The sequence below is a fragment of the Cervus elaphus genome, chromosome 8, assembly GCF_910594005.1.
Source record: "Cervus elaphus chromosome 8, mCerEla1.1, whole genome shotgun sequence".
NCBI lineage: Eukaryota > Metazoa > Chordata > Mammalia > Artiodactyla > Cervidae > Cervus > Cervus elaphus.
In genome coordinates this window covers 42283725-42355813 of record NC_057822.1, presented here as the reverse complement: position 1 = coordinate 42355813, position 72089 = coordinate 42283725, and the positions used below count along the sequence as shown (strand labels likewise).

The window sequence follows — 72089 nt, the reverse complement described above, 5'->3', positions numbered from 1 at the left end:
TTGCACATACAGAAGGGAAAAGTCAGAGGTTCTGATGGTCATTTCCATCCCAGGAGGTTTTTTTCCTGGATCACTGGGTGTCAGGATTTGGGGGTAATCATGAATTAACCCCTAGAAGGCACCAGATATCTACTTTATCTTAAACGTACGTAAGTAAGCCCCTCTTAAAGATCCCGGCCCCACCCCGCCCCTTTTTATAGTGTAGGAACATGTGAAGAAAGCACCGAAAAATTGATGCTTTTGAAGTGTGGTGTTGGAGAAGACTCTTGAGAGTCCCTTGGACTGCAAGGAGATCCAACCAGTCCATCCTAAAGGAGATCAGTCCTGGGTGTTCATTGGAAGGACTGATGTTGAAGCTGAAACTCCAATACTTTGGCCACCTCATGCGAAGAGTTGACTCATTGGAAAAGACCTTGATGCTGGGAGGGATTGGGGGCAGGAGGAGAAGGGGACGACAGAGGATGAGATGACTGGATAGCATCTCTGACTCGATGGACATGAGTTTGAGTAAACTCCGGGAGTTGGTGATGGACAGGGAGGCCTGGCGTGCTGCGATCCATGGGGTTGCAAAGAGTCAGACATGACTGAGTGATTGAACTGAACTGAACTGATGCAGCTTTAAGTAATTTTTCTCTGAGCCTGCTGTCTAGAGAGTCTGTTCCATTTTAAGCATTGACTCCCATATAAATAAAAATTAAACACTGTTTTGCTCTTCTCCATACTCTTAATACCATCTATTATTTCAATTGGGCTGGCATTTTAGAATTTAAAACAGCAAATGTTCAGTTAAGCTTGCTTAAGGGATGTCTGGCTCTTGGGAAACTAGGAAAAAGAGGCAAGTTCAAATCCATGTAGATTTATTCCAACCACTCAGAAACTAGCCTATCTCATATTCTGTATACTTACCTTATCTCGTGTTTCATAAAGCTGTGGGCATATCATCTAGATGTCTTATTTTGACTTAACCAAGTTTCAGTCTTGAGTCTGGGCATACTCGTAAATATTGTCTTTGAAAATTTAGCACCCATTACTGGTAGTCTTAAAGTATGTCAGTAATCATGTAATAGCCTTGTTTATAACTAGAAAGCTGGAACCGTCCAGCAGTGGAAGCCAATAACTGAGAAACAACACTACCAAGTCCCCTTCCCTGGTCTTCCAGGGGCCAGGCCAGAGGAACACAGATTGCAAATCTCCTCTGGGTAGTGTCACAAAAAAAGCAGGGAGGATTTTCGAGCTGTGCCAGGAGGTGCTAGAGGAGTGGAGATATTAAACATAGTCCCTGTTTAAGTAATTATGATAAGAACATGCTTTTAGAGAACAATTATATCTTCACAGCCTCCAAAAGGAACATTTGATGTGTTTCCCAACTTGTGAGTTCCCCATTTGAAGAGGTGGCTGGGTCTCTGGTTGGGATGGCCTCCTCCCTGAATTTCAGAAGTGCTAAAATAACAAGCAGCGTCTGGCTGGGTGATTTTCCACATTTGCCCTGTTTAAAGGAAGGAGCATGTTCTACCGTAAACAGTTATGGGAACTGTTTGCTTTGGATGGGCTTGGTCCTCATGGACTGAGAGGGCCTTCTTATTCTGGTTCCTTGCCAAGGTGGAATTTTGATGCCAAAGGCTTCCTAGTCCTGTAAAGGCATTCTCTAATTTGAATGTTTTATCTGACAAAGTGTGTTGGGGAGCCCAGGGGACCCAGTAATAGTGGCTTGAAAAAATAGTCACTTGAAATAAATAGTAGCTTTTGCTAAACTAGCATGGATCGGAATTCATTGTCATTTCTTGGACTGATTTCTTGGATCTGTTTGCTCTACCAGTGATTAGGGAGGGCTCTATCCTGAGACTTATAGGGATTCCCAGGTGGCTCAGTGGTAAAGAATCCGCCTGCTAAAGCAGGAGATGCAGGAGATGTGAGTTTGATTCCTAGGTCAGGAAGGTCCCCTGGAGGAGGAAAGAATACCAGAATACTCTGGTACTCTTGCCCGGAAAATCCAATGGACAGAGGAGTCTGGTGGGCTACAGTCAGTCCATGGGGTGGTAAAGAGTCAGACACAACTGACCACACACGCAACTATCCAGAGACTGTACTGTCCATGAACACCTTTGGGATGTCTGTACTCCCTTACCCCTATTAAAAGTAGAGGATAAGTGTTCTGGGTGACTTAGCATAGTCATGAGCAAATATACAGTCTATGAGCTCCAAATGGGTAGACAAAGGTGAGTTGGGTGTGGCTGCTAGAATCCAGTTTTCCAGTCCAGTCATTCCATTACTTGATGTACTCAGAGTACATGATCCCTAGAGTTGTGGTTATAAGTACTGCCGTGAGTTTTGAATCCTACCTCTGCCAATTGTTTTGCCACGTGACCTTGGACAAACTGCCTAAGTTTGCCATGCTTATTTCTTTGCCTCTGTAAAGTGGGGATTGTCATGAAGAATCAATGCATTAATATACGTGAAACACTTGGAATAGAACCCATACTGAGTAAGCACTCAGTAAATATTAACTACTTTTACTTTCTCCCTCTCTTAAAATTACCAGTGAGACCTACTGACCACTGACTCATGCGCTAGCTTGATGGTTCTGGCTGGAGAGGGAATTATAGGAGAGTGAGAAGTGTGTGGGTGTGCCATCCATCCACTGTAAGGCCTATGTGTACCCACAGATGTGTTTTCTCCCGGAAACAAACTTGGGGCCACTGAATGTTCAAACATTTATGAAGATTCCTTTCCAAAGTGATCTTTCTGGCTTTTATGCTATCAGGCAGATCAGTTCTGTTTTTAATATTCGTCTCTCCTCTTCATGGTTGATTTCAAGCCATGTTTATTATAGCTTTACTTTACCCAGGGCTTGTGGTGTGCCAGTCCCTGTAAGACTGTTGACGATGATCTATGAGAGCAGTCATTTCTGCACACAAATCATGGTGACCAAGTCCATAAATTCTCCCAGGTGTGGGGAACTGTGTCTGAAATACCACACAGCAAGCTGGAGGTGGGGCATTTACAAGGAGCAGATTATTGTACAACCATTTCCTGTGCCTCAGAGTCCTCTGACCTCAGCTGCTTTTTTAAGCCACTGAGCCACAGCTCCTGTTATGAGCCACATCCCCACACCTCCCCCACGTCACTCCACGAGCCACTCCCTGGCTTGGATCCTGGCTGCCTTCTGTCGCCACGTCTTAACAGATCACATGAACTGAATTCAGCGTTCCCCCTGTTAGTCCCTTAGAGAGGATCTTGCAGTCCCTGGTGTCCGTGTGCTTAATGCGCCCGGCATGTATTCATTGGTTCATTCATTTCATTCATTTGTTCACTCATCCATCCATCTCTCAGGCATTTACTAGGCCCACTATGTGCTAGGCATTGCACTAGGCACCAGAGATGCACTAGAGGGAAAGAGAAACATATGGATCATGACAAAGGTAGCCAAGTGATGTGAGGTAATGGTTAGAAACATGAACTTTGGGCCTAAGTGCTCGGGTTCAAATTCTTGTTCTGCCACTTTCTATTGCTGTGCCCTTGGGCAAAGTACTTAACTTCTCTGTGTCTCCTTGTAAAATGGGGAGCATCATTGTACCCACCTCATAAGGGTGTTTTAGCACTTAATATTTATGGCATATGTAAAAGATACCTGAAATATAGTAAGTGCTATTCAGTGTTAAATAAATAAATGCAAAAATAGAGATATACCCAGCATATAATATACAAGAGCAGGTAGTCCCCACTAGCTGAAGCTCCAATTCTTTGGCCATGTGATGCGAACAGCTGACTCATTGAAAAAGACCCTGATGCTGGGAAAGATTGAAGGCAGGAGGAGAAGAGGGCTACAGAGGATAAGATGGTTGGATGGCATCATCGATTCATTGGACATGAACTTCAGCAAACTCCAGGAGATAGAGAGGGACAGAGAAGCCTGGCATGCTGTAGTCCATGGGGTCGAGAAGAGTCGGACATGACTTGGCAACTGAACAACCGCAACATTTCCACCAACGAGATCAAAATTTTGTTTTCACTCAGTCCTGTTCCAGGTTGAAGTCCTCTTCCAACTCAGGAGATTAAAAATAAATAAATAAAAGCCAGGTCAGAGTTTGGCTGTTGGGCGTCAGGACGCCTCAGGGCAGCCAGCCTGTTCTGATCTTGGACTTCATTTCCAGAAATGAGCCTTTTGCCCTGTTCTTCCCACTGAACTTCTATCTTGTACTTTTGTCATAGTGGCTGAGTCTTCGCCCTATTTTCCTGAGTCCTTAGTCTCTGCCTGACTTTCTGGTCAAGGTTTCAGGTCTTCCGGAGCAGAGGTTCTGCCTTGCTCTTGCTGGCCTGCCCTTGAACACCCTTCTCCAAGTGGGAGACTCCACCACCAGCAGCCAGACCTTTCTGCTGCCTGCTCACGCTGAACCCGACTGGCTCCAGGATGCCCCATCGCTATGCTTCACCACCCCACTTATTTCACTCTCTTGACTCCATGCCGGCCCACGTGGCTTGTCTCTCCAGAGTGCCTGTTTCCCAAGCGTCTGCCTGGCCTTCAAAGGCAGGTGTTTAGTCTCAGTTCTAATCATCTAACTTAGGGGCTGTTCTGCCCCCACTTAATCTTTTCACTGACAGTAAGAAGGTGGTAAGGAAGAAGGGCTGAGTCAGGTATTCTCTGTGTTGCTTGTAAAGTGACCTACAGAGTTTAGTTGTTGATTGAAAGGAATTTGAGGGGTAAACGTATGAGGAGAGAGCCGTAATAACTAACTGTGCACGGGCCAAGGTCTGCTTAGAATGGGGTATGTCTGGTACTTGGGGACTTTCTCTTCCTCATGCCAAGATCAAGGGAAGTTCTTTACCACTGTAATTTTTCCCCTGAATAACTAGTCTTACTCAATACCAGTCACATGACTCCTCAATTAATGAAGTCATAACATTGTGGTTCCAGTTTTTGACTTTCCCCTTCAGTACTTTCTACCTATTTTTCAATCTTGGTGTTTGCATGCAGGTTAAATATTTCAGGAAGCCATGGGTTTCCCCTTTGTTTTCTCCTCCCATTATTCCTATTTTTGCTTCCTCAGAGTTTCCCTAAATTCAATGAAGTTGAAATGCTAGCCCAAAGAATTACTCTTTCCCTGAACTCACTTCTGTTAAACATGCTACTTTCTTTTTGAATAAGAAAAGGCAATCATCTCCATTAAGATAATAACCTCAAAGCTCCATTACTGAGGAGGGTGTCCTGAAAGTGAGGCAACAGTGGAAGGGAAATAAAGGCCAGAGCATAATCCCCTGCTTTTAGTGACATAACCTAATTTTCATTAGGCCCCATGTAGCTGCCTAATTTCCATTAGGCACCTGCTGGTTTCTTTTAGCCCTATGCACACAAGACAATCTTATTTTCCCTTCAGTTCTATTGGGTACTTAGGTCTAATTGAAAACTTAATTATAAGTGCTAGAAGTCATCTGTAGAGTATTTCTCAATTGTGAATTATTCTATTATCTATTCTTTATGGTATGCATTTATTTTCTTGATTGAAATAATTTTCATTTGAAATAGCATCTGACATTTGCAAGGGTTTCAAAGCACATTCATGTTAGTTATCTGATTAATTCCCACAGCAGCCCTGTGCAGTAGGCAGAACTGTTGTTATTCCTATTCTACAGAGGAGGAAATAATGGCACAGGGAGAGATTGGAGGAAGATAATATAAAAAGTGCACTGGGGAGTAGAGCTCATTGGAAGGGGACCCTGAAGACCCAGCAGTGCTTGTAGCTCTGGTGCTGTTGGTTACTAACCGTGTGTCTCTAAGCAAGTCATTTAATCTCCCCAGGCTTCAGTTTCTTCATTCAAAAAGAGAGGGACTTTGATTTCATGCTTTGAATGCTTCCCTCTGATTCTACGTGTGGATGACATTTGTTTAAACAGGTACAGTTGGCCTGGCCTCTGTACCCATGGGTTCTGCATCCACAGATTCAACCAACCACAGATGAAAACAGAGGGAAAGAAAATTACAGAAAATTTCCAAAAGCAAAGCTTGAATTTGCTGTATGCTGACAATAATTTACATAGTTTTTATACTTAGTTCTGTAGCTCTTACTTTGTGTGAAGTATTAAAAGCAACCTAGAGAGGATTCAAAGTAGACTGGAGGATGTGCATGGGTTATATGCAAACACTGCGTCACTTTATATAAGGGTATTAAGGGATGGATTTTGGTATCCGTAGGAGTCCTGGAACCAATCACCCATGGATACTGAGGGACGATGCATTCATATTCACCTCCCCTACTCAGCCCCTGACGGCTCTCTCTCTGTAACACACACACACAGACACACACAGATTCTTCTGGACCCACTAGTTGAGGTCAGGCACTCCTGAAGTGAAGGGTGTTGCTAGCTCTAAGAAACGAGGGAGTTGGGGATATAGGAAAGTGAAAGTGAAAGTTGCTCAGTTGTGTCTGACTCTTTGCAATCCCATGGACTATACAGTCCATGGAATTCTCCAGGCCAGGATGCTGGAGTGGGTAGACTTTCCCTTCTCCAGGGGATCTTCCCAACCCAGGGATCAAACCCAGGCCTCCTGTATTGCAGGTGGGTCCTTTCCCAGCTGAGCCACCAGGGAGGCCCTTGGGAAGAGATGATTAATTCTTGAAAAGGTGTCATATTCATCCTAGGTAGAGTAAGGTGGCAAGTCCTGACAGTTCAGTTCAACGCAAAGGAGGTGTTAGAGGATGGGAGAGGTTGAAAAGTATCTCCTTTTAGGGGAGAAGCAAACTGGACATCAATTACAAATTTTCTACTTATGGCTAATAGAAACATGGTACCCATTAAAAGAATTTGAAGATTTTTTTTGAAGACCCGTATTAGGTTCACAGCAAAGTTGAGAGGAAGGTACAGGGATTTCTCATATACCTCCAGACCCCACATTCATAGCATCCTCAGTTATCAACATAACCATTAGAATTTTGGAAAAAAAGCCCTCACAGTGTAACTACTTCTACAAATGCAAAACTGCAAAATACCTTTCAGAAACACAATGGATTAACTAATCTTTGTATAAGAATCTTACTATAACATTTTGGGAATGGGGAACCTTTCTTTTCCTCTCATTGTGTTAGATACAATGTTATGGCACTAATACTTGGTCAAAAAAGGGTGTGACCACAAGAGTACCTGTTTTGCAACACATAATCTGGAAGGATTTCAAATCTAGTGCTTAAGTGATACGGGGAGTGTGTGTGTGTGATTATATTTTTAATAACTTAGATGCTTTGTCTGATGATTATATAATGCAACTCCTTGCTATCTGCTAGAGGCATCATCTTCTTTTGATCACCAGTAATCACTGAGAGAAGCATGGCAGCATCGTTGGAATATTTATTAACTGATGCCAAAATGAGGTTCGTTCGGGCTGCCCAGAGAGCCTGCCTATGTTATTCACCCTTGTCATCCGAGTGCCCAGCAATAGTGTATCCTTAACAAAATTGTAGGTGAGTAAAACACCTTCCTCTTAAGACTATAATAACAATGATTATAATAATCAACGGTGAAAACAGCTGCATAATGCTACAAGGAGAGAAAAATAAGAAACAGCTTCTCTGTGTGAGATTAAGCTATGAGGGCTTCGTGTTGTACCTTTTATGATGATAATTAGTCAATATCACTTCTTTATTCCTGAGATCACAAGGCAGTCAAGTGTCCCTGGTTTTTGCAGAGTGATTATTTCTGCAGTAATGTGGGTAGCAATTTCTACTTCTGCTGAAAAAATATGAAAAGGGAATAGCTCATGTGAAAGTTGGCCAGGATACTACTAAATGTACCTTGATCACTCTTAGAGCCTGGAAACGGAACCCAGCATAAAATTGCTAGATGGGACTTTCCTGTGGGCTCAGGCTGAGACATCAAAGCAGGGCACGACTGGAGACGTACCTCCACATTCTATCAAGAGAAGCTAGACCAACACCAGGGCTTGCTAGAAGGTTCCCCAAACTGTTTATATGGCCTATGGTCCCTCACCCAACTAGTGAGAGTTCTTGGGAGAATTGTTTTCAATAACAACTTAATTGAAATATAATTCACATACCATCAAGTTCACCCTTTTAAAGTATACAAGTCATGTAAAGTAATTAGCCTCCAACTAATAACAATAAATGGAAAAAAATAAAGTATACAAGTCAATGATTTTCAGTACATTCAGAGATGTGTAAACATCACAACTATCTAATTTTTGAATATTTTTTTATCATCCCCAAAGAAACCTGTACTCATTAGCAATCACACCCCATTTCTTCTTCTCCTGGTCCCTGCCAGTCACTCATCTGTTTTTGGTCTTCGTTTCTGTTTCTCTATATGTTTAATATGAATTTGCCTATTCTGGACATTCCATTTAAATGGATTCATATAATGTGTGCCCCTTCATGGATCACAGCCTTATCTTGGCAAAGGGGCTTGTGTAACTCAATGAAGCTATGAGCCACATCCCCTGGGCCACTCAAGATAGAAGGGTCATAGTGAAGAGTTCTGACAAGAGCTGACTCATTGGAAAAGACCCTGATGCTGAGACAGATTAAAGGCAAAATGAGAAGGGGTGGCAGAGGTTGAGATGATTAGACAGAATCACCGACTCAGTGGGCATGAATTTGAGCAAACTCCTGGAGATAGTGAAGGACAGGGGAGCCTAGCGTGCTGCAGTCCATGGGTTTGCAAAGAGTCAGACATGACTTAGCTACTGGACAACAACAACAAGAAATATGATGTGTGGCTTTTTGTGTCTGGCTTCTTTTTATTAGCGTAATGTTTACAAGGTTCATCCCTGTTGCAGAATGATTCAGAATGTCTCTCCTTTTTGTGGTTCATCATATGTCTATACCACATTTTGTTTATCCATTCATCTGCTGATGGACATCTGGTTTGCTTCCACTTTGGGGCTGTTAAGTATAATGTTGCCATGAACATTCACATACATGTTTTTGTAATCTTGGGACAGTCTGACCTCTGTTTGCTGGGGTCTGTGAGCACCGAGTATGGAGTCTACTCCTTGCCTAGTCAGGAGGCTTGGCTGGAGCTGCCCCCATAACAAGGAGAAGAAAACAGGTTGTAGTGGAAGTGAGTTACAGTTCCAAAGAGTAAGCAGGGTAAAGATTGGGTCTTAGTGTGGACACTAAGGAGGATTACTGTGGACACTACAGGAGATGGAACCATCTTGAAAAGACTCTACCCAAGAACACAGTCTTTGTAGGATAGCTATCTGTCTGAGCAAGAGCTAAGGAGGACTCATGAATGGTCAGCAGGAGAATATAGCATCCTCTTGAGGGAGCAGGAAAGCATGGGAGATCCCCAGTGTGGGTTGAGGGGTTTTCTGAAGAACACAGGAAAGTTCCCCATTTACCCGAGTGAGAGAGTCAGCTGGCATATGAGGACTTGTCTCACAGAGGACGCTGATGACCATGTAAAACGGCACCAGCTAAACAATGAAAGTCTTTTTGCTTCTTTACTTCTCCTTTCTCCTCCACACCTCAATTGGGCAGGAACAACAAACAAGATTGGTCTGTGGTTGAAAGAAGAACTGTCTCCCTGCTCCCACTTCCCGACTGCAGGTTCTGAGACCCATGAAGACCTGTTGGAGACTATAGGGGAGGAAGATCTGAAGAAAAGAGTGAAGTTTGGATATTAAGAAGACTGTATCTGTATAATGCCCTGAAACAAGACTGTCACAAAAGTAAAAAGCCACTGGAGAAGTTATATAGTTTGTTCAAGATATTGTCTGGGGTCAGGAAAAGATCTGACAGGGCAGGTTTGAAGCATAAGAATGGGAGAAAAATAAAATAAAACTATTTTCTGATTGCACTCAACGGAGTCCAGCCTGATTAATAAATACTTTTTTTTTTTTGTCAGAGTACAATTATCTCTGAGTTTGGTGTGCCGAGGACTTCCTTGGACTCCATGATTGTCCTGGACGAGCTTTGCTGTTATGGGTCGTGGTCAACACTAGTGGGGCTGTCAATCAAAAGGCCTCCCCTATCACAAAGATAGGTGCATCAATAGGCTGACAATTAGAATTACCTGTTTCCAGGTGACAGTGATGGGTCCAGGGGTGGGGAAATGACCCAAATGGAATGAAGCAGAGTCTCTGTTCAGAGAACAGTAGGAATATTGGAAGTGTTTGTTCTCCTGTGATCATGAACTGTAAATACCTGTTGATTCCAGGATCACTTTTTCCTCCACATGGAGAGAGATTGCTGGAGAATAAAGCTGATCCAGAGAGAAGCGAGTTGAGAAATAGAGATTACCTGATTAATGACTACATTGTTTAATGAAAGAAGTTTTTAAAAAAATTCCTAGACTATTGGAACATGGAGGTGAGTGACTCGTACCCCTCAGTTCTTGGCATATATCACTGTGGGTCTGTAAAAGATGCTTCTCATTTAAAAAATTATTGTTCTTCATCCTCCATCTCTTATCCCATTCTCCTTCCATTACAGGGACCTACTTAGATGCGTTTCTATAGTTTTCAAGGTATGCACATATCAAAGAACATATATTGACATAGTTTTGTGTATTTATGTCTTTAATACAAATACATGGCATTATATTATAGACTTCATTAAGTTTCTTCCTTTTTTTTTTTTTTTGTTTGTTTTCAACTCAATATTGTGTTTTAAGCTCTAATTGCCTTACTGTCTGAAACTCATTGACCTGACTTGGTTAGGGTTGACTCAAGCTCCCTGTTTCTGTAAACAGCATCATCATTGACATTCCCGTACATGTTTGGGGATACATCCAGGAGTGGAATTGCTGAAACCAACTTCTGGATGTTTCAGTTACTACATAAACCTCATGAATTATCATTTTTGCTTAAGCTACTTGGCAATGGGCTGTGTCACTGGCAGCCAGAGAAACTCCTACCTAATCATTGCCTGTTGCAGGTGAGGGGTACCTGGTCTCATCTGCCTGGCCTCCTCCAATTCCCTTTGGAGAGTCCAAGGATAAAGCACTTTGGATGTCCCTTCAAGACTCTCCATTCCTACTTGCAGACTCAGTAACTGGCTTCTACTTTTGAAAAAGTCTCATCACTTCTGTTTCACATGACGGATTAAGTGAATCTGTAGGTGTTGCTTTATTAGAAAAGTATTTTAATTAAAAAAATTCATGGTAAATTCTCAGAACATAATGAAAAATGCTTTCAAACTTTGGAACTGCAATTATGTTTGCAACTCTCTAGAAACGGAAATGTCTATTAATGCTAAAAATACTTTACTAGATCAATCATCTTAATAATAAAATCTTATTAAAACAATCTTTCCTCACCACAGGAATGCCAGTTATGAGACCTTGGTTAGGGAGATTTCCTTCTGTGGTACATAGATCTTTCTCCCAAGTGTTTTTGTTTACCGAACATTTTGAGACTTCTCAGAAGTCTTCTGGTTACACTGCTGCAGAAACCCCCATTCAAGAAACCAAGGTCAGCTGCAGTAGCTGGAGAATAATGGAACAGCATTCTAGTCCTTGACCATGAGCTGATACCAATGAGATGAAAATCAACAAAGATAAATTCTATGGACATAAATATAAAGCTATTCATTGATGTTAACCCCAATGTTAAATGAATTCAGGGAAGGGTAGACCTGATCTGACAGGAGTTCATGTGAAAAAGAGGGAGAGGAGTTGGGTGTCCTTAATTTAACGGTCAGCGACAGTCTGAAGAGGCTGTCAGATCATTGCACGCAGACTTCTCAGTGGCCCAGCGGTTAGAGAATCCACCTACCAATTCAGCAGACACAAGTTCGATGCCTGGACTAGGAAGATCCCACATGCCTAGGAACAACTAAGCCCCTATGCCACAACTCCTGAGCCCTAGAGCCTGTGTTCCACAGCACGAGAAGCCCTCCCAGTGCGAAGCCTGTGCACGTCGGCTAGAGACTAGCCCCCACTCTCTGCAACTGCAGAAAGCCTGCACGCGACAGCAAAGACCCAGCAAAGCCAAAAAAATAAATGAATAATAAAAAAAAGCACCAACACCATCAAAGCAGCAGTCACTGAGGTGTTGTACTGTGCTCAATCTGGGAGGCAGGAAGGAAGCACTTCTTCCTTTGCTGATTTTACCAGCCCTGAGGTGTTGTTCTGAGCACCAAGCTGAAAGGACACAATGACAAATGGGAAGCTTCCAGATGAGGATAATTGGCATAGAAAAGAAATTTAGAAACTATTATAGCAGCAAATACTAGGGGAATACCAGCTGTCTTCAATTATTTGGAGGGCTTGCGTGTGAATACGGGTAACCCCGTACATCATGTATAGCACCTCACAATCTTCATAGCTCTTTCATTTTTATTAATTAACATGATTCTTCCATTGGCCTGTGAGGGAGGCCAGGCGGATATTGCTCTCATTCTGTACATGAGGAAAATGAGGCTCAAAGAGGGAAACTTTATTTTCTCAAAGTGGGATAGCAGCTGAATGGAGGTTCTAGGACTAGAACGCAGGTCTCTTGACCTGTGTTTAGAGCTCTTTCAGTTACCGTAAGTAATAGAACATTTAAGACTTCCACACGGGGCTGGTGGGCTACAGTCCGTAGGGTTGCAGAGAGTTGGACACGACTGAATGATGAACACACTCTGCTCTGGTGGAGGGCAAATCTAAAACCAAAGGGTTACAGGGAACCAGAAAGCAGTAAATGCAACATAATGAATATTTTAAAATATATTTATACATATCTGTAAGGGCTTTCCAACAGTGGGAGGGGTGGCTCCCCAAAGTCATGGTGAACTCTGTTATGGATATTATTCCAGTGGAGGTTTGATAAACGTTCTTCGGGGGCATTCTAGAAAAGATTCCTGAGTGGACAATGAGAGTGGACCATCCTCCTCGTTTTCCCAACTGTTATTTTATTTGTATTGGACTGAGAAGGAGATAAAGAAAGATTCTGGCAACCTGCTATGTTTTCATCTGTCAGTTTGCTAACTAGAGCCGAATGAGGTCTGAAAAGAAAATTCCATTTGAAAAAAACATGATGCAGGCTGGTCCAGATAAATGACTCACTGATATGCTTATGTCAATCTTATTTTTGTTTATCCACCGACCATGAGCACATGGGTGCCGATGTCTCTGACTCTTCAGCCATTTCCCTTAACACCAGTTACTCACGCAGATGAAAGAATGAAAAAATAATCATGAAAAATCAGGCTCGGGGAACTGAGTTGCTAGACTGAGGGCTAAGGCCACGTCACCTTAGAGGCGCATGAAACCCGATGTTTATACAGCCTCAAGTATCTTTATTTTTACTGTGAATCTGAAGCTTCTGACATGATCGAGGTTAGTAACTATGGAGACCAGTGATTTATTTACCGCTGAGGAGGTTCAGCGCTGACAGAGCCAGACCAGGCTTCCTCATGCAAGCAGAGTGTCTGCTCAGCCTTTCCTAATGGCATCTGCTGAAAAAAGATGGATTAATGCAACTGAGGGACCTGAGGAAACAGTTTAAATGAAGGCGAAGAGAAGCCAAGTGAAGTGAAGTTGTTCAGTCGTGTCTGACTCTTTGCAACCCCGTGGACTGTAGCCTACCAGCCTCCTCAATCCATGGAATTCTCCAGGCAAGAATACTGGAGTGGGTTGCCATTTCCTTCCCCTGAGCAAAAAGGAAAAAGAAAGGACTTGAAGAAGTACAGGACAGATATTCCTTCTTACCTCCATGTCTCTGCCACTCTTCTTCTGGAATACCCTGCCCCGTCAGGAAAGGTGACCTTCTCCTAGCTTATCCCACCAGCCCGAAGCCCACCTTTTACATAAAGGTGTCCAAATAAAACTAACAACACTCCTCCCTTTGCTGATTACATCAGGTGGTTTCTGTACTTTGTCTATTTACCATGGGTTACATCGGACTGAACCGTTCCATTCTTGTTCCCAGGGTTGTCCCTTATGTCACAGACACATGCATTTTGTGCTCTTCCCAAGGAATTGTGTGGGGGTGACATTCAGCCCACGCTCCTTTCTCTATGCCAAAAGTGAATGTGTTAGTCGCTCAGTCGTGCCCGACTCTTTCCGATCCCATGGAGTGTAACCTGCCAGGCTCCTCTGTCCATGGGGATTCTCCAGGCAAGAATGTTGGAGTGAATAGCCATTCCCTTCTCCAGGGGATCTTCCTGACCGAGGGATCGAACCCAGGGCTCTCAGGTGGCAGACAGGTTCTTTACCATCTGAAGCACGTATTTACCATGGGTTACGTTGGACTGAACCCTTTCATTATTGTTCCCAGGGTTGTTCCTTATGCCACACACACATATATCTTGTGCCCTTCTCAAGGAGTTGTGTAGAGGTGACATCCAGCCCATGTTCCTTTCTCGGTACCCAAACAGGTTGCCTTTCCAGATTCTCACCCCAAATGCGCTTGTGGTCCTTACTGGCCTCTGAGTGCCTGGTGTCCACCATATCTCCGCAGCGTGTCATGTAAGCCTTGAGGACAGAGGTCTGTCAGATCCAATTCTGCACTCCCCACAGGGCCTGGTCTTAGATAAGCGCTCTTTATATTGATTTAAACAGAGATAAGGAATAGAAGGAATCCATAATGCAGGAAGCACAGAGAAGATGGCCTATGAAACAGAGAGAAGGCAAGAAAGTAGACGTAAGTGTTCCCAAATGCAAAGACAGCTGCTTCTTTTTTTTTTCTTTAATAATTGACAAGTTTATTATCAAGAAACTTCGGTTTTTTAAAAGATTGCATTGGCTTTACAAGACTGAAAGATGATCATCCAGGACAAATATAAACATGGATAATTAAAATATTAAATACTATCTAAATTAAAAGACCCTAATTCAAATTGTTAATTATAATCTTTGTGTAAAGACAGCTTCTTGATCCTGATTTTTCCCTTGTGCTTTGAGGGCAGAGGGTTTTTGCATCGCATTTCTTGCTCTCAATCTCTAGTTCTGTCCAAGGGCTGATGAATCCACAAACCAGGGCTCCCTCGGGCTGAACTGCTGCTCTTACCCGGGCTCTGTTAGCCAGGTCTGGGTCCTGTTGGTGCCAGGGCAGGGCTGGGGTCTGAGGATTGGGGCCAGGGTGCAGCCCGAATTCGGAGCTCAAAAGGAAAGCCACCTCTGTCGCTGTAGAGAGATGACCCGACACCCTTCCCTGGCTCCTGTCGGACACCCCCTGAAGATCCTTCCTGCCCCCAGCAACAATGCTCTTCCCTTTTCAGAAAGTGGGCCCTTAGTCAGCACTTGGGCACAGCTGTGACTTCTGCCGGTCAGGTTTCCCGATGGGGCTTACCTCAGAGTTAGGCCTGGCTGACCCCTATATTTAATTCACTCTTTTCAGAATCTGTAAATCGTGCGCATGAAATCACAGGCTTCCATTGCTTCCTTCCCCAAACTTCCCCTGCCTCAAACCCCAAACCAAAAATACCATCAACTCAAAACGCTTGAGAAAGCCAGAGGACCCTGAAGAGTGACTGCAGACACATGCTAGCTGTTAAAAAAAAAAAAAAAAAAAAGCTGGGGGAAAACCCGTCAAAAGCATGGAAATTTAGGAGTTGCTTTCATTTTTTTTTAGGCAGTAAGAAAACTAGAATCATTTATTATATGCAAGATTCATCAGCTGGGATGGTTTTTAGGTGATCAGAGCACGTAGAAAGGGCTGTCATTGTTCTGAGGAATCACAGAGTCCCTGCCCTCCCTGACATAGCACAGAAGTCATTAGCTAATATCTTTCACATCTGGGTAGAAGTAATACAAATAAAAACCACGATTGATGCAGCGTGAACAAACTGAATTTTATTGAATAGTAAAACAAAGCACACGTGAAACCTCTATCCTCATATAGACCCTTTTTGTTTAAATATGCCCTAGTATCCATATGGGCTTCCCAGGTGGCTCAGTGGTAAAGAATCCACTTGGCAATGCAGGAGATGCAAGAGACATAAGTTCGATCCTTGGGTGGGGAAGACCCCCTGGAGGAGGAAATGGCAACCTGCTCCAGTATTCTTGTCTGGAGAATCCAACGGACAGAGGAATCTGGCAGGCTACAGTCCATGGAGTCTCAAAAGAGTCAGAAACAACTTAGCATCTAAACAACAACAGAATCCATAGACAATAGAAGTGATGAGTCTTGAAGCAGTTGTTGCAAAATCTGCCTAGTGTCAACTCTTCAGCAGCAACCCAAGACTTTGGCTTTGTGGTGTAAGATGGCCAAGGGGTTATTTCAGTTTTGTAGCTTTCTTCTTTGTAGATCTGGAGAAAGTAGACCTCTGGGACCTCAGGCAAATCATCAGTGTCTCCAAACTTCAGTTACATCATCTGTGAAATGGGACTTCAAGTGATATGATGTGGAGTGAGGATTAAATGAAGATGGTTCATGTAAAACAGGGGTTTAGGCCAGTGCCTGGAATATAGGGCTGATTAAACATTTGCTGTCACTATGGTTTAGGCTCAATGCCAGCAAGTATGGCTTTGGATCCTGCCTTTACTAATCATACTTACTGGCTGTGCAATCTTTGGCAAGTTACTCAGCCTCTCTGCTCCTGTTTGCTAAACTGTAAAACAGGAAACAGATTACCAACTTGCAGGGTGATTATGAGAGTTAAATGAAGTAAGTTCTTGGAATGCTGACAGGCACACAGTGAGTGCCATATAAACTATTAATAATTTTCATTATTTTATAAAGAGAATTTTGTTGATTAGATGCTTCTCCTACCTACTCCCTACTCCTTTACCTCCAATCTTGGAATTCTCAGACTGTATAGCTCACTCTCTCTTTTTAAACTCGAGTTACTAGTAAAGTCTCAATTCCCCAAACCTCTGGGGCACTATCCCCTCTCTCCTGGTCCCTCTGTGGTGGAAAAGTGGTAGAACCAGAAACCTTAGCTGTGCAAGAGCCTTGAGAACACCTGCCTGCCCTTACTTTCCTGGGCTCAGCCCTGGAGGCTCAGGGGTGGCTCCAAGGATCTGGGGGACCTGTTGGAATTCTAGGGCCTCAGCAGAGCCCAGGTTCTTGAGAAAGACCCAGAGGCTCACAGAGGACTTCAGACTATAGAGTGGAGCGGAACTCCCAGCTCCATCTGCTAACCAGCCTGCATGAGCGCTCAAACTGCCAGGCTCCTCTGTCTGTGCGATTTCCCAGGCAAGGATACTGGAGTGGGCTGCCAGTTCCTTCTCCTGGGGATCGTCCCAACCCAGGGATCAAATCCACGTCTCCTGCGTTGCAGATACTTTACCATCTGAGCTCCCAGGGAAGTCTGCTAACCGGTCTGACATTAGGTGAATTTCACAGTCCTGGGAAATCCAAGGCTTAGGATGGTCACCCAGGTCTGGATGAACTGAAGACTTCCCGTCTGGAATTTTATCCAGGGCTAGAGAGATTTTATTTTCTGGCAGTGGTAGCAGGGTGATAGTATCTAGATTTTCTCAGCTAAATTACATTATCAATATAACTTCCCTTTGTGATTTCTGTCACAGAAATCTAACCTTAAAAAGCACTGGATCGTTCTATTCATGGTCTGTAGGAAAGCCAGCACGAGCCAGGAGGGAGAACCCAACGTGAGAAAACAAGAGTCAGTTCCAGGCAGCGCTGTCAATGTGCAGGAAGGAAAGCGATCCTTGATGAAAATCTATGAAGTGTCAGCCAACGCGCTTTTATGGGCTTCCCCAGCGGCTCAGCAGTAAAGAAACTGCCTGCCAACGCAGGAGACGCAGGAGAGGTGCGTTTGATCCCTGGGTGGAGAAGATCCCTGGAGGAGGGCATGGCAGCACACTCCAGTGTTCTTGACTGTTAAGTCCCACAGATAGAGGAGCCTGGTGGGCTACAATCCGAAGAACTGCAGAGTCGGGCACGGCTGAAGTGACTTCGCACACACGTACATTGTGCTTCATTTGCTGCGCCTCTTTGAACCCTTACAAGATTCCTGCAGGTAGGTACCATAATCATCCCCGTTTTATCACTGAGGATAAGAGGTTCAGAGAGGTTACCATGGGCCACCCTGATGTCGGTATGACTGAGTCTAGACTCAAACTCCATTCTGTTTGATTTCAAAGCCTGGGCAACTGGCTCAAAGTTTCCAGCCTTCCCTCTCCGACTCCCTTCTTTTTCAGGTATCTTCTATTCCTTTATCCTATCCTTTTCAAAACCTCCACCAGAAAAGGAATTTACCACAGACATCTAAGTCTCTGCGTGAATTTAAATCAACACGTCACGGTTCTGGCAGAGGCCAACACAATATTGTAAAGCAATTATCCTCCAATTAAAAAAACAGAGGAAAAAAAAAAAGATCCTTCACCAATTCTAAAGCAGAAGACTTCATTTTATTGAAGATATTAGGGCATTATCCAGTATTTGGGGAGCACTATTCTAATTCTCACTCTAAGGCTGGCCTTGCTAATAACAATAATAATAACACATAGCAACAGCAATAATTGTATTGGGTTGGTCAAATAGTTCATTCCAGTTTTTCCGTAACATGTTAAGATATTACAGAAGAACCCAAATGAACATTTTACCCAACGCAATAGTAATGAGGACGGAAAGAACCATCTGAATAGCATGTGCTAGGCATAGTGTGCTATGCCCTTTATGTAAATCATTTCATTTAATCCTCACTGTAAGTCTTGCAGGTGGGTATAATTACAATAATTAATTTATAAATGAGAAAACTGAGCCTCAGAGAGGTTAAGTAACTTGCTTAGCTCATATAGCCAGTAAAGATTTGGGATTTGGCCCTCTGACCATGCCTCTTCAGAGATGGGGGTGGGTCTGCCCTCTGTGCCATTCTGCAGAAAGTTAAGCATCGAGGGGTCCCTTTTGAAACAGGTCAGAGGTCTTCCTTACCTTTCCTTCTGTACCTTCTCCTGCCTTCTTGCATAGATGGCCTCATACGGGAGATGAGGTGGAAGCAGGTGCTCAACAGAGTTTCCATCTTGCAGAGGCAGCAACGGGATGCTTCTGTTTCTGGCATCCCAGTGTGAGGACTGCCAAGTCCTGAGATCACCCGGGCATTCGCTTAGCCGGACTCCTGTCAGCTCCATACCTTGTCTCACTGGTGATGTTCCCAGGATCCTTTTCGAGCTACATGACTGATTTATTCTATGTGACTTTTCTGAGGAGAAATTAGCTTAAGGGTTGCCTTTTGTCCATACTCAACTAAAATAACCCCCAAACAGAGTTAAAACAGATCATGGTTCCAGGGATTTTATATGATAATCAATTTCCCCTGTTTTAGGTCAAGCCCCCAAGACCAAGACTCAAAATACACTTAAAATAATTATTCGTGCTCTCCTGGAAGGAATCAAGGTTTGCAAAATATAAGAGAAGGCTGAAGACAATGCTAAGTATTTCACTACTTCGTAATGATGTTCTCTGATAGGCAGAAGAGAAAGTCTATGTGTAACAGGCATTTGCTGTCCTGCTCAAACCCTCTACATCTGCTTCTGTATATTAAATTCTGCTGTAGAAGACAAGAAAGCGAATGGGAAGCATAAAGCTCACAGGAAATGATAAGAATCCATAGAAAGTAAGCTAGCAGTTTTATGAGATCTTGGTGGAACTCCTAGGGTGGTAATTATAGATGATGACTAAGGCAATAGCTTGTGAGACAAGCAGAATTCATAAGATGTGTTATATATAGATAGTAAGTTAGCAATCTGTAAAACATGTTAAAGAAAGATAGAATAAATGAAATACCTGTGGGAAATGAGAAGTATGTTGCTTATAGACAGAAAGGGATGAAGAGGTCAGGCCATGATTATGCCACCTCTGTGTGGATAGATACATCATCTTTAAGTTGGCCACCCATTGGTGACACCCATTCTGGTCCCACGTGTCCTCTGTCCAAGAAATGAACATGAAATCCAGAGCGTCTGGGCTATTATTGGGGAGCTACAGTGGTGGCCAGGGGAGCTTGCTGCTGTGTCTTTCTGAGACAGCAAGTGTGTGTCTCCAGCCCAGGGCACTTTCTGTCTATGGGCCCCCTTGCTGCCTTGCAATCACACTCTGGTGGCTCAGACGGTAAAGAATCTATCTGCCTATAATGCAGGAGACCCGGATTCCATCCCTGGGTCGAAGAGAAGGTTATGGCAACCCACTCCAGTATTCTTGCCTGGAGAATCGCCAGGGACAGAGGATCCTGGTGTACTACAGTCCATGGGGTTGCAAAGAGTCAGACAGACTGAGCAACTAACACACAGAAAATCACACTATGGATGGGGAAGGCTGATGTCTCACACACACACACACACACACAGAACAGATATGCATGTGGTCCTTCCATCCATTTGCACCTTCCGCACCCCCCCATCTCTTTCCCTTGGCCTCGCATGGTCTATTTTAATTGGTTTACCAAAACATGCAACTTGAGCTTATTCTATTTTGAGGCTTTGAGCTTTTCTGTTCTGTGACCTCAGGCATGATTTGCCTGGGACTGTTCTCTGAGGCTTCTTTTGCATTGAGGTGAATTCCCACATGACATCCATGTTAGACTGTTTCCATTTGGATCTTTTCACTTGTCTCCTCTGTTTCCTTGGCTAAGGCTCCAACAGTGGATACTTTTACTCCATCAGAGGACCTAGGAAAGATCTGTGCCAACAGAGTTTGGAATGGAGGCAAAACTAATTCTGGAGAGCTCCACTGTGTGTTGAAAAAGATAGCAATCAAATAAATGTGTTATATCACATCCTGAATATGGTCTCAGGCCCTCTGCCAGGTAGTCAGTGAACGTTTTTTTTTTTTATGAATTTGATTTTTTTTCCATTAGGAAAATTACCAAAGTTCTGAATTAACAAGAGCAGCACGAGGGGGACAGCATGGCTCTGTCATCCACTCAGAACACAGTTGGGAGGAAGGAAGAATGATGGTTTGTAAAAATGGGTCCATCAATAATGAATGATTTTGATAACTCTGAGTGACTTGGATGCTCACACTGAGTGACCTTCTCAATATATTATTTATACTTTTGGTGTTTTTATTTCTAATATAACATGTACCCCCCCCCCCCTCCTTCTGCCCCCAACCCCCCTGGCCTGGTCACAGTATTTTGTTTTTCATTTACTGTGTTTTAAACCACAAACTTCTTGCCACTATCAGTCACATGGCTCTAAAGTGAATTATAGATTAGAAAAGGAAACACTTCCCACATATTTATGAAATGATTTCCAGCTGGTTTTAAGAGTGTCTTTGACTCCCTCTGGATATAAGTGTTTATCTGCTAATGCTTAGCATTTGGGAGTTTCTCTGATTGGTTTTGAAAGTGGGAACATGGAGATTGAGTCAATGTTTTAAGAGATAAGAATTTGAGAAACATAAAATTGGATGAAATAAATATTGCATATGTAGAAGAGGAAAGTTTCAATCATTATAGGATTTAGAAAAGGCAAAGGACACAGAGATCAAATTGCCAACATCTGTTGGCTCATAGAAAAGCAAGAGAATTCCAGAAAAACATCTATTTCTGCTTCATTGACTACGCTAAAGGCTCTGACTGTGTGGATCGCAAAAAAACTGTGGAAAATTCTTCAAGAAATGAGAATACCAGACCACCTTACCTGCTTCTGAGAAATCTGTATGCGGGTCAAGAAGCAACAGTTAGAATGGGACATGGAACAACAGACTGGTTCCAAGTTGGGAAAGGCGTACGTCAAGGCTGTATATTGTCACCCTGCTTATTTAACTCATATGCAGAGTACATCAGGAGCAACGCTGGGCTAGAAGAAGCACAAGCTGGAATCAAGATTGCAGGGAGAAATATCAATAACCTCAGATATGCAGATGACACCACCCTTATGGCAGAAAGTGAAGAGGAACTAAAGAGCCTCCTGATGAAAGTGAAAGAGGAGAGTGAGAAACTTGGCTTAAAACTGAACATTCAAAAAACGGAGATCATGGCATCTGGTCCCATCACTTCATGGCAAATAGATGGGGAAACAATGGAAGCAGTGACAAACTCCTTATTTCCTTGGGCTCCAAAATCACTGCAGATGGAGGCTGCAGCCATAAAATTAAAAGAGGCTTACTCCTTGGAAGAAAAGCTATGACCAACCTAGACAGCATATTAAAAAAGCAGAGACATTATTTTGCTGACAATGGTCCATCTCATCAAAGCTATGGTTTTTCCAGTAGTCATGCATGGATGTGAGAGTTGGACCATAAAGAAAGCTGGGCGCTTAAGAATGGATGCTTTTGCACTGTGGTGTTGGAGAAGACTCTCGAGAGTACTGTGGGCTGCAAGGAGATCCAACCAGTCAATCCTAGAGGAATTCTGAGTATTCAGTCCTGGGTGTTCATTGGAAGGACTGATGCTGAAGCTGAAGCTCGAATACTCTGGCCACCTGAGGCGAGTTCAGTTCAGTTCAGTTCAGTCGCTCTGTTGTGTTCGACTCTTTGTGACCTCATGGACTGCAGCACGCCAGGCCTCCCTGTCCATCACCAACTCCCGCTCATGTCCATTGAGTCTGTGATGCCATCCAACCAGCTCATCCTCTGTCGTCCCCTTCTCCTCCTGCCCTCAATCTTTCCCAGCATCAGGGTCTTTTCAAATGAGTCAGGTCTTTGCATCAGGTGGCCAGAGTATTGGAAATTCAGCTTCAGCATCAGTCCTTCCAGTGAATATTCAAGACTGATCTCCTTTAGGATGGACTGGTTGGATCTCCTTGCAGTCCAAGGGACTCTTGAGAGCCTTCTCCAACACCACAGTTCAAAAGCATCAATTCTTCGGTGCACAGCTTTCTTTATAGTCCAACTCTCACATCCATACATGACTACTGGAAAAACCATAGCTTTGACTAGACAGACCTTTGTTGGCAAAGTAATGTCTCTGCTTTTTAATATGCTGTCTAGGTTGGTTATAACTTTTCTTCCAAGGAGCAAGCGTCTTTTAATTTCATGGCTGCAGTCACCATCTGCAGTGATTTTGAGACCCCCAAAATAAAGTTTCTCACTGTTTCCACTGTTTCCCCATCTATTTGCCATGAAGTGATGGGACCAGATGCCATGATCTTAGTTTTCTGAATGTTGAGTTGGAAGCCAACTTTTTCACTCTCCTCTTTCACCTTCATCAAGAGGCTCTTTAGTTCTTCGCTTTCTGCCATAAGTGTGGTGTCATCTGCATATCTGAGGTTATTGATATTTCTCCCAGCAATCTTGATTCCAGTTTGTGCTTCACCCAGCCCAGCATTTTGCATGATGTACTGTTGGGGTCCTTTAATGGACCGGAACCTTGTGGTGCGGAGTCGACGATAAGAAAGTGAAAGGGAGAAAGAGAGAGAGAGAGACAAACAAGACCCGGGGACCTAAGCTCTGATGGAGCAAAGGTGCTTTAATGATTTTTCTATGAGTATATATAGGCTGCAGTACAAGAAACTTCTTTCGGGAATGATAGAGATCAGAAAACCAAATGTACAGCAACTGTTACCAAGGGAACAAGGGGTAATGTTAGTCACAAGGTCAGGAGACAATCCATATCTCAAGAAAGGGGAAGGAGATTAAGCTGTTTTGTCCTAAGGAGAATGTTTACTAAAGGAGACTCATGCTTGCCTCACACAATGACGTCAGTCCCTGGGAGCAGCGTGCTGTTCCGCTTGAAGAGGGACAAAGGACTCATGAGAGACAGCATGTAGGAATCCTCCCGTCAAACATTCCCTGACAATGTACTCTGCATATAAGTTAAATAAGCAGGGTGACAGTATACAGCCTTGACGTATGCCTTCCCAATTTGGAACCAGTCTGTTGTTCCATGTCCAGTTCTAACTGTTGCTTCTTGACCCACATACAGATTTCTCAGGAGGCAGATAAGGTAGTCTGGTATTCCCATCTCTTTCAGAATTTTCCACAGTTTTTTGTGATCCACACAGTCAGAGGCTTTAGTGTAGTCAATGAAGCAGATGTTTTCCTGGAACTCTCTTGCTTTTTTGATAATCCAACGGATGTTGGATTTGATTTCTGGTTCCTCTGCCTTTGCTAAATCCAGCTTGAACATCTGGTTCATGGTTCACATACTGTTGAAGCTCGGCTTGGAGAATTTTGAGCATTACTTTGCTAGCATGTGAGATGAGTGCAACTGCGTTGTAGTTTGATTATTTTTTGGCATTGCCTTTCTTTGGGATTGGAATGAAAACTGACCTCTTGCAGTCCTTTGGTCACTGCTGAGTTTTCCAAATTTGCTGGCTTATTGAGTGCAGCACTTTTACAGCATCATCTTTTAGGATTTGAAATAACTCAACTGGAATTCCATCACCTCCATTAGCTTTGTTTTAGTGACGCCTCCTAAGGCCCACTTGACTTTTCATTCCAGGATGTCTGACTGTAGGTGAGCGATCATGTCATTGTGATTATCTGGGTCATGAAGATCTTTTTTGTATAGTTTTTCTGTGTATTCTTGCCACCTCTTCTTAATATCTTCTGCTTCTGTTAGGTCCATACCATTTCTGTCCTTTATTGTGCCCATCTTTGCATGAAACTTTCCCTTGGGAACTCTAATTACCTTGAGGAGATCTCTAGTCTTTCCCATTCTATTGTTTTCCTCTATTTCTTTGCATTGATCACTGAGGAAGGCTTTCTTATCTCTCCTTGATATTCTTTGGAACTCTGCATTCAGATGGGTATATCTTTCCTTTTCTCCTTTGCCTTTAGCTTCTCTTCTTTTCATAGCTATTCCTAAGGCCTCTTCAGACAACCATTTTGCCTTTTTGCATTTCTTTTTCTTGGACGTGGTCTTGATCACTGCCTCCTGTACAATGTCATGAACCTTTGTCCATAATTCTTCAGGCACTTTGTCTATTAGGTCTAATCCCTTGAATCTATTTGTCACTTCCACTGTATAATCATAAGGGATTTGATTTAGGTCATACCTGAATGGTCTAGTGGTTTTCCCTACTTTCTTCAATTTAAGTCTGAATTTGGCAATAAGGAGTTCATGATCTGAGCCAGAGCCAGCTCCCAGTCTTGTTTTTGCTGACTGTATAGAGCTTCTCCATCTTTGGCTGCAAAGAATACAATCAATCTGACTTTGGTATTGATCATCAGTGGCTGCATGACGCTGGAGCATCTGAGAGAAGATACCCGATGTCCAAGGGCAGAGAAGTCCCAGCAAGATGGTAGGAGGTGCAAAATTGCATTTAGAATCAAACCCCATATCCACCAGAGATGCTCAGAGGGTTCAAACAAAACTTGTGCGCACCAGGACCCAGAGACCCCACAGAGACTGAGACAGAACTGTGTTTGAGTGTCTCCTGAGGAGGTACGGGTCACAGTGGACTGCTGCGGGGGCAGGGGCTCTGGGTGCAGTAGACCTGGGTGTGGCATAAGCCCTCCTGGTGGAGGTCGCCATTACCCCACCATAGAGCTGCCAGAACTTACACAGGACTGGGAAACAGACTCTTGGCGGGCACAAACAGAACCTTGTGCTCACCAGGACCCAGAATAAAGGAGCAGTGACCTCACAAGAGACTGACCCAGACTTGCCCATGAGTGTCCAGGAGTCTCAGGGGAGGCGTGGGTTGGCGGTGGCCAGCTGCAGGGTTGGGGCACTGAGTGTAGCAGTGCCTGCATGGGACCTTTGGAAGGAGGTCGACATTATCTCCATTACCTCCACCATGGTTTGGCCTCAGGTCAAACAACAGGGAGGGAACACAGCTCCACCCTTCAACAGAAAATTAGATTAAATATTTACTAAGCATGGCCCTGCCCATCAGAACAAGACCCAGTGTCCCCCTTGGTCATTCTCTCCCATCAGGAAGCTTCCATATTCCTCTTATCCTTCTCCATCAGAGGGCAGACAAATGGAAAGCCACAGTCACAGAAAATTAACCAATCTGATCACATGGACCACAGCCTTGTCTAACTCAGTGAAACTATGAGCCATGCTGTGTGGGGCCACCCAAGACGGATGGGTCATGGTGGAGGGTTCTGACAAAATGTGGTCCACTGGAGAAGGGAATGGCAAACCACTTCAGTATTCTTGCCTTGAGAACTCCATGAACAGTATGAAAAGGCAAAAAGATAGGACACTGAAAGATGAACTCCCCTGGTCGGTAGGTACCCAATATGCTACTGGAGATCAGTGGAGAAATAACTCCAGAAAGAATGAAGAGACGGAGCCAAAGCAAAAACAGCGCCCAGTTATGGATGTGACTGGTGATGGAAGCAGGGTCCAATGCTGTAAAGAGCAATATTGCATAGGAACCTGGAATGTTAGGTCCATGAATCAAAGCAAATTGGAAGTGGTCAAACAGGAGATGGCAAGAGTGAACATCAACATTTTAGGAAAATGGACTGGAATGGGCGAATTTAACTTGGATGACCATTACATCTAATACTGTGGGCAAGAATCCCTTAGAAAAAATGGAGTAGTCATCATGGTCAACAAAAGAGTCTGAAATGCAGTACTTGGATGCAATCTCAAAAATGACAAAATGATCTCTGTTTGTTTCCAAGGCAAATCATTCAATATCATGGTAATCTAAGTTATGCCCCGACCAGTAATGCTGAAGAAGCTGAAGTTGAATGGTTCTGTGAAGACCTACGAGACCTTCTAGAACTAACACCCCAAAAAGATGTCCTTTGCATTATAGGGGACTGGAATGCAAAAGTAGGAAGTCAAGAAATACCTGGAATAACAGGCAAATTTGGCCTTGGAGTACAGAAAGAAGCAGAGAAAGGCTAATAGCATTTTGCCAAGAGAACACGCTGGTGATAGCAAACACCCTCTTCCAACACCACAGGAGAAGACTCTACATATGGACATCACCTGAGGCAAAGAAGTGATTGATTAGAAAAGACCCTGATGCTGGGAAAGATTGAAGGCAGGAGGAGAAGGGGACGACAGAGGATGAAATGGTTGGATGGCATCACGGACTCAATGGACATGAGTTTGAGCAAGCTTCGGGAGCTGGTGATGGACAGGATAGCCTAGCGTGCTGTAGTCCATGGGGTCGCAGTCGGACATGACTGAACTGAACTCAAAGAAACAAACATAAAATCTCAGCAACAGAATTCTCACTGTGTCAGAGAATATACGCTTTGGTTGCTTTTGATCGGGAGGAATGAAGTTATGTATCAGAAGGGTCAAGACTTAGGTGTGTGTGTGATGAAATCCCACGTGGTACATCAATTCCTATGGAGGACCTCAGGTTCCTGGGCAGCATCCCTGTGGGAAATCACTTGGCAAAGAGAAAAGGATCAGGGCCCACTCCATAAGCACCACTGTGTTAGAAGCTCTGAAGGCTCTTCCTGTGGCCACTTTGACCTTGGAGATGACTTCTTGGGACCTTGCTAACAGGAAAAGAGGGAGTCACCACTTCCAGGCAATTGTAAGGGACAGGGAGATTTCTGTGCCTGAATTTATAGGGTTAATTAGATATTCCTTTTCCTTCCTCTTACACAACTTTGCTCTTCCTGCCTAGGTTTATATCAGTCTCAGGGTTCATCTGAGGTGCTCCACCTTTGGACTTCAACAAGACAAACAATGGCATCTACCCAAGACCTAGAAATTGCTTTCAAAATGTTAAAGCATTGAGGAGTAAAGAAACAAAGTCCAAAGAAACTCTCCAAGCTATAACTTGTTTACCTTTTTTTTTTTGTCATGGCATATCTCATGGGAGATCTCAGGGACACAACCTAAGATCCAACCTGTGCCCTTTGCTTTGGGAGCAGAGACTTGACCTCAGGGCTCCCAGGGGAGTCCTCGAAGTTGTAACTTTGTTTCTGTGAGTCTTCTGACTTAGATGCATCCTCCAATCAAAGGTCTACTTTTCCCTTCATTTTAGCTGAATCTGGCTCAAATGGGTGGGGCGAGACTCTTCTGTTTTCTATTGTATTAATGGGCAAATCAGCAAGATTTATGTCAGGAAATCTCACTGGGAAGAATGGAGTGGCCTGCCAGAGCCACCCAGTTCCACAGCAATAATATTTGAATTGATATCAAGGGAGCACTTCCCAAACAGGATTCCCCAGAACACTAGTTGGCTGAACTGCTGATTTTTTTTATTTTTAAAATGTTCATACCGTTGACATCAGCAGGCTTGCTTCATGTCAGCTCCTTCACTGCCTCACCCGGGAGCAGGGGCTGCTTCAGCTGCTCTGCCTACTTTTTGTCTGTGATGACCAAGGTGTAAAAGTGTCTGCTGCATTGGACTTGAATCTTCACATTATCCTTGCTTTTCTTCAGCTTGACAGACTGGGTCTTCTTTTGCCTGGCCGTATGCAGAAAGTCCTTGATTTTCTCAGTTTTGTGAGGCGTGGTGATGAGGAGCAGAGAGCGTGGCTGAGAACAGCAAGCGGCAAGAAGCTGGACTGCTGATTTTTTGTTTTGTATTTTAACCATTGTGTATGGTCCAAGGAAAAGAGTGTGAAAAATCCCTTTTTTCTGCAAGGCATAAGGAGAAAGAGGGGAAAGGAGATGCCACCATAAGGTTCCAGAGAATCAGGGGACAAGTCAGTCCATTTCACTTTCTCTGTCTGAGGTAAGGTCTCAAAGACCCAGAGGAAAGGGGAGAAGGTAGCTATATGGACTCAATTTGCTTCTGGGCTTTTTTTCAGAGCCTTTCTGGTAGTCCTTGACAAATTCAGCTGAGTGCCACACTTCACCAGGGTCAGGGATCCAGATCCTTATGTACTGAGTGAGGGATGGCCTCTGAGAGTGGTTCTCAACCAGAGCATCTAAGTCTACAACTGTCCTGGAGCCCCATTCTCTCCATACCAAGCTTTTAAAATGTTCCCTTTGAATCCCCCCTCCTGGGGGTTTCCTAGGTGACACTAGAGGTAAAGAATCCACCTGCAGTGCGGGAGACCCGGGTTCGATTCCTGGGTCAGGAAGATCCTCTGGAGGAGGGCATGATGGCAGCCCATTCCAGGATTCTTGCCTGGAGAATCCCATGGACAGAGGAGCCGTCAGCCATGACTGAGGACTTAGCGTGCATGCCTGGGGCTTGAAGTCGAGGGGAGGTGCCACCTCCTGGGTTGGTGTTGAGGAGGGACCCTCAGCACAGTTTCCTCCCCGGGGCAGTCTTTCTGCAAACCCTCCTTCTCCCCACTCTCTCTCTGCCCTATAATATCTCCTACGTTAGTCAAGAATTTAAAAGAGCAGGTAACCACTTTATAGTTAAACCCTTAAAAATAATTTGCATTTGGACTCCTTTTGGAATGCGGCAACACTGGTATCTTTATGCCTCAGTTGAAACTTCAGTTTTAATTCCTGTTACAAAGATGTTTGTATGCATATCTTTGAATTTCTCTTATACAGTAATTTACTCCGCGATGGCTCTCCGGAAGGGAAATCATTGGTTCAAAGGACTTGGAAAGAGTATTTTCACTCTAAATGTGTGGTTGTTTTCCTCAGCCTTGAGACTGAAGGGGAGGGATGAGTCTGACTCGGGGATGAAACAGGTTGTTATGGGGATACTAGACCCTGTGTTAAGTGGTGCCAGGGTGGGTACTGGAATTCTTCTAGAAACCTATAATTTGCTTACCCGTGTAGTGCCAAGAGTTTGAGGTTCTTCATGCCACAGTTCTTCTGAGCAACATCCAATGCAGGAACAGTTAGAAAGGGACAAGGCCCATGTTTGCAATGGAAATGGAATCTTAGATGTCAGTGATGAGAGGCGATTTCAATACTGATAACTATTCCCTGGTGGCTCAGTGGAAAAGAATCCACCTGCAGCGCAGGAGACACAGGAGACTCGGGTTTGATCCCTGGGTTGGGGAGATCCCCTGGAGGAGCGCATGGCAACCCACTCCAGTATTCTTGCCTAGAGAATCCTATAAACAGAGGAACCTGGCAGGCTACTGTCCGTGGGGTTGCAAAGAGTCAGACACGACGGAGGCAACTGAGCACACACACATATTTATAAAGCATTGAGCTCGTGTCAAGCTCTTTCTTAGCTACAAAATGTGTGTTAATTTCTTTGGACCTTATGTCAACTCTGTGGAGAGGCACTATTCTTCTTCCCATTTTATAGATGAAGAGACTGAGGCACAGAGAGGTTAAGTAACTGACTCAGCTAGCAAGGGGCACAGCTGAATGTTGCAACTATGCCAATGGCTGTCAGTGTGTGTCTAACCATTGCCTCAAACTGCCTCTGACACTGAACACAGCATTCACTATTGGGATTGTCCTCAGAGGTGTTGTCACATTTCCAAAGAAGACTGGAAACGCTCTCAGAACGAACCTGGTTTCCAGGGATGCCAAACCTGAATGTGCAAGGGAAGAGTTGAGAGGGTGCTTGGTAGCTGGCTTTGCTGCCTTTGCTTCTCTTACCTTTGGTGGTGAAGTGGGGCCCACAGCACAGTTGTACTTGGTGCATAATAGATGCTCAGTCAAGGGCCATTGTGTGACTGGATAAGTGATACAGCCCACATAACCAATGACACAAACGCCTGCTCTCTGCATTTGTGTTTTCTATCTCACTGTTATCTCCAATTGTCATAGCAACAGTGTAAGTTAGATATTATTACTCCTGAGGAATAATTATATAACTATATAAATGAGGAAGCTCAAGTGCAGAGTAATTAAGGGTGTTATCTTGTCTAAGGACACAGAACCCATCAGCTACAGATTCAGGTTCCAGACCACATCAGTCACCTCTTTTATTCACCTAATATTTCCCACTTATGTCTTATGACTTTTATAAGAGTAATATTAAGCATTAGCTTATGTCTGTCCCCTTAAAATAGTCCATTGAAAACACCCAGCTAGTTTGTGCCCATTTAGATTCCTCAAATTCAGTCTCACTATTAAAATACTTCCTTGTGTCTCCAAACTGATTGTTCACATCGTCTTCATTAAAATTAAACCAGAATAATCTCTCCATAATTCAGAACACTATTGGGTTTGTTAGAAAAATCCCTAATTGCATTTTTCTCACATGACATCTTTTGGAATTAATTATTCCATTCTGTCATATCCGCTTTCTGCACACAAGCCCAGCAGCTCCGTGGGGAGCCTGGGAAGACCTTTCTTCATTGTGTTTTCTGAGGGTGAGGATGTCTTGCTGCCAGCATCACAGGAACAGAGGCCCTGACCTGGAGCCAGAGCATCTGAACCCAGGTGGTACTCTGCCCCTCACCAACTGCTCTTGACTTCAGTTTTCTCCTCCATGACACGAACAGGTATATGAGAGGTCAAGGAAGTGGTAGGTGTGCCCAGGGCAGATGTCACTAATCTCTCCAGGAATCCCTCCTTGTTGATTCTCGATGCAGTTTCTCAAGCAAGTTCTACGGATCCATTTTAGGTGAAATCTATTATAAGTCTGTGAACGTTAGTTGCTGCCTTTGGTAAATAAGAACGCTCATTTCCTGCACAATCCTACTCTTAATGTTTGTGGTCTTGCAAAAGAGCATAAATGGAGCCCACGTACTATATGTCTAAATATTTTAAGTTATAAATTAAGCTAACTGTTAAATAATACATGTTTCACTTTCCTGTCTTGAAATATGTAGCTTGACTATAACCTGGAATTCTCCTGCTCCTTAGAGTTCCATACTGGAATGTGGCAGGATGGGGAAAAATGGTTTACCACTTTTCATCTAATACCTGCACTCATTTATGAAGAACTTTGTGTGCAAGGGTGTGGTCACCCCAACATTCACACTCTGCCCACACTGCTGACCCTGCCACCCCTCAGGCCCAGATGTGAGCATCCTAATGGTGCAGTCAGCGTCAGGATTTGGGCAAGAGGACTGTACAAAACTTGAACTTGGGAGGCTCTCTGGGGAGATGGTCTAGGATTGTGGCTATGGATTTCAAGTTGAAACACCCTATAGGCCTTGTAGACTCTTTAGCTTGTGAGAAAGGGACGGAAAAGGGCTAGAGTGAGCTTTCTGAAGAGCAAGCTGCCTCTGGTCAGATTGCTTCTCTAGACACCACTGAGGGTGAGCTCATCCTTTTCACCACCGGTCATTTGTGACCATCTAAGTGGACTACTCTCAAATTTATGTGCATGCGTGCTAAGTTGCTTCAGTCATGTCCAACACTTTGCGACCCTATGGATTGTAGCCTGCCAGGCTCCTCTGTCCATGGGATTATCCAGGTAAGAATACTGGAGTGGGTTGCCATTTCCTTCTCCAGGGGATCTTCCTGACCCAGGGATCGAACCTGGGTCTCTTGGGAGGTGGGTTCTTTACCACTAGTGCCACCTGGAAAACCCAGTTAGAATGAGATTTAGGGTCAAATAGGGTCAAATTTAGAGTCAAATTTTAAATGTAAGGATAACAGAATGTTTACAGGCTGGGAAAAGGAACTACTAGAGAGGGAAGGTGGAAGGTATAAGAAAGAAGGGATAAGTGACAATGCGAACAGAGGATTGGGGTCCAGAGCACAGGTGGGGGGTTAAACTTTGAACCTGAGGTGGGATTCATTTTCCAGAGTTGGAGATAGTGGCAATGTGGGCAAGTTTGTAATTGGGCTGTTAAGGCAAATTGTGATTGCTTAGATTTTTTTTCAGTAAAGAGATAAAGCTACATGCTGAGAGTGAAGGGAGAAAAATGTGGCCTGGGGATTGAAGTAAAGTGTTGAAATTTTGGAGTCACTGCTTAGTAGAGAATGCAAAGGTTGCTGATTAAGACGGTTGAATTATCTAGTGGCACAGGGGCAAAGTTGAGTATGTTGAGTGTGAATGCTGCATGGCAAAAATCTGTGAGATTTTGTGATTTTTTTCCTTAGAAGTAGTTAGCAGCCCAGGTAGTTGGCAGAAGAGATAGTCTATGTAAATGACCTGGAGTAGGAGATGCAGGGCTGACGTGCAAATCAGTTAGAAGAAATGGGTGTTTAAGGGAGGGGTGTGCATGTATGAGAGTAGAATAGGTAATCCTTGAGCTGTAGACCCGGAGACTGAATAGGGAGAGACGTGATGCCCCTAAGGGGTTGACCCACTCTAAGCTGAAGTCAAGGAACAGTGTATGGAGTGCAGGGACGAAAGAACTGGATGATAAGGAGAACCCTGGAGACGAATGCTCAAGATTCCAGAGGAATAGCAGTTGCAGGTGATGACAAAGCCTTGGATGAGGCCTTTGGAATAAGTGATATTTGGCTGGAATGGAAGTGCCGACTGAAGTCGAGGAGATCATGCACATTCGACATCAAGGTTAATTAGATTTTACACGTTATGAGAAATTGACAATAATACAACAATTGTAGGGAATTTTAACACCCCACTTACATCAGTGGATAGGTCATCCAGAGGAAAAAATCAATAAGGCAACAGTGATTATAAATGATACAATATATCAATTTGACTTATAGATATCTACAGGATATTCCTTTGAAAAACAGCAGAATTCACATTCTTTTCAAGTAAACATAGAATGCTCTCCAGAATAGATCACAAGTCTCAACAAATTTAGGAGGATAGATATTATGTCAAACCTCCCCTTCTCGTTGACCACAGTGGTATGAAACTAGAAATCCATTACAGGAAGAAAAATGGCAAAGTACAAACACATGAGGCTAAACGACATGCTAGTAGATGTTACACATTGTAATTAAAGAGTAATAAAGGGCTTGATGAAAAGAAAAAAGCTGTTAACACTATATATAGGATCCTCATCTTATTTAAGGCACAAATTTATGGACATGCTATCCACTCTACCTTTTTATTTATTTTCATGTACAGGAGACATAGAATACCATGGGGAGATGGGGCTATAGGGCGGGAAGGATGGGGTGAATCGTGAGGATGTATTTTGGCTCCTGCCCAAGGCTGGCAGGGAGGCATGTCGGTTCCAAGTGGCATGTTGTGCTTGCCGGCCGGTTCTAGTCAGGACTTGGTAAGGATGTGGGAGCTGGTCTGCCAGGTTCCATACAGGTTCAGCAGCGCAGGAGTCAGGGACATTGCAATGGACAGTCTCAGAAGACTCAGCTTTATGGGGTTGATTCCTTGAACTGGGGCTGATGGGAGAAGCGAGGAGAGTGAATGGCAGAGGGAGAAGGGAAGAGAAAATCATGTTTTTAAAGGCTCATCAAGCACGTCACATGCCTTCATTTAATTCTCATGATCATCCTGCAAAGGAAGCACCATTATTCTCATTTTATAAATGACATGTCAGCTTGCCTGTAACATGATGTGAATTTCTATAGCGATGGAGATTTTTCTTCCTGAATTCCAAAACTAGACAATGCACACATGGAAAGTCAAATAATACAGAGAAATAAAAAAGCAAGTCAATAAGCAGCAGAGCTTTCACGGCTGCCTTCGGCTCCTAGACAATATTTTCTCATACCTTTCCTGTCTCTTCTGTTTAATTGTGGCTCAGGGCCTATCTGTTTCATCATTTGACAGGATTCAAAGTGCTATTTCTAACCTTCACCAGTAAAAATATTCAAATTGCAGGCTTTAAAGAGTAATTCACTTCAGATTGTCTCTCTCTGGGGAGGCAGTTCTGATGAACTGGAAATGCTGCATTGCAAATTAAAACCACAGATACTGGTTCTGATCCTTGCTACTGACAAAATATGGGACCTTTGGCAAGATATTCAACCCCTCGAGTGTCCTACCTCTAAACAGGGAAAATGATACCTGAATTGCTCACCTTACAGGATTGATGTGTGGGGTAACTGAGATGGTGAAGGTGAGAAGGCATCAGTGTTATGCTGTTGGCAAGGACTGGTCTTCTCTAGAGGCAAGGTAACTCAGAACTACCTATTTTATGTCATGCCACAGGCAGCGTGGACTTGAAACAGCTGCACAAACCTTTATCTGAAAGCTTTGTGGCCAGTTTGTGTGTGTCAGAATGAAGCTGCCTTTTCTGATTTTAGAAAGGCAAAGCGGTGCCCATGCTGCATATTAGTTACCCCTCTGGGAGTCCAGGCATTTCCCCGTGGCTCAGTGGTAAAGAATCCACCTGCTCATGTAAGAGAAGTGGATTCATTTCTTGGGTCAGCAAGATCTCTTGAAGAAGGAAATGGCCACCCACTCCAGTATTCTTGCCTGGAGAATCCTGTGGACAGAGGAGCCTGGTGGGGTACAGTTCTTGGGGTTGCAAAGAGTCGAACTGAGCACCTACACACACAACACACAGTAGGCTGAATAGTGGCCTCCCAAAGATCTCATGTCCTAATCCACGGAACCTGTAAATGGTACGTGGTAGGAGAAGGGATATTTGTAGATGTGACTGAGTGAAGATTTTGACATGTGGGATGAACCTGGATGTCTAGTTGGGCCCTGAATGTCATCAAATGTGTACATATAAGAAGAAGGCACAGACTGTTTTGACAAACACTGAAGAGAAGGTGATGTGACCGTGGAGGCAGAACCTGCAGGGATGCAGTCACCAGTCAAGGAATGCCGGCAGTCACCAGAAGCTGGAAGAGGCAGCGCATTCCTCTAGAGCCTCAGGAGGGAGTGTGGCCTGGCTGACACCTTGATATTGGCTTGGGGAAACTGATTTGGACTCTGGCGTCTGAAACTGTGAGAGAATACATTTCTGTTGTTCTAGGCCGCCAAGTTTGTGGTAATTCGGTACAGCAGCCACAGGAAAATAATTCAGTCAGGTTTGCTGCCAAATGAGTTATGAAAAAAAATTCGAGCTGTCAGTATTTTGCATTTGGGAATTGTAAATAGGGTGTTGATATGAATCTAGCACTGGTAACCAAGTATCTTTCAAAGTGGTTGTTAGGCTATTTGCTCATTCACAGCTGATCAGAAAGGTGGGGAGGTGCCTAGAATTGCTGGAGAAGGGGGTGACAGAGGATAAGATGGTTGGATGCTATCATCAACTCAATGGACTTGAGTCTGAGCAAACTCCGGGAGATGGTGAAGGACAGGGAAGCCTGGTGTGCTGCAGTCTGTGGGATCACAAAGAGTCCAACGCGACTGAACACCAATAATAAGTCACCCACTCTGCAGCGAGATGGACATTGAGGTATTTTGGGGGAGGGGGGGAGGGTGAGCCTATCCGGTAACAACATTTGAACTGGGAGGCGGGCAAGGTGTTTTACTTAAGTGAAAAGTAAAAGTGTTAGTCACTCAGTCCTGTCTGACTCTGCCGCCCTGTGGATTATAGCCTGCCAGGCTCCTCTGTTCATGGAATTCTCCAGGCAAGAATACTGGAGTGGGTTGCCACTCCCTTCTCCAGGGAATCTTCCCGACAAGGAGCACAACAATTTCTAGCCATGAATCAGGAAAATAGCTAGTCCCTTCAAGGCATTCTGTAAGTAGCAGAGTATCTCACAAGTTTGTGATTCTCAAGAGCCCAGGTACCAGACACAGGGAAGGGAGTCTGGGTATCAAGTAGCAGGTGAGGTTCAGGTCAAGGGCTAAGGAGACATCAGTGGACATGGATTTCTGTAAGAGAAATTGAAGAAATAGGGACTGATGCAGAAGCTCAGTTGTATCAATGTGTGTGTTCAGTTGTATCAATGAGTGAGTGTGTGTGTGTGTGTGTGTGTGTGAGATACTGTTTAGGGTACTTGGATGAGAAAAATTCTTTATTACAGAACATCTTGAGGTGAGTGGGAAAGGTGACTTGGGAAGAATATAAGCTCTGCCAGTGTCCTGGGCCAGACTAGCAGCAAGAGAAAAATTCGAGTGAACCCCACAGGGTATGACTTGGGGTGCAAAGCAGGAACTTGAACATTTTTTTAAAGGTATTGTTTCAGTTCAGTTCAGTTCAGTAGCTCAGTCGTGTCCGACTCTCTGTGACCCCATGGACTGCAGCACGCCAGGCCTCCCTGTTCATTGCCAACTCCCAGAGTTTACTCGAACTCATGTCCATTGAGTCAGTGATTGCTTAGTTTTTTAAAAAAAAATTATTTATTTTGTCTGTGCTGGGTCTTCACTGGTGGCATGCAGGCTTCTTCACTGTGGTATGGGCTTGGTTGCGGCCTGTGGGATCTAGTTCCCTGACCAGGGATTGAACTCGAGCCCCGGTGTTGGGAGTGTGGAGTCTGGGCCAGTGGGCCGACAGGGAAGTCCTCTGAATTATCCCTGATGTGCTCATCACGGGTCAGAATGACCAGGGGACTTGACCAATACTCAAGCCAAGCCCAAGGAGAGGGGAGCTGGTCTGGAGTAGTTTTTTCTTCACACCAAGCTGCCTAGGGAGTGGGGGCTAAGTGGGATATGTGGGGACAGAAGGGTGAGCCTGCAGTAGAGAGCCATGGGCCACTGAAGGGCAATCTCTCAGGCAGGTACACACATGCGCACACACAGGCACACACACACGCACATGCGCACACACATACACGTGTGCACACACATGCACATGCATGCGCGCACACACACATGTGCACACACCCACACACACATGCACGCGCACACAACCACACACATGTGCACACACACACCCACGCACGAACATGCATGCACACGCACACACACGCACACCCACCCACACCCACCCCACCCACCCACACACGTGTGCACACACACATGCACACACACTCACATGCGCACACCCACGCACACACCCACCCATCCACACATGTGCACACACACACCCCACCCACCCACACACATGTGCACATGCACACCCACACACCCACGCACATGCGCACACACACACCCACACACATGCACACACACATGCACACGCACACTCAAACCCCCACACACCCCCACACACACCCCCACACCCATGGACACACACCCACACACACGTTCACATGCGCGCACACCCACACCCAAACACACCCCCCCACGCACACCCCCCCACACATGCACACAGACACACACCCCCACACACACCCCCCACACACCCCCACACCCCCCCCACACCCACACGCACACACACCCACACGCGTGCCGCACACACACACACACATGCACACACACATGCACACGCACACTCAAACCCCCACACATCCCCACACACACACCCACACCCACAGACACACACCCACACACACGTGCACACACACCCACACCCACATGCGTGCACACCCACACCCACACACACCCCCCCCACACACACCCCCCCACACATGCACACAGACACACACCCCCACACACACCCCACACACACCCCCCCCACACACAGCCACCCACACGCACACACACCCACACGTGTGCCGCACACACACACGCACACACACACACATACACACACACACCTGGTGTGGGAGGAAGCGGAGAGGCAGAGAGGACAGTTGCTGATGCTGTCAACATCTTTGTCTTCTTTCGTTTGTTTTAAAATCAACTTCCTGATGATAAAATAGTCCATGTATCTTGTCATGGATGTGAACTGACTTAAAAATCTCCATTTTAAAACTCATTAAGTTTATCTGAAGGCTATTTTAAAAGTTATGATCTAATCTAAATGGCCAACACAGGGCCCAGTTAAGTAAACTGTGGGCATCTATGCAGCCAAACATTTTACAGTCATTAATATTATGTTTACAAAGAGTTTCTAAAATCTTGGGAAAATATTTATGTTATAACGCTATGTGAAAAAGGCAGGATACAAGACTGTTTACAGAATATGAAGAAACAAAAAAAATTTAAAAACTATGTATGAAAAACTATCTAGTAGGAAATCCATTGAAATATTTATACAATGATAGTCTCTGGATAGTGGGGCTAATGGTATTTTTTAAAATCGCCTCTCTGGTTTTCTATTTTCCTAATTATCTATACCTTTTCTTTTAGTTATTTTACTTTAGTTTATGTTTAGTTATTTTAGTTTATATATTATATTACTTTTGCAAGGGAAAGGACTCAATAAACTCTCCTTTTTGAAAGAGGCTACACCCAACTTTCCTGGACTTTGTTTAAAAGTTTCATAGGGCAATGGTATCTACAAAGTAAAATGTTATTGCATTAGCATTTCCAGTTGTATGAACTCTAGATACAGAAGGTAAAAAATAAATGGCTCTTCCCCACTCCTGCCCAAAAAGCCTAACAACTAATGGACTTATTGATATATTTTTTTTCTTTTCTCATGAAACCAACTGGCAAGAAACTTCAGGCTGTGGAAAAGCACTTGGAACAGATCATATTATGGTGCAACAAGTCTTGAATTTGCCACTTAAACAATTTTGCTGCAGGAAGAGCCTGCTTTCAGAGGTGGGTGTGGAAGAGGAGTGGCTGCCTCTTGCAGATTTCCTCTAGGAAGCGAATCCTTCCAGGCTCTTCTCAGACATTCTCTTTAGATTCCCCCCAGTGCCCCAACCCTGAGCTGGAGTAAATGTCCGCCCTGTGCACGTCTCCATCACTGTCCACATCGTGTGACATCGTTTCACCAATGAGGTGAGAGTCAGAGAGGCAGAGACTGTTTCACCTGGGCTGGTCTTCACAACAACTAGCAGAGCTCTTGGCAGATGGCAGGGGCTGAAGAAATATTTGTTAGAGAAGCTGAGCAAGTCACCCAAAGTGTGAGAGAAACTGTACAAGCTCCCTAGGGTTGCCATGATGACATACAGCAAACTGGGTGGCTCAGAACAATAGAAATTTATTCTCTCCCAATCCAGGAAGTCAGAAATCTGAAATTGGGAAGGCTGGTTTCTTCTGCAGGGCTTTGAGGAAGGGTCTGTACTATGCTTCTCTCCTGACTTCTGGTGGCTGCTGGCAATCCTGGACATCCCTTGACAGGCATCTGTCCCAGATAGACTCTGCTTCCATCTTTATGACAGTACTCTCCATCTGGGTGTGTCTCTTCTGCATCCCTGTGTCTACATCGCTTTCTTCTTATAAGGACATCATTCATATTGGATTCGGTAAGACGCTAATTCAGTATGAGCTCATCTTGACGATGTCTGCAAAGACCCCATTTCTAAATAAGTCATGCTCAGAGATACAGAGGTTAGAACTTGAATATATGTTTTTGGGGGACACAAGTCAACTCACAACAGAAACTATAGGGAATTTGAAATTGAGTGAAGTGGCAATAACCCAGCCATATACCCAATGCAATATAACGACTAGGCTGAGAGAGCACCTGAGTCACAACCAGCCATCAGGGGCCAGAAGGAGAGGTGCTGGGTCAGCCCTGCTGGGCGGTAACATGGAAAGTCAAGCATGTGAGGATGAAGAACGAGAAAGGAAGAAACTGAGTTTCAGAAATTGGGCCAAGTTGCCAGGCATGAGGAGAGAGGAATTTGGGGTCAGTGAGGGAGTACAGTAATTTACCAGCATCTATCAAACCGACCCCTGTCTTGTCCACCCTGTTTATCACTTGTATATCTGGTCATCTTCAGCTCATGGTGTTTACCTAGTGTGCATGCGTGTGTGTGAAGTCGCTTCAGTTGTGTCCGACTCTGTGTGACCCGGTGTAGCCTGCCACACTCCTCCAACCATGGGATTCTCTAGGCAAGAATACTGGAGTGGGTTGCCATGCCCTCCTCCAGGGGATCTTCCATTACTTTACTTAGCATCTGACCTGCAAATCCACATCAGAGGGTCTGGCATGAAATAAAATAGGTAGGAAAAGAGTTAAGCAATTTTCTACTAGGAGTCATAAAAGAGAAAATATGTGTTGACGCTATGTTCTGTGGGAAACACACTGAGCTACCCTCTACAGTTGTCCTAATCATGTATTTTCTGGCACATAAATCCCATAAGAATAGGTAGCATATTTAGCAAAGACTAAATATTCATGAGAGGCTATATATGAAATTTTATATGCGATGTATAGCTCTGTGGTTTGAAGAGCAAAAGATGACATGTTGTCACTTCACTTTAAAACTAGAATTAAAAAAATATGTTCATTATTCATTGTAAAGAGCAATTGATAATAACAAAATTGGAAATAATCTCCATAAATGAACACCCTAAAGAGAAATGGTTTCCGTATGCTGTTCCTTTGGGAGAGTCATTTTCCCTGAAATCTCAAATGAACTGTTCACTGTTGAACCTGAGAAGACTGTGGGGTAGAATCTTAACATTTCCAAGATAAGGGACTCCAACCCTTTCATGTTTGCAATCCCTTACTATTTCTTGACCAAGAACATCCAAACTTATGGAGATCTTCAGACTTGAATATCAGAAGGTTAAAGGAGAAATGAATGAACTGAAATGCTCTTGCTTGGCTCAGGGCTATGCCATTTGAGTTTAGTTTAATTGAAGTAAATACATTACAAGTTGAGGAGAAACATGAGGAGGAGGTGGCCTGAGGAATGCTGAACTAGAAGAAGGGGGAGCCCTGGGATGTAGATCTATTAAACTCCCAGGAAAGACTGCTTACTCCCCATACTTCTGAACAGGAGACTGGGATTTGCAAGGGCAAAAAAAAGATGAGACCTGGGCCTTGTCAAGTGCAGCCATAGTTTTCATGCGGGCTTTGAGTATCTTTTGATAACCAAACATATCTTTTGTAACCCAGGCATAAGGGAAATATTTTTCCCACCAAAGGAGCTAGACCAGATTTGTGGGATGAGCTGTGAGCATTCCAGCCTCAAAGATAATGAAGACTCAAGAAGTTTTCTTCTTGAGCAAGAGTTCAAGAAAAGTTTATACTGACTTCACAATTGGCTCTGACCAGAAGTTCCAGCACTGTTCTATTTGAGGTATTAACTTACTTGACCCCTAGTTTGTATGTGCAACTGGCTAAAGAGAGAGGGGGGCAATAAGAGAATGTATTTTAAAAATCTGACTTTGAACTATGCCTGGTATGCCAAAATATTTAATTCTTCAGTACTTGGCATTTAGAGTAGAGGGTGGATTTAAATAGAGGTTGACCAGCTGGCTAATTACATGTTGCTAGCATCCTCTTCTGGCTACTTATTGGATGATCCTGTTTATGTCAAAAGCTGACTCTGTCCTTTATCCTCTCTCATGGCCAAGAAATGGAATGCCATGCATTTTACTCAACATGAAATGTTCTGGTGAAACCCAAGGCAACAAAGCCCCACTTCACTCTCTTGGTGGGCCAGACAAAGCAGGTGGTAGGAGAGACCCGGGGAAAGGCTTCCAGGACAGGCTGAAAACGGCGAACAACTAGGATTCCGGTTTACCATCTTCTGCAGCTCCTTTTAGAAAAGATAATTTCCTCTCCTTAAGATATTGTCGAGTCAAAAGCTATTGGGGGGGGGGGTGGGAGGGAGGCCTACGAGGGAGGTATATGTATCAGTTCAGTTCAATCGCTCAGTCATGTCTGACTCTTTGTGACCCTATGGACTGCAGCATGCCAGACTTCCCTGCCCATCACCAAATCCTGGAGCTTGCTCAAAGTCATGTCCATCGAGTCAGTGATGCCATCCAACCATCTCATCCTCTGTCATCCCCTTCTCCTCCTGCCTTCAATCTTTCCCAGCACCAGGGTCTTTTCCAGTGAGTCAGTTCTTCACATCAGGTGGCCAATATTGGAGCCTCAGCATCAGTCCTTCCAGTGAATATTCAGGACTAATTTTCCTTTAGTATTGACTGGTTTGATCTCCTTTTTGTCCAAGGGACTTTTGAGTCTTCTCCAATACCACAGTTCAAAAGCATCAAATTTTCAAAGCTCAGCTGTCTTTATGGTCCAACTCTCACATCTATACATGACTACTGGAAAAACCATAGCTTTGACTAGACAGACCTTTGTCAGCAAAGCAATGTCTCTGCTTTTTAATATGCTGTCAAGGTTGGTCATAACTTTTCTTCCAGGAGTAAGCGTCTTTTAATTTCATGGCTACAGTCACCATCTGCAGTGATTTTGGAGCCCTAGAAAATAAAGTCTGTCACTGTTTCCATTGTTTCCCCATCTATTTGCCATGAATTGATCGGATGCCATGATCTTCATTTTTTGAATGCTGAGTTTTAAGCCAGCTTTTTCAGTGTACTCTTTCACTTTCATCAAAAGGATATAGGTACACATATAGCTGATTCACTTCATTGTACAGCAGAAACTAATGAAACATTGTAAAGCAATTATCTTTCAATTAAAAAGAAAAGCTCCTAATGGCACAGTCAAGGCTAGCTTTTTCAGTGTGAGAGCAGAAACTGACCCCTTAAAGCTGCATCAGTCTGTCTGAGCTCTGCGTATAACGTGAGGGTGAGGTCAGCAGAGTTAATCACTGTAAAGGGGCGGGGGGTGGCCTCTACTTGCATGATTTAAAAAAAAAAAATGGGTCTCCAAGGACCTCTGAAGTGGATTGCACATAAAAGGAACCAAGTACAAATTTGATAGAGCCTGGAAGAAAATGATGCACAGAGATAGAAGGGAAATGAGGGTGCACGTGAGGGTCACATGCTGGATGTATCACCTCAGTCCAACCATAAGAGGCCCATCGAAAAGGCAGACTCTGGTAGGAACTGCAAACTCACATGCCTCCAGGCAGAGACTCACGGATAATGTAAATGTTAGAGAGTATAAGACTATAGAGAATGTCAGGGACCATGTCAAACTGCAGCACACTTATCTGGTATAAAGGCATTAAAAAAAAATTAAAAACACCATGCCCACCAAACAAAACCTATCTGTGAGCTGCATTTTATTCTGTAGCCAGCAGTTTGTGACTGCTATCTAGTGAGAACTCAACTTTGAGGGTCTGAAATTTGGGGCTGTGTTTATTTGTTGAAAGTGGCTTGTAAAGCTGCTTCACATAAGGGAAAGCTATTGTCCAAACTTCCTGTCATGATGTCAGATTATGTAAAATTCCTTTTTTTCCCCTGTTCTTTTTCTCTTGTTGAAAAATGAAGACTACATCCTTGGAAGGAAGGCATTCATCTTGGAAATTGTCAGGCGGGCTGCCCTTCACTTCCTCAATGAAGAGCTAGGGTAAACACGCTGAGAATCCCCCTTCGTCACCCACCCTCACCTCAGGGGTTATCAGCACACCATTCTGGGCCTCTCCTTAATTCTAGGCACACTCTGCTCCCAGCTCTGTCCTCTCCAAGTCCCAGTGGCTCCATGAAGGAAGCAAGCCATCACAACAGTTAAGTTTTAGGTCAATTTTGTGAATAGGGCCGGAAGTTTTTGTTGATTAGAAGGAGAGATTACTTTGTTGCTTTGTGTAAATAAATCAAAATAAATTCTTCTTAACATAGGTGCTCCTATGGGGAGAAATTTGAATACATAAGATCTACAGTTGGGATAACCTATGGCTTTCTATCCTCTAGGGCCCTAGAGACCTCTCACTGGAGAATTTCTGAACTCTTCATTAGGGACATTATTTAAAAATAGCTTTGCTGTGTGCTGTGCTTAGTCGCTTAGTCTGGGTCTGACTCTTTGTGACCCCGTGGAGTGCAGCCTGCCAGGCTCCTCTGTCCATGGGGATTCTCCAGGCAAGCATACTGGAGTGGGTTGCCATGCCCTCCTCCAGGAAGACTTTCCAACCCAGGGATAGAGCCCAGGTCTCTTTACCATCTGAGCCATGAGGGAAACCCTTGGTGTTAAAAATAGCTTTAACACATGGTATATATCCCTCAAGCACATCTGAGGCTAAACATTATGATAGCTCCATGCTACTGGCCTTAGCTCACCCCTCTTACTGTTGCTGAGTTTCCCAGCATCCATTGTGCTCAGACGGGAGCTTCTGTGCAAAACTTTCCTCTGATTAGACCATAGCCTTCAGGATCTTTTGCCATGGTCAGACATAAACATCCTTACTCCAGACTGCCAGAGCAAAAATAACACTTGCAAATAGTTTCCAACTGCTTATTGCCTACCTAGTAGTTGTATATGAAAAGTGAAACAGAAATATGTATCAGACGGGTGATACAAAGAAAAGAGCGATCATTCTAGCTGGAGCAGGAGGCTGGAAAAGCAGATCAGAGCTAGGCTAAGTGCAGTGTTTCTAGCCTGAGGAGTTCAGACATCTTCCTGATGTAGGGAACCCTTGAAAGTTTTTGAGCAGAGATGTAAAATGATGGAAGAGACTTTCTAGAAAGCTTGACTTGGCAGACATCTGCAAGGTGGTTCAGAGGAGGGAGAGACAGAGGCTTAGAAATCAATGATAATAAATCCAAGCATTAAACCTTCTATAGACTTATAGTGACAAAGGGATACTGAGTTATAGTGAAAAATAGTCAACATTAACTGCATGCTCTGATGTGCCAACAACTGTTGTATGTGCTTTATGAGCATTATTTAATTTAATATTTGCAACAGCATACTTTTTTTAATATTTATTTTGATTTATTTATTTTATTTGGCTGTTTTGGGTCTTAGTTGCAGCATGCAGGATCTGCAGTCTCCACTGTGACATGCAATATTTTCAGTTGTGGCATGTGGGACCTAGTTCCCTGACTAGGGATTGAACGTGGGCCCCCTGTGAAGGGAAGCATGGAGTCTTAGCCACTGGACCACCAGGGAAGTCCCCTTCAACAGCGTTCTTAAATATCACTCTTTTGCAGACAAGAGAACTGAGTCTCAGAGCAATGAAGAGACTTTGTAAGCATTACCTGGCTAGGAAGTATCAGAGCTGGGGGACAAACCCAGGTGGTCTGGCTTCAGGGCCCTCGTCTTCAACCATGCTTCCAAGTTTTTATTTGAACATCTCAGTCCCTGGCCTTCCTGTGCTGAGGCTGGGACCCAGCTTGGGAACACTTTCATCACGCTACATCATTGTTTGTTATGTTTGTACATAGACGTCTACCTTAGATGGCATGTTTGCCCAGATGTTGATTTCAAGACACTCAAAAGACTTGCAAATGCTTGTATCTAATTCAAAGGACAGGCTTCCCAGATGGCTCAGTAGTAAAGAATCCTCATGCAAAGCAGGAGACACGAATTATCCTTGAGTCCAGAAGATCCTCTGGAGAAGAAAATAACCATTCTAGTATTCTTGCCTGGGAAATCCCTTGGACAGAGGAGCCTGACAGGCTACAGTCCATGGGGTCTCAAAGAGTCAGATACGACTAGTGACTAAACAACAATAACAATTCAAAGGAGACTTGTGAGCAAAGAAGGGAAAGACGAGGCACAAATACCATGAAAATATCTCCAGGAGTGCTCATCACATTCTCGCAGAGGAAGGAAGGAAATTCAGGACTTTTGGCCCTGTTACTTTTCATTAAATATTAATGATATAACTTCTCTGGCCTCACTGGCCGTGGTTCAGTGGATTTTGGACTCATTTACTTCCAAAATGAGAGATCTGGAACTCACCTGATGGTAAATTGCTTAGTATTTTGCTGGCTCTTTCAGTAACTATCAGATAAGAAAAATTTACTCTGAACTCAAACTGACTACATGTTTTTCTCAAAGGTACTGTGTAAGATTCCTAAACGTTTTGAGCCTTTAGACAATCTAGGCCAATACAGTTCTCTAAGAACAAAACCAAGAATAGTTGTTTGCCATTTAAATTTAATACTATTCATACAAATTTTAAGTCAGGTGCAGATTCAACCAGAAGGTGGCCTAATTAGATCATGCTTAAATTGAGGTAATGTCATATAGGTTGCATAGAACAATTTACATTCTTTTCTCATTGAAAAACTTCCTTGTATACAGACATCCATGAACACACAGAACATTAATTTTGGCTTGGGTTTTGGACTTACATATTTACTCTTTTACACTGTTTAATAACAAACATAGCAAGTTCAAGGAATTCTGTTGCAGAGAAATAGACAATACCTTGGTTGTAGACCTAACATTTTACAGATTATTGTCATCCTATCAGGCAATGGAAGAAGTTTACACATGGGTATTTGATTAGACATCAGTCTCAACAAAACATTGATTGAAGACCTGCATATAACTTAATCCATGTGATGCCAATTTATTGCTAGTTGGATTCTCAGTGCTGAATTGCATCATGTATAAGTTGTTTACGGTTTTAAGTAGATGCCCTCTGGCCAGGTGTAGCTACACTTTACTCCATCAGCAGATAAATTTATTGATTAACTGTTAAGATCTATTTTTAAGTTAAAACTTTGGCCAGGCAGTGATTGAAACGAATTTATTTTTGCAAACAAGCAGATTACAGAGGCAAGTAGGCTTGGAAGGATAATTGAGAAACCTTGGAACCATTTTCTTTAGGGAGTTAAATGTCTTTATTCCATAAGATGAACATCTAAGTCTGCACAGTAGAGGTTCTATAAATGTTGGCATTTAAATAAGCATTAATAAACTTTCAGTTTTCTCTAAAAATATGTTACTGAAATATGTAGGGCTAAGGCTATTAGAAAACTCATGCAACTTGTTTGAAAAAGTTAAAGTAATTTTTATTTGATTTAGTATGGGTCCAGCTTTAGTCAGAATTGATAATAAAAAGTAGGACATTTTTTTTTTCAAACAGTAGAGAAAGTTCATCAAATCCTTGAGGAAAAGTTTAACATTTGGGTCACTCTTCCTAATAATATTGGGTTGCAGAATTGATATCGATCGAGGACTAAGTATTCTATTTCTGCTTAGGAGCTTTAAAAATTGATTTTAGAGAATCAGTTTTTAAAAGTCAACCTTCCTCAAATCCAATTTCTTATTAACTTTTTCCTTTACATTATTTTTACTGTATTTTCTTTAATATTTTGCCTATAGTACTGAGACTTTTTCTATTAACTGATAAAATTCCTTAAAGAGGGTTTGGGTCAGATGACATGTTAAGAATAATGTTAAAAAAATTTTAAACTGTATAATATGCAAACATCTTCTAATAAAAGACTCAGATGGTACTGTTTGAAAGACTCCTCCCACTACTGCCCCCAACATTACTTCCAGCTGTAGTTCTGTGCATTTAGTTCACTTCAGTTCAGTTGCTCAGTCTAGTCCGACTCTTTGCGACCCTATGGACTGCAGCACGCCAGGCCTCCCTGTCCATCAACAACTCCCAGAGTTTACTCAAACTCATGTCCATTGAGTCAGTGATGCCATGCAGCCATCTCATCCTCTGTCGTCCCCTTCTCCTCCCACCTTCCATCTTTCCCAGCATCAGGGTCTTTTCCAATGAGTCAGTTCTTTGCATCAGGTGGCCAAAGTATTGGAGTTTCAGCTTCAACATCAGTCTTTCCAATGAATATTCTGGACTGCTTTCCTTTAGGATGGACTGGTTGGATCTCCTTGCAGTCAAAGGGACTCTCAAGAGTCTTCTCCAACACCACAGTTCTGTGCGTGGTGCTTTGCATATACAACTGTATTGGCACATATAGATTTTCGAGTCCCCCCTTTACTTTTCTATTCCATTACCAAATTCATTTTGTCAGTAAAGCAGTACATGTACCAGACTTAAAAGGATAAATAATGTTTACTTCCTCCAGCTAGTTAGTAGTAAATTAACAGTTGAAACAAGAAGTTAAACACATGTATCTCATTAGGGAATCTTTTCTAAGACCCTATTACTCCTGTCCACAGGTGGGTGATTCTTCGTTAGTGTCCAGGGAAATGTAGGAGATGTGCCACACTCTGTCCAGACCCTTAATTTGTTTCTATTGCATAGTATTATTTTTATGATCAGAAAGAACAGGGCCCCTGAAACAGATTTTGTTTCATCCATGCCTTCTTTGTTTCATCCATCCATTTTGTTTCTTCATCCATGCCTTCTCTTCTTTCCTTCTGGTCTGTCTTATTCTCCCATGATTGCAGTTGATCTTTTTTTAAGATTTTTTTCTTTTGATGTGGATCATTTTAAAGTCTTTACTGAATCTGTTACAATATTGCTTCTGTTTTATGTTTTGGGTCTTTGGCTGTGAGGCATGTGGGATCTTAGCTCCCCCCGCCCCCTCCCTGATCAGGGATCAAACCCGCACCTCCTGCGTTAGAAGGTGAAGTCTGAACCACTAGACTGCCAGGGAAGTCCCAGTTGTTGATTTTTGAGATAAACCATACATTTATTTGACAAGCGGAGTCATATTTGTCTAGTGGGTTACACCCAAATGTCAGTGAGCACTGATTTCCTGGCATTGTGGCACAGTGAATTCTATAGACAGAGAGATTCAAGTTTGAATCTGGCCCTCACCTGCTCTGTGGCTGTTAGCAACTTCATCCAGCTAACCTTAGGATCCTCAAATAAAATGGGGGTAATAAAATCTACCTTATATATGGCTATTGTGAGGAAATAATGAAATAATGTATATAGTATGTAAAATTCCCTAGGTTAATCTCTCAGTAAAGGGTGGTTATTATCACAATAGTGTCAGCACTTGCCTTGAGGATGATGGGGGACACAGGGAAAAGCTTATAAATTTTTTCTTTTTTTTTTTGCCCCTGGAGAGTTTTTGCCTGTACTCTTTCCTAAGCTCTGAACACTTTCTCTTTTCCTTATCTGACCTGGACCTTCAAGTTTAGGCTTCAAATTAACTTCCAGTGAGGCTTTCTCAGGCCAGCCTGTTTCAATTAGACTCTCCTCCCCATTTCTTTCTTTTTATGCTTAGACTTTGATTCTCAGAGTAGTTTTAGATTTATAGACTAATTAGGCTATATAGGCTAGACTCTATAGACTAATTAGACTCTATAGGCTAGACAGTATGCAGAGTTCTTAGGCAGCCCCTGTGTTGTTTCTCCTAGGATTAGCGTATAGTTAATATGTTAATATAGTTAATAAAGGGAGGTACAATTGTTTCAATTAATAAACCAACACTATTGAAGGCAATGGCAACCCACTCCAGTACTCTTGCCTGGAAAATCCCATGGATGGGGGAGCCTGGTAGGTTGCAGTCCATGGGGTCGCTAAGACTCAGACACGACTGAGCAACTTCACTTTCACTTTTCACTTTCATGCATTGGAGAAGGAAATGGCAACCCACTCCACTGTTCTTGCCTGGAGAATCCCAGGGATGGGGGAGCCTGGTGGGCTGCTGTCTGTGGGGTTGCACAGGGTCAGACACGACTGAAGCGACTTAGCAGCAGCAGCAGCTATATTAATATCAACTGAAGTCCGCATTTTATTCAGGTTTCCTTAGTTTTCATCTCATGTCCTTTTTTCTGTTCCAGGGTCCCATCTAACTCTCAGTAAATCTTGATGCATGGTTCAGCTCCTGGGAAGGAATTTTCTGAATTTGCAAAACCTTTTGTGGAGAAGTGGAGAAAGGAGGGATCAAACGTAAAGTGACTCAGACAAGGCCCTGGGCAAGGTATTTTGAGTTAGATTAAGTCCCAAGCGGTAAGTACGAAAAGTCCAGAGGACAAAATCAAAACAGCACAGTGCAAGATAGGGAAAGGTGGGGCTCAGCTTCACGTGGTGACCCTCGTAGAACTAGAAGAATGAGTGCTGCTTTATTTATAGAACCAGTAAGATAGTGGGACCGAGGGAAGGCCAAGGGCAGGAAGTGGCCTGTCAGCTTCTCCCTGTGCTGGTCTGACCCCGACTGTGGCCACCCTGTGTCTCCCCTTTAAGGAGGATGTGGGGAACTGGCCGAACTCCAGAGAAGAGCAAAAATGTAATTAAGGCTTGGGAAACAGGGCTGAGAGCAAAGGCCGCAGAGCTGTGGGGTTATTTAGCTTAGAGAATAAAGGTCTAACAGATTGGAAGGGTCAGTATATGAAAGACATCGGTTGTTTTCCATCTCTGCAAATGACAGGACAAGAGGAAAGAAGTTTATACTGCACTCTAGGAGGTTTTGGGCTGTGAGAATTATTACCAAGGAGACTGTCTGGCTCACACTGGCATCTGAAAAGAAAAGGATTTATGTATAACTATGGAGAAGGCCATGGCACCCCACTCCAGTACTCTTGCCTGGGAAATCCCATGGAAGGAGGAGCCTGGTAGGCTGCAGTCCATGGGGTCGCTAATAGTCCGACATGACTGAGCGACTTCACTTTCACTTTTCACTTTCATGCATCGGAGAAGGAAATGGCACCCCACTCCAGTGTTCTTGCCTGGAGAATCCCAGGGACGGGGGAGCCTGGTGGGCTGCCATCTATGGGGTCGCACAGAGTCGGACACGACTGAAGCGACTTAGCAGCAGCAATAGCAGCATGGGGATACAGGGCCTTCCCTGGTAGGAAAGAATCTGCCCACAGTGCAGGAGATGTGGGTTTGATCCCTGGATCGGGAAGATCCCTTGGGGGAGGAAAAGGGTACCCCATCCAGTACTCTTGCCTGGAGAATCCCATGGACAGAGGAGCCTGGGGTAATGCTTTGGGGCCTTCCTGGTGGCTCAGATGGTAAAGATTCCGTCTACAACGCAGGAGACCCTGGTTTGATCTCTGGATGAGGACGATTCTCTGGAGAAGGGAATGGCAACCCACTCCAGTATTGCCTGGGAAAATCCTGTGGACAGAGGAGCCTGTCCTGTGTACACAGGAGGCAGGCTGTGTGCGATCCATAGGGCTGCGGAGCTGGACACAGCTGAGTCCTGAGCACAAGCATGCGTGGGGATACAACATTCACAATTCCCGGGAAAGAGAAGGAAGAGAGTGTCAGATACTAGCCTTTGGATTATTTTGAAAATAAACCACTTCTCCTTTGCGTAAACTCATAGTTGTTTACCATTTAAATTCAGTTATTAACAAAAGTTGGTCTGAAGGTATAGACATAAATTAGATAGGTTCATGATTTCTTGAGACAAGGTCCTGCCCCATTCAATTGAATTTGGCTAACAGCAACTAAAATGCTCACAGGTTACCTTTATTTACCATGTCTTGATAATTTCTTTTCCCACTTCTTGTTACTGAGTTACATTTTCATTACATCTCAGCACATGGCATCATCAAATCCACCTAACTGTATTTTAGAGGTTGCTAACTGTGCTCTTTTAGTGATGACAGGACTGTAGCAAAAACACAAACTCCTCTTATAACATTTACCTCCATAAATGGAAGAAACTCCATTCTGTGCGTTATGTATTGAGAATAGTACAACTTCAAACCCTCAAGAGTACATTTGCTAGAGCTATAAATAAGATAATCACAGAATATTAGCCATGGGAGAGGGCTATGCACAGGAGAAAACAAAAGCCCAAGGATCTTGGTGAAAATTGGATTCTTTCATCAGCCCGTAATCTGAGTCGTGTAATCTAAAGTAAATGAAGTCCTTGATAGTATTGATTAGATGAGTCTGTGATGGCGGCTCCCTTTGTTGTTTTGGTTTTGGAGATGTGTATTATAATGCCTGAAAGCTGGGAACATCTTTTGGGCTCTTTTTTCCTTTAGTTTGTCCTTAGCGTGCTTGCATGCGAAGTCACTTCAGTCATGTCTGACTCTTTGTGACCCCATGGGCTATAGCCTGCCAGACTCTTCTGTCCATGGAATTCTGCAGGCAAGAATACTGGAGTGGATTGCCATGCCCTCCTCCAGGGGATCTTCCTGACCCAGAGATCGAACCCATGTCTCCTGTGACTTCTGCATCGCAGGTGGATTCTTTACCACTGAGCCACCAGGGAAGCCCTTATAAACACAGAATCACTGGTAAAGAAAGTAGTAAGTGTACCACATATTTCTATCAGCTACTTGGGCTTTTCAGCAAGATGCCAGGTTTCAAGTCAGCAAAATTGCCCTAGAAAGACCCTCAAAGTTAGCGATATTTAATTCCTCGTTTCCTCCAAAGTGGACATAAATAAATGTTTTCCCTAACCCTTTGCAGACTGTCTTTCTGCATTAAAGGATGAGAGAGCCAAGTCCAACCCCACGTCCATTGTCTTGGATATGGTTGTAGTTTTCTGATGATGACAAGCTCACAAAGCAAGTTCGACTCTATGATCTGACAGAAAAGGTTTTGTTCAAAGTGAGTTATGATTACTTCAATAGAAATATATTTTGAAATGTTATTTCTGGAATGTGTCATATTGTGATATATAAGTCTAGAAGGAGATATATTCCTCTTTCCCTCAAATTAAATCATCCTGATACCCAACAAATATTAGCATTTTGGTAAACATTCCTTCTCATGTCTCTATGTGTTTATTTTGTCCATCTATGTCTGTTTGTGTTTTTATGTAAATGATACAATATTCTGTTTTGCCCTGTTTTTTTACTCAGTGATCTGTCATGGAGATTTTCTTTCCTTTAATAAGTGTCAAATTCCTTTTAACAGCTACATAACTGCCCAATGTATGGACATATCAGAATTCAATTCCCAAATAATGGATATTAGATTGTTTCTAAAGTGAAATGTTAGTTGTTCAATCATGTCTGACTCTTTGTGACCCCCTGGACTGTAGCCCACCAGGCTCCTCTGTTCATGGAATTCTCCATGCAAGAATACTGGAATGGGTAGCCATTCCCTTCTCCAGGGGATCTTCCCAACCCAGGAAACGAACCCGCGTCTCCTGTATTGTAGGTAGATTCCGAGGCTCAGCTGGTAAAGAATCTGCCTGCAGTGCAGGTTCGATCCCTGGGTTGGGAAGATCCCTTGGAGAAGGGAATGGCTACCCACTCCAGTAGTCTGGCCTGGAGAATACAGTCTATCGGGTTGCAAAGAGTCGGACACGACTGAGCAACTTTCACTTTCACTTCTTTACCATCTGAGCCACTTGGGAAGCCCCAGGTTGTTTCTAGTTTATGATTATAATAAGCAAGGGCTGAGTTAACATTCTTGTATCTTTATCTGAAGAACTTACCAGTAGCGTAGACGAATTCCCAGAAGTCTGATCTATGTCACTCATTTGCTTTCCAAAAACATTTTTTGTTTTATCAGTTTTCATTTCTACCAACAGCATTGGAGAATATGGTAGCAGATCCTTCAGCCCACTGACCTGAAAGTCTTCAAATATTCAGTACTAATAAACATTAATTTTGGCAGACAGGTGTCAAGTGTTCTTACTGAGTAGATCAAAACAGATGTGACATTAACAATTAAGAAGTCTTTCCAACTGTTTGCCAAGCTGTCAGAAAAAGTTTCTTTTCCACACTCCTACACACAATACTCCAACACACAAAGGTATATCGCTCTCTTGAAACATATTTGATTTTGAATTATATTCTTAGGTGTCTTTCCAATTAAAATGTTAGTTCCCTGAAGACAAGAATTGTCCTGCAACCCTGCAAGGATCTTGTAAACTGTGTCTGTACCACAGTAAACTTTGTGGATGAACAACCACAAAATTTTCCGTTTGCTTCTCCCTCATTTAGCAGCTTCCACCTCCTTCTTTTCCTTTGGCTTTTGAATATAAGAGTAATATTTGCCCAGGGCAAACAGACTTGGAGCTTTGGAGGTGGTATTGTGTAATGGATGTTAAATCAGCCAGTTTAACTTTTGGCTTTCTCATTTGTTAGCTCTATAACCGTGGGCAAATTGCGTAACTCCTCTAAATCCTAATTTTCTTCTCTGTAAAATGAAGATAATATTTGACTTCAAAAAGTACAGATTAAAGGAGATTGTGTTTTAAAACCTTTAGCATGGTGCCTAGTATAATACTTAATAAATAGTAGCTGTAACTGCTATTTCCTCAAAGGAACAGATATACTTAAAAAAAAAAAAAAAAAAAGCCAAAACCCTACCCGCCAGACAAACCACAATGTCATTGGCTATTTTTGTCTTCTAATCTAGTGGACACATTAACTTCTGAATTGGAGGCAACCAGAAGCTAGAAATTAATGTTGATTAAGTCTGAGATGCTTAACAAAATCAATCTAAAACATATTTGTAGATAAAAGTTAGATTTTTCTATTTCAAGACTAAAAGAGGTGCTCAGTTTATTGAAATAAGGGAAGAATAGGATTGGGCCAAGTAGAAGTAAATATCGAGTATTTTATTCGATTAAAAAATAAGTTTAGGTAGTCTCCAGCCTTCAGTACCTCATTATACAATTCCAGGGAATTTAAAAAAAAAATGTGAAAGTTGAACTATTGTGATCTTTGTTCTTTCCTAACTAGCAACTGACCTTTTGTAAAGACAACAGTCTGTAACCTTTTTTGCACTCGGACTGTTTTGGATTTTCACCAGGCTTGCCTCACTGTCCTTGAGCATATGTATCTGAGCTTATTTTCCATGTAACCATTGAGTCTTACAAATGTGGGAACATCTTGTGGATCTGCTCATTAAAGCGTTGATCGGGTCTCCGCATTTGTTGCTAGAGGTGGCTCAGAAAAATTTAGCATCACCCGTGTGTCATATTTTCAATAGTTTCTTCCCTTCACCTGAACTTCTTGTATATTAAGCTGATAATAAACAGTGAGTGCTCTTCTAGAAAAAAAAAAAAAAACTATGGCATCAAAGGTGGCAACATCTTCTGCCCATAATAAGTCTTCGCAAAAGTTTTCAAAGATAGCTCTCTTTGAAAAGCAGAATTAAAACAAAAGATGAGTAAAATACATACTTCATGATACCAAGTGCATATCCTCTTCTATGGAAGCAAAGACACACTTCTCCCCCTTCCTCTAAGGAAGCCAAATCCTGATTCATTTTTCATTCAAGACTCAGCAGAAATACAATGCTTCGTTTTGTAGAGGCTTATTACAACAGTGACAGTATTATAATTTCCTTCAGGGCAAAGTGCTTCACTTGGCTTTAGGCCAGCTAAGCTCCGCGTCATTTAGCACTTCTTTAACTTCTGACAGAGGCGACTACCCTCACGTTTGTGCCTTCTATATTCCTTTAGGAAGCATTTTTTAAAACGTTGTTTTAATAGCAACTCTTTAGAAGCAGCAGTTAAGATTATGTACGTGCCCAGATTTCTTTTCCTTGATGCCGACCTTCAGCTAGTCCATAAACCATTGCAAGTGACTGTACCACCCATTTCTTCTGAAGCCAAAACAGTCATAAAATGTTTGGCATGCAGGGGGCCTTTGGTCAAAGGAAACCTGTAATTGTAAAATCCCTCCTTGGTCTCATTGTTCACATTGTCTTTTTCTGGTCATGCTATGTGGTCAGTCTTGACGTAGTTTTGAAGAAGTTATAGACAGTTAAGTAAATGTCTTATGGAAGTAGCTAAGATCTAAAGCTAGGGACACTTCATAATTTTTGTCTATAAAAAAAGAAAGGCATTTTTTTTTTTTTCAGAAGCCTGTGATCCTACCCCGCCTCATGCCTTGTTATCACTGTGGACTTTTGCCTCAGGAGACTATGTCTCTACATAAAAGTTGTGTAATCCTTATTTCCTGAATGGGACCTACCTAAGCGCTTACACATAATAGTCACCCCCCACGTGGACAGGCATGGTGGCGGCTGTGGAGGGGAGGGGACATTCCAGAGCCGCGAGGGGAAGAGTCCACAGGGGCAGGCACAGCTGTGGAGCAGGTCTCTGATCCAACAGCAAAGCTGAGTCCAGCCAATTAGAGACATTGCATTCTCCGTTAGCAATCCTGCATGACATAGCAAGCATGCTGAGACTGTTGCCAAAGATTTCCCTCCTTTTGGCTTAGCCTGGGGGTGGGATGAGGATAGAAAACAAGAAGTCTAAAGGGAAAAACAAATGATTTGTTTCTTCATTTATTGACTACAAGCTCAAACATTGACTAGGTGTTCTTTGTTGGGCCAGGCACTGCGCTCAGCATTTTACAAGTAATCTCTTTCTTAATTCTCATAGTACTGTCAAACAGGGAAGTTTTAATCTTCATTTAGCAGTGGAGGAAGCAGAACCTTTGGAGAGGCTGAGAAACTTGTTCAAGGTCACACAGGAAGAGGCAAGCTGGGACAGTGTCCTGCTAGGAGGCCAAGCATGCGCTCTTAACCACTGTGCTACACTGCCTCCCTGTGTTAGAACATCTTTTCTCCCCAGCCTAGTGGAAGCTAAGTAGAGGATAAGAAATCTGCTAGGTGGTAGATATCAGCAGGCATTATTTCTTTGTCATTGTATTAATATTATGTTATTATAGTTCAGCATGTTAAATGGTTATATTTATACAAAACAACTGAGAAACTTAAATAGGCTTGAGCAAAAGTAATTTGAGCTGTTTGTGATTATACAATGCGATTATCATGATGGCTGTCTGTTGGCCTCTGTCTGTCTCTGATTTTCTGAAGTGAGCTTTTGTTTGGCAGGAACAGTTGTTAGGGAGCAATACCAGCTGCAAGGGAACAATTCCTGACATTACCTCCTCGCTGTTCTCTTTCTTCCCTCCTCACAACCTCCGGTCCTGGCAAGTTTACTGTGGGACAGATAGAGTTTACAAGATCCTTGCAGGATTGCAGGACAGTTCTTATCTTCAGGGAACTAACATTTTAATTGGAAAGACACCTAAGAATATAAGTCAAAATAAAATATGTTGCAATAGAGCAATATACAAAGTATTGTGTGTAGGAGTGTGGAAAAGAAACTTTTCCACAAGTGCTCTTATTTTGAATAGATATTGCCAGGGACAGGAAACTCTCCTATTTATTTCTCTGCTACAATTTACTGAAGCCAAACCTTCTTCAAAAGAGGATCTGGCATTATATCTGGCTCAGGGGAGAAACTTCAGGGGAGGAAAAAGTCTGTCCATGCTGTTTAGTTGGAAGCTAGAGGGACAGAAGGAGGAGAGCGCTCCGGGAGTTTTGAGCACTCTGATGTTCACGGTCTTCTATTTTTGGCACCCTGAAGGACATCTCAAAGCAGAAACTGGAATTCAGAGAACTTCTGAGATCATATAATGTTCTCTGTTGGTGACATTAGATTTAGGGTTGGTCTAATTTACTTATATGAGTTTGAGCAAACTCTGGGAGATGATGAAGGACAGGGAAGCCTGATGCGCTGCAGTCCATGGGGTTGCACAGAGTTGCATATGACTTAATGACTGAACAACAACAAATTTACTTTGACTACTCAGTTCTCAAAGTGGCCTCTGGGGTGCAAAATCCATCCTTAAATTAAGCCTTCTCCTAACCCCGTATTTCCTGCAAGGGAATATGTTTGGATAATCAAAATCAGATAACCATACAGATAACCAAGACCTGTGTGTATTCCCCAGGTCCTCCACAAAAGCATAAAGCTTTCTGTTATATTGGAGGTTCTCAATCTTTCGTGTTAGTAGCATGCTTTCCAGTGCTGGAATTATTGGCCACACAAATGAAGGGCTTCAAAGAATAAGACCTTTACCGCCATCCCCATAATAATAAAGCAGTATCTCATGGTGTTCATAAAAATAACTACAGCAGGTCACAGCTGTCTGCTTGCCTTTCTGTACCGCGTCTAGGTGCAAGGACAGCTGTTTACTGCCCTTACTGTGATGTCTAATATGTTTATGGAAAAAACTGCCTACGTGTTTTAAAGAACATACAATCTTTCTTTGTTGCTGGTCTGCTCTTACCCTTTGCAAGGTGAATCTTGACTTCTTAGTAACAGTATGTATACTCAGTTGCATCAAAGATCAATTTTTTCCTTCAAAATTTGGTGAAGGGTTCAATTTCTGGGGTGCCATAGCATAATGTTTAGAAACCATTGCCTTATATACTTGAAAAATAAACCACAATAAAAGGAAGAACAGAATAAAAAACCAAAAATACATCTGGAGAGAGCTTGCCCAAATGGCCCTACGCTGGCATCTGAAAGCAGACCTTTATCCTTCTCTGGGTGGAGTGACAATGCTTTTCATGGTAGTCACATTGAGGTGACTGCTCTGGGAGACATTTAGACATGAGTTAGTTTGGTAGAGTCTGGATAATGAGCCAAGAATTTCAAAGGATTCTCATAGTTTTGATGATTTAGAGGTGGATATGTGGAAAACAGTATTAAATATATATACTTAAAAGTTGTCACTTGTTTGGTATTAAAGGATCAGGTTGACAAGTGCCTGGCATGCATTTAGAGAAGCTTGTGGTATTATCACTCCATGTTCAAAGTTCCCCAAGTGATTCAAAGGAGATTAGGCAAGTTTATTTTATTCAGATGCACATTAATTTAGGAATTCAGCTGAAAAACTTTCTTTCCCTTTTCCTCAAAGCAAATATTTTAAGTCGATCCCTTTTAAATACTGCAGAATTCATTCCTCAACTTTCTTAGTATCATAGGCAAATGTAATTCTGAGTAGTTTTGAGAAATAGGCCAGAAAGAGAAGGGACGAATAAAACCCAGCATATGTCAGAGTTAACCTGTGTCTAGCCCTTATATGGGGTGTGGCTGGGCCAAAGCTACCTGGTTCAAACATTTGTTGATGGTCCACCATGCACTGAGTCTAAATTTTAAACTCTGGGGATATAACAGTAAGGCAGATAAGTTTGCATTGTCCCTGATCTTAAATTTTACTGGAAGGGATGAATAATAAGCAAGCATAAGACATGGTAGAAAAGGAGGAACAGAGAGTCCTGGGGTGGAGAGGGCGACACCAAGGCTAATTCATGATGGGTAGTTAGGGATGGACTGCCAACAAGGTGATGTTTGAACAGAGAACTGGTGAACCATGTGGGTGTCTGTGGCAACTGTATTCCAGGCTTGCTGTTGCTATTGTTCAGTTGCTAAGTTGTGTCCAACGCTCTGTGACCCCATGGACTGCCGCATGCCAGGCTACCCTGTCCTTCATTATCTCCCGGAGTTTGCTCAAACTCATGCCCGTTGATTTGGTGATGCCATCCAACCATCTCATTCTCTGTTGCCCCCTTTGCCTCCTGCCCTTAATCTTTCCCAGCATCAGGGTCTTTTCCAATGAGTCGGCTCTTCTCATCAAGTGGCCAAAGTATTGGAGCTTCAGTTTCAGCGTCAGTCCTTCCAATGTATATTCAAGGTATTCCAGGCTGAACATCAAAGGCAAGGAAGCAGAGGTGGCAGCGTGATTGGCAAACTCGAGAGTAGCAGGAAGACCACTGTGACTGTTTCCGAGTGAGCCAGGATGGCACTGGTTAGGTGATAAGGTGGAGGGTACGAGGAGGATCATGTTGGTCCTTATTATAGATCACTGAAAGACTTGGCTTTTATTCTGAGTGAGAGAAATCCACTGGAGAGTTTGAAGCAGTGGAGTGACATCATCAGGCTTCTATTTTGGTTGCTTTGTGGGAGACATGGTGACAGGGAGAGTGGGTAGGAGGCTCTTTTGATAATCCAGGTGGGAGATGGTGGTGGCCTGGACCTGGATGGTAGTGGTGGTAGTGGTGAGGAGTGGTCAGACTCTGGATGGATTTTAAAGATAGAGCTGACATGACTTGCTCCCAGTGAATGTGGAGTGTGAAAGAAAGAGATAAAGATGACTCCAGGGTATTTGCCACTAGAAGCCCAGGGAAAGCTTACTCCCCTGGGCAGGACTTCTAGATGTGAATTGTGGGTGGGACTGTGGAGGGGACGGGAGGGAGGGCACAAGGAGGCAGGATATGCTCAGAATGGGGATCAGGCGGCCTGTTCCTCAGGGCAAAATTACAAACGACTTTGGTTCAACCTACCCCTTCAGTACCCAGAGTCTGTAATGACGTTTGGGAAACCTCAAACCCAAACCAGAGCATTTTCCCCTGCAATCCTGAAGGCAGTTCTGGTTACTCCTCCTCAAGAATGAGGAAGGGTAGAGAGGAGGGTATAGAGGGGACATTATTTAAACACCTGGAGGGCAGACCAAGAAGTCTTTTCTCTGGAAGAATGAGGAACAGTTCAAAATTTGCAAAATTATGAAGGGCAGGGGGAAAAAAACACAGACTTTTTTCACCATTCCTTTCAACATTAGAATTTCTCTGGTTAAGCTTAAAGAGTTGGTATTTAGTCAGTGAAACGGAACTGTTACTTTGCACAGTAGATAATAAATAAATAGAACTATACTCCAAGGATGATACAGTTTGAAAATATAGAACTGAAAAGAGTTTAGAAAATTCAGTGATGGTGTATATAATAAATTATTATGCAAACTAGGGATTCAGTTGTACTTTACCAAAATTTTTTGAGTATGTGTTTGTGTTTATTATACTAACTACTATTTGAGATACAGTAATAAGTAAAATACAAACCCTTTGCTCAAGAGTTTATAATCAACTGTAATCAATCAGTTGAAGCTGAAGCTCCAATACTCTGGCCACTTGATGTGAAGAGCTTTGACTCAGTGGAAAAGACCCTGATGCTGGGAAAGATTGACGGCTAGAGAAGCAGGTGACAGAGGGTGAGCTGCTTGGATGGCATCATCGACTCTTCGGACATGAGTTTGAGCAAACTCTGGGAGATAGTGAAGGACGGGGAAGCCTGGCGTGCTGCAGTCCATGGGGTTGCAAAGAGTTGGACATGACTTAGCAACTGAATAACAACCACTACCGCCACTACCCCAACACACTTCATGTCCCTCCAAGCAATTGATTTGCCTGAATTCCTAAGAAGAGACATGGTCTCTCACGCCTTTCTATATTCTTTATCTGTTTCTGCAAAACACTTCATGCCCCTCTCTTCCTGGATAACTATCCTGTTGTCAAAGCTCAGTTCAGTTTAGCCACTCCTGGGGAGAGTCATCCTAACGCCCCAGGCTGAGTGATGTGAGTCTTCCCTGTGCCAGGGAGACCAGCTTTAGCACACACTGGTAAGTTTATTAAAAACATTTCTTTACCTTAACGTAACAGAGTTCTAAGTCCCAGAAAGAAAGGATAAATATTAAGAAAACCAAGAAGGCTTCATAGAAAAAGCAGCAGTTGAAATGCTCCTTATGGATGGAGAGGGTTTCAGAGGTGGAGAACATGTCAGGCAGAAGTTACAGTCATGAACAATGGCAAAGCAGTACCCTGGTGGTTCATTTGTCCAGGAGCACTGTAGTGGAGAATTCATAAGCTGTTGCAGTGGGACAGGTTGGAGAAGGAAATGGCAACCCCCTCCAGTATTCTTGCCTGGAGAATCCCCGTGGACAGAAGAGCCTGGAGGGCTATAGTCCTTGGTGTCACAAAGAGTCAGACACGATTGAATGACTAAGTACATGGGACAGACCATTTTGAGGGGGCTTAAATAGCATGTTAAGATATTTGCTCCATTTTGTATGGGAGTGTTAACATAAAAATCATATTTCAAAGGGTTACTTCAGAAGTACAGTATAGAGTATTTTGGGGGTCAGAAGAGAGGAAGAGACTGGATACATGGAACCATCTCTGGGTTTCTGGAAAAATCCAGACAAAAGGCAGTGGTGATAGTGGGAACGTGTATGAATATATAGGATAGTCGCTAAACGTGGAAGTTGGAAAAGAGGAGATAATTGAAGATTACTCAGATTTCTCTCCTAGTATTTGGGAAAGAGGAGCAGGCTTAGCAGAATATTAAGTCCAATTTGGACACATTGGATTTGAGATGGATCTAGCAAGCACTGAGAAATATGGACCTGGGACTCAGATCGGAACTGGCACACTTGGGAATCTTTCATCTATAAAGGATCATCAGAAGTACAAAGTCCAGGAAGATGAGAGGTTCCAGTCAGATCCACGCATAAAGCCTTTATTCACAGGGCAAGAAGAGAACATGGAGCCTGCAAGGGAGACAGACGGAAGGAGAAGCTAGAGCCAGATGGAAGGACATACTGGACAAGGCAAAATGGGAGCCTAGACTGGGATGGTACCAATTTCAGATCAGAAGAGACGCCAATGAGAATGAGGACTAAGAAGGGAGGAGTGAAATTGATCATTAGTAGGAGATGGTGGGTCTTCTCAGGCGGTGCTAAGGGTAAAGAACCTGCCTGCCAATGCAAGAGACATAAGAAATTTGAGTTCGATCACTGGGTGGGGAAGATCCCCTGGAAGAGGGTATGGCAACCCATTCCAGTATTCTTTCCTGGAGAATCCCATGGACAGAGGATCCTGGTGGGCTAAGTCCATAAGGTGACAAAGAGTTGGACACAACTGAAGTGGCTGAGCACTCACACATGCAGGAGGTTGGTGTTTTTGAGGAAAAAAAATATGTTTTGGTTTATAGATACGGGTTCTGAAAAATCGCAGAGATTGAGTTGGGATAAATGAGGAAGTTGAGGCAGGGGGCATAGATTCTAAGAGATGTGATGAGAGATGAAATAAGAGTTGAGGATTAAGGTAAGACATTTATGATTTCAGTATTGGTATAGAAACATGGTTGGGGTGGGATGGGGTTGGAATAAAGGATGGTTTAGAAGCTCCCAGAGAAAATGGGAACAAGAACTGAGAGTGCGTTAGGGGAGACTTGCCTTTCATAGGGGAACGGCACCCTTTTTTTCCTAACATGGCAAATAGAAGAGGAGCATTTATTCTTTACCATAATGGGGAACAATCTTGACTTCACACAGTCCATATTTGAACTGTACTCACAGAGACAAAATATCACACTAGATGATCAACCACTTGACATTGTCTGGCAATCATCATTTCTTAACTTTTCTTAGAAGTCAAAAGCATTTAAAAGATGAAATGTGAGTATGTTAGTTTCTTCAAAACCCCACCTTTTTTTTTTTTTAATATGACCAAGAAATGTCAAACTGCTGAGGTAAAACAAAAGCATGTGGTTTTTTAAAGGGTAGGAAACCAAGCAGATGTTGTTTATCAAATGCCTATTTATCCAGCTTTGCTTGTGTCTCCAAAATTTGAAGGTAATGGGAATGAATAATAATTTTGGTGTAATGTTAGACACAGTCTTTATATGATCTTTAGCTGATCATGCCTTCATTTTACTTTAGTATTTTGTAAAATAGAAAGATGTTTTCACAGGTAGTTTCAAAAATAGACCCTAAACCGTGTATGTATTTACTTGCTTTATAATGAAGTGAAACACACATGAAAATATCTGTGCTGAAGTGGTAGATAATTTAAAAAATTATTCATCAAAATTCCCTTCAACGTGATTAGTACTTTTATGACCCCAGAAATGTTGAGAATTGATCTTTGAACCAAGTCTTTATATAAGGAGCAGTCAAGGTGGGGTTTCTTATTGCTCTGTTGGTTTGGTTTACAGTATTTCCAGTCCTCTGAGTCGGTTCTTAGAAGATCTTTTATTAGACTATTTGGGTGACTTTTTTTCACTGGGGGTGCCAGGATATGGATGGAATAAAAAGCCTAAAGGCAAACAAGGCTGTTGCAGGTGGGTGGACATTCTCTCGGGTTGCTTTCATGTCGTTTGGCAGGAAGTGAACCGGCCACCCCCACCTCACCCCTCATCTCCTTGCCTTCTGCCCTCGCAGACTGTCCATGATGTTCGCTAAGGACAGGCTGCAGAGTTGAGGGGTCCCTCGGAGAAGGACTGCTTTGATCTCTGCTGGACCTCCCAGCAGCCCTGATCTCTTGGGTCATGTCTCTTTTTGAGGATTCCCAGTTTGTGACGGTGTCTGGACACTGTGCCTGCTCTTTTGACTGGGGTGTGCCTGACTGTGTGTCCTAGTTCAGATTCCAACACTCCCTATTGAAGCGGGAGCCTTACAAGTCTGAACTTTGGCTTGGGCAACTGAGAATGAAAGCATTTTTCTTTGAACCATTTGTGCTTTATAACACACCTCAAGGGAAACAATTTTAATACTGGAGCTCTAATAAAGAACACAAGAAAAATGTGGTTTCTTTGATGAAGAAAAATCTGGAGGCATAAAACACATGATACAAGTAACCCTGTCTCCCTAAACACTGTTACTTAACCTGTGTTTAATGCATTTAGGATTCTTTACAGATAAAGCATAATGTAAGCAAAAATAGCAGAGAAGGGAAAACGATAATTTTTCCCCAGTACTGTTTATAGACACTAAGATATGGAAATTCTTCCTTGGGTGTCTATAATTCTTAATAAAAGTTCCAAGAAAATCTACTTTAAAATTAAGTCGGAGAAGCTACTAAAGAGCTTTAGCTTCAAAGCTAAAGAGGAGAAGAATTCCACTTTCTGGGAATTCTCAGGGGCAGATAGCTAAATGGAGTATCACTTAGGTATCAAAGAAAAAATTGGTGTGTCACTCAAATTTAGCTTCGTCTCCTGGAAGAGGGCATGGAAATTCACTCCAGTATTCTTGCCTGGAGAGTCCCATGGACAGAAAAGCTTGGCGGGCTACCATCCATAGGGTCGCAGAGTTGGACATGACGGAAGCGATATAGCACTCACGCTCCTGTTTTCTTTAACCCTTTCTAAGACCTGATTCTGAAACTAGGATAGGGCGTCTGTCTTCTTTTCTGACAATTCCCAGGCCAAGTCTCTGTTTCCTGCTTTTGACCTTTTTCTCTTCTGCAGGCAACTAACGATTGTTGTTGTTCAGTTGCTAAGTCGCCTCCAACTCTACGTGACCCTGTGAGTTGCAGCCCGCCAGGCTCCTCTGTCCATGGGATCCCAGGCAAGAGTAATGGCGTGGGTTACCGTTTCCTTCTCCAGGGGATCTCTCTTTCCATGTACAGGGAGGTAACACCTCAATCATAAACCACATATTCCCATCCTCTGACAGGATATGATTGCTAATAATCTAAAATCCTGATGGCTTAGGTTTAGACTTGAAGTTCTGTTGGCTTTGGGGGATTCATCCTTGATATTTTGAACTTACTGTAAGTAACAGTTCATGTATATATACTGTTGCACATATCTATTTTGCCCCCTTTAATATTGTAGTGAATCTCCATCATCCTCAGATAAAGCCCAAGTTCTTTTGAATGTCTGGAGTCTCCTTTCCTGTATTCTTTGTCTGGTTGACCCTTCCTCTCTTTATGGGTTCAAACCATTAATCAATTACAGAAAAGGTCTTGGGGCTCAGGATGTAATCAGTCACCCCAACTGTGCTCTTGTATCATTTGGCATATCATAATAAAGTCATCAGTCATTTACTGATTCATTGGTTTAGCAAATATTTATTGAGCATTTATTCTTATTAGGTGAGCTCCACCAGGCAGGGATGTTTGTTATAAATAGATTTCAGTAAATGTTTGTTCAACTAAAATGGATATAATATTATTTTTAGTTTTAAAAAAGGCTTAATTGATTACTCATGAATAAAATTGTCATTAGAGAGGCAATGTGATGTGGCTAAAAAAAAAGAACTCCTGTCTCTGGAGTTATAAGCAGACTAGCTACGTGCTGTTCTAAGTTGCTTTGATTATGTCCAACTCTTTGAGACCTTATGGACCATAGCCCGCCAGACTCCTCTGTCTGTGGAATTCTCCAGGCAAGAATACTGGAATGGGTTGCCATACCCTTCTTCAGGGGATCTTCCTGATTCACAGATCGAACCTGTGTCTCATATGTCTATGTTGTTTTTGTTGTTCAGTCACCAAGTTGTGTCTGACTCACTGCGACCCTGTGAACTGTAGCAAGCCAGGTTTCCCTGTCCTTTACTATCTCCCTGAGTTTGCTCAAACTCATGCCCACTGAGTCAGTGATACCATCCAATCATCTTATCCTCTCTCACCCCCTTCTCTTTCTCTCAATCTTTCCCATCATCAGGGTCTTTTCTAACAAATCAGCACTTCGCATCAGGTGGCCAAAATATTGGAGCTTCAGCTTCAGCATCAGTCCTTCCGATGAATATTCAGGGTTGATTTCCTTTAGGAATGACTGATTTGAGATCCTTGCTGTCTGAGGGACTCTTAAGAGTCTTCTCCAACAACACAGTTCAAAACCCTCCGCATTAGCATCAACTGATCAATCAATCAAAGTCCTTAGCATCAATTCTTCAGTGCTCAGCCTACTTTATGGTCTGTCACATCCATACATGACCACCGGAAAGACCATAGCTTTGACCATACGGACCTTTGTTGGTGATGTAATATCTCTGCTTTTTAGTATACTGTCTAGGTTTATAATAGCTTTTCTTACAAGGAGCAAATGTCTTTTAATTTCACAGTGGCAGTCACCATCCACAGTGATTTTGGAGCCCAAAAAAGTAAAATCTGTCTATCGGTGGTGGCTATGAGCCTAGATTTCAGAGCCAACCTATGTCCAAATCATGTCTCTTCTCCTTGCTACCTTTGTGACATTAGGTCAGTTTTCCAGTCTCCTTGTGTCTCACAAGTGAGATGGAAATCACAACAATACTTGGTCCACAGGGTTATTAAGAGGATTAAATGAGGAAGGTACAATGAGGAACTGTCTCACAGAGGTGCAGTTAAATGAATAAGGAGTGCACTGTAAATGCCACAGTGTTATTTATTTATTCAGATTACTAATTTGCTCAATTTCATCCTCGGTTGTGCTTCTCAAGCTTTAATGTATATACAAAGCATTTGGGGATTTTGTTAAAGTGCAGTCTCTGATTCAGTAGGTCTAGGATGGGGCCTAAGACTGTGGATTTCAAACGTGCTCCCAGGCATGTGGATGCCCTAGTCCGTACACCACACTTTGGTCCAGTCTAGAGCAGTGGTTCTCAAACTTCCCTGTGCGCCAGAATCTCCTGGAGGGCTTGTTAAAACGCGACTCCTGGTTCTCACCTGCAGAGTTTCTGCTTCAGTAGGTCTTAGGTGGGGCTTGATAATTTCCATTTCCAAACAGCTCCCAGGTGAAGGTGATGCTGCTGATCTGGGAACTTCATATTTGCAGAACCACTGATCCAGAAAACAGAAGATTGTTTTATTTGGAGAGCAAATTACTTTGCTATGCTACAGGAAACAGGAATTGGAGACTTGAGATTTAGGTTCTGACTCTTAGATTTTAGTTCTGGTACCTAAAAACAGTTTGCATTATTTTTAAACAATAATTGGCACTGCGTTCCTATGGCTTTGTCTTGTCCAAGGCCTGCCACAGCTGTAGCTGCAATAATCTAATCCTAACCTAGGACCCCTGACAAGGATTGCCCTGAGAGCCAATGAGATTTTGGCTCATGATCAAATGTCCTCTTCCTCAGATGAAGGTGGAAAAGAGAGGAAAATATTTCAGGAAGGTTTCCATTAGGCATTGTGAACACTGGCCCATGTTTTGATAGCTTTTGCCACAGAAAATGAATCACTCAGATAATGGATTCTCATCATGGACTTAATAAAGAGGGTTGGTACACCTGGAGGACAGGCCTGGCTTATATGGTTATCCAGGGATTTGTTCCTAGCAAATCACTGAAAAAGAGACAGGGGTAGTGGTCAAACCTGTTTCTAATTAAGGCAAAAATTAGAAAGATGTAATATCAAAATACACTGAACTAAATATTTCTATGTTTGTTGGTACTCTAGTGCTTTTGAGTGGAAATAGTTTGTGGCGTCTGGTCCCATCACTTAATGGCAAATAGATGGGGAAGCAATGGAAACAGTGACAGACTTTATTTTTTTGGGCTCTAAAATCACTACAGATGGTGACTGCAGCCATGAAATTATTATTTTTTTTCCATTTATTTTTATTAGTTGGAGGATAATTACTTTACAATATTGTAGTGGTTTTTGCCATACATTGACATGAATCAGCCATGCATTTACATGTGTTCCCCATCCCGATCCCCCCTCCTGCCTCCCTCTCCATCCCATCCCTCTGAGTCTTCCCAGTGCACCAGCCCTGAGCACTTGTCTCATGCATCCCAACCTGGGCTGGTGATCTGTTTCACCCTTGATAGTATACTTGTTTCAATGCTGTTCTCTCTGAACACCCCACCCTTGCCTTCTCCCACAGAGTCTAAAAGTCTGTTCTGTACATCTGTACTCTTTCTGTTTTGCATATAGGGTTATCGTTACCATCTTTTTAAATTCCATATATATGCATTAGTATACTATATTGGTCTTTATCTTTCTGGCTTACTTCACTCTGTATAATGGGCTCCAGTTTCATCCATCTCATTAGAACTGATTCAAATGAATTCTTTTCAATGGCTGAGTAATATTCCATGGTGTATATGTACCACAGCTTCCTTATCCATTTGTCTGCTGATGGGCATCTAGGTTGCTTCCATGTCCTGGCTATTATAAACAGTTGCAGCCATGAAATTAAAAGATGCTTGCTCCTTGGAAGGAAAGTTATGACCAACCTAGGCAGCATATTAAAAAGTAGGTCCATGTAGGTCTTTTGACAACAAAGGTCGGTATAGTCAAAGCTATGGTTTTTCCAATAGTCTTATATGGATGTGAGAGTTGGACCATAAAGAAAGCTAAGTGCCAAAGAATTGATGCTTTTGAACTGTGGTGTTGGAGAAGACCCTTGAGAGTCCCTTGGACTGCAAGGAGATCCAGCCAGTCAATCAGTCCTAAAGGAAAATCAGTCCTGAATATTCATTGAAGGAACTGATGCTGAAGCTGAAACTCCAATACTTTGGCCACCTGATGCGAAAAACTGACTCACTTGAAGAGACCCTGATGCTGGGAAAGATTGAAGGCGGGAGGAGAAGTGGACGACAGAGGATGAGATGGTTGGATGGCATCACCAACTCAATGGACATGAGTTTGAGTCAACTCCAGGAGTTGGTGATGGACAGGGAGGCCTGGCGTGCTGCAGTCCATGGGATCACAAAGGGTCGGACACAACTGAGTGACTGAACCTGAACTGAACTTTGGTTGCACGTTTTGGAAGATTAATTGTCTTCTTATGTCGCCTGGTACTATTAGGCCAAGAAAACTCTTAGTTTAAAGGAGAAACATTAAATGCCCAGAAAACAAAAGCATGCTTCCTTATCCTAAAGACAGACCAGCTGTTCATAGTCCATATTAATACAGCAGGATAGAATGCTATATTCTGAGAGATCAAGAGTGATTTGTATCCCCAAGAGGCTTATAATCTTAAAAAAATTATTTACTTACTTATTTGACTGTGTGGGGTTTTAGGTCCAGCACTCAGGATCTTCTACAGGTCATGTGGGATCTTTTGTTGTAGTACACGGGCTAGTCCATGGGTTCTGGAGTGGCTTGTGAGATCTTACTTCCCCCACCAGGGATTGAACCTGCTTCCCCTGCATTGCAAGGTGGTTTCTTAACCACTGGACCACCAGGGATGTTCCGATGCTTATAAGATTAAGAGAGATGAAGATTTACATACATATTTCTACTGTAAGTGAACTAGAATATCTGATATATTAATCATACTACCAATGTAAAGAGGGAATGCAGAGGAAACAATGACACATTCTGCTTGAGGAAGTTGGGGAAGGCTTAAGGAGGATGTAGTATGTGACTTGAAACTTTAAAAGCTAAAAACAGTTCATTAGATGGAGGCCTGTTGAGGGGCTTAGAGCTACTGACTTAATACACTGAGCCTAGAACTAAAGTTTCCACTTACTGTGCCTTGTAAGCAGTGTGTTATTTTCCTCAAGTCAGTGATGTATAATGCAGAAAAATAGAAGTGAACTTTACTAAAGGAAATGTGTGTTACATTTTGTTACATGAAAGGTCAGTGGTTGCCTAGATACTTGTTAGATTTCTGTGCCCTGATTGCTACAAGAGCTAATGAAGTTTTTTTTTTTTTTTTTTTGACCAGATGATTTGGTTTTTCTCTTGGCACAACTGTAAAATAAGTTCAAGGCTGTCTATAGTTTAAAAGACTGAGAACTTCCTAAGACACACTTCAACACTGGAGTACATAATGGTGAGTTAGTTCTTTACATCTTGTGGAGCCTCATAGATCATTTATAGTAAGAAAGTTAGGCTTCCCTGGTGGTTCAATGGTAAAGAATCTGCCTGCCAGTGCAAGAGATGTGGGTTCGATCCCTGGGTTGGGAAGATCCCCTGGAGAAGGAAATGGCAATCCACTCAGTATTCTTGCCTGGAAAATCCCATGGATGGAGGAGCCTGGTAGGCTACAGTCCATGGGGGTCACAAAGAGTTGGACACGATTTAGTGACTAAACCCAAAAAACAAGAAGGTTGGACTAGATTTTTAAAGAAGAACAAATGGTCTGTTTAGATCTGAATTTAAATGGGATGGAAATCACACTTGTTCTTTGCTCAATGCCATCACCCTTGCTTTGGGACCCCACTGGACTTTCATTTCCTCAATTGATTTACTTCTTCAGCTGTTATGTTTCCTCCCTATCAGCAATCTTCTGGCATAATTTCCTTAGGAGCCAGCCTAGACTCTGTAACCTAGCCTTTTGACCACCCTCAGTTTGGGTCACTACAGTATCTGTTGGAATTGGCCTGACCGTCCTTCTCTGGTGCGTGCTCAGTTGCCTCAGTCGTGTCTGACTTAGTGACCCCGTGGACTGTAGCCCGCCAGGCTCCTCTGTCCATGGGATTCTCCAGGCAAGAGTACTGGAGCGGGTTGCCATGCCCTCTTCCAGGAGATCTCCCTGATGCCGGGATCTAATCCACATCTGTTATGTCTCCTGAGTTGGCAGGCGGGTTCTTTACTGGTGTTACCTGGAAAGCCCCCTTCTCCGGTAAAGCTCAGCTTGTATTGTGCAATTTTGCAACATTTTGCTTGAGTGTTCATAATGGAGAGAGGATGAATGTCAGCTCAGTCTGCAGCTCCGCCTCTCAGGTACTTCTCAAGACACGTCCCATTTATCTTCTGCTATCATCACCCTATGGAAATTTCTGTTGCTAATAGCAGCTCCATAGTGTTGTGTTTAATTACTTAATCCTGTCCTACACAACTTGCAGAAAGCTTTGACTTTGTTGACCACAGATTCTTTAAAGCAATCTCTTCCCTTGACTTCTAAAACACCACAGTTTACTTCCTGTATTGATTTTCCTTTTCAGTTTTCTTCCAGGACGTGTTATGCTTACTCCATTTCTATAATCAAGGGGACTTGGCCCCCAGTCTTATGTCTTTTCCCACTCTATTTATCTTCACATGGTGATTTCATTAAAACTTCTGACTTCAACTGTAATTTTATAAGCTTATGACTCCCAAATTTATTACCATTTTGGAAACATTAGCTGATATAGCTCAGTATTTCCTCTTCCCCATTCGTATACCACTCACCAAAAGTAAAAACAAAACCCAAAATACATAGTATCACAAGTCTCAGAGAGAGTGACAAGACTCCAGTGAGGAAATAGCTGCATGGTGTATCTAGGCAGACAAGTCTTAGACACTTGAATCTATGCTTCCTCGATTTGTCTCCAAAATAATTGTTCAGGACTACAAAACTGTGGGAGGCTGGCATGAGAAGGAATCTTCGAGATATTCTTTGGTCTACTTTAGAGGTTGGTGGCACGAGTGGTAAATAATCTGTCTGCCGGTGCAGGAGATGCAAGAGATGCGGGTTTGATCCCTGGATTGGGACGATCCCCTGGAGGAGGAAATGGCAATGCACTCCAGTATACTTGCCTGGGAAATGCCATGGACAGAGGAGCCTAGTGGGCTACAGTCCATGGGGTTGTAAAGAGTCAGACACGACTGAGCATGCATGCACGCATTATTACAGGTGAGTAGTAACTGGTAGAGCTAGTACTAGAACCCAGATCATCCAGAGATCCTCTACCTGCTCCGTCTCAGGACCAAGTAAGGTGGTTCTCTTCCCCTAAATCTGAGTTAGTTTAACATAAGGATATCAAGAGAAATCCCTTTCTCTAGATGGAATAATAAATAATAGGTGATGTCAGGAGTTTTCAGTTATATAAATTGTTATAGTTGGTACATGATATTATAATATCTTCTCACATGTTGCAACTTTAATAGCAATGTATACATATGTGTAGGGCTTCCCTCATAGCTCAGTTGGTAAAGAATCCGCCTGCAATGCAGGAGACCCTGGTTCAATTCCTGGATCGGAAGGTACGCTGGAGAAGGGATAGGCTACCCACTCCAGTATTCTTGGGCTTCCCTTGTGGTTCAGCTGGTAAAGAATCCACCTGTAATGCAGGGTTCGAT

General features: G+C 43.1%; 1 long non-coding RNA gene across 1 annotated transcript; it reads left to right on the top strand.

The window, feature by feature from the left end:
• The first annotated feature begins 28282 nt into the window (after nt 1-28282).
• Nucleotides 28283-52402, top strand: LOC122698865. Its single transcript, XR_006342444.1, has 3 exons — nt 28283-28395; nt 49652-49791; nt 52242-52402. It is a non-coding gene; the product is annotated as an uncharacterized LOC122698865 (long non-coding RNA).
• Nucleotides 52403-72089: the final 19687 nt, after the last annotated feature.